The sequence below is a fragment of the Salvia miltiorrhiza genome, chromosome 4 (assembly GCF_028751815.1).
Source record: "Salvia miltiorrhiza cultivar Shanhuang (shh) chromosome 4, IMPLAD_Smil_shh, whole genome shotgun sequence".
Classification (NCBI taxonomy): domain Eukaryota; kingdom Viridiplantae; phylum Streptophyta; class Magnoliopsida; order Lamiales; family Lamiaceae; genus Salvia; species Salvia miltiorrhiza.
This window is the reverse complement of record NC_080390.1, coordinates 34,224,886-34,280,832: the sequence shown is the minus strand read 5'-3', so window position 1 is coordinate 34,280,832 and position 55,947 is coordinate 34,224,886. Positions and strand designations below refer to the sequence as shown.

Sequence of the window (55,947 nt, the reverse complement as noted above, 5' to 3'; positions counted from 1 at the left end):
GAGATCTAGGGCACGATCTGGTGCGTTTATTTTATCAATTCTATGGCTGATATTGTATCTAGAGGGAGATTTTTTTTTCGCAGGGTTCGAATCCTTGAGGGAGCAGAATATTTTAAATTTTGTTAATCATCAGTATATACTGCGTTGTTCATCAATATATACTGCCTTGTTCATTAGTATATATGTCTTATTCATTACCAATTTTTTAAATTTTGTTTTTCATCAGTATATACATCTTGTTCATTAGTATTATACTATGTCTTATTCATTGTCCTCATGTTACACGAAAAATAGGGTTTCTTTTTTCCCCCTCTCTTCTACTTAACTAATTTTCTTTTTCTTTGTTAGAGTTTTTTTATTTTCTTAATTTTACTTTTGATTTTTTTTACTTTATTTTTATTGTTTTCCAGGTTTATTGCCTTTTTTATTTATGCAAAGCCTTTTGTGCTTGACCTTTTTGAAAGTATAATTATGTAATTTTAATTACGAAAGTATTTACATTATTTTTAATAGTACATTTTTAAATAAAAAATAAGTTACATATATTATAAAATTTTAATTATTTAAAATAAAAATATTATAAATAGATATAATATTCTCTTCGTCCTGCAAAGTTTGAGCACTATTCATTTTTGGATTGTCCTGCGAAGTTTGAGCATTTTTCTTATATGACAAGTTTTTTTCTTTCATTAACTTTTTTCACTTTTTCACTTTTTCACCTACCATGCACACTTAATACACAAAATAATAATTTCTTAAAACCCGTGCTAAAAAGAAATTGCTCAAGTTTTACGGGACGGAGGAAGTACATAAAAAATTAGTAAATATATAAATAATTTTTTATAGTACATAAAATAACATGTACTCCCTTCGTCCTCCAAATACCTTTTTAGGATGAAGGGGCATGGCTTTTAAAATGAAGTTGTTGAGTGTATTAGGAGTTGTGAAAATGTATTGTAATTAGTATTAACAATGATGAAAATATAAAAAATAAGGATAAATGATGTATTATTAATAGGGTTAATGGCCTGTAAAACCACGAACTTTGAGCAAATTCTGGTTTTAACCTCTAACAAAAGATTCTGCCTGTAAAACCACAAACTTTGAAATCTTTCTGATTTTGACTACGGGATAAATTTCCAGCCGCTTATGTGACATTTTAATTTATTTTCTTTAGTTAAATGACGTCGTTTTTCTTTTTTAAAAGAACGACGTCATTTTTGTGTCATCGTCGATTAAGACATGCTGGATTTCAAGCTGCCAACTCAACCTGTTTTTGGTCGGAAATTTATCCCGTAGTCAAAATCAGAAAGATTTCAAAGTTTGTGGTTTTACAAGCAGAATCTTTTGTTAGAGGTTAAAACCAGAATTCGTTCAAAGTTCGTGGTTTTACAGGCCATTAACCCTTATTAATAATAGGGTATAGTCCAAAAATTGAAAGGAAAGATTTTTGGAGTATGAGCTAGAAAAAAAAGTTATAAAATTATTCGGGGACCAAGGGAGTATAATAATATAGCTCTTGAATGCATATACAAAACTTTTAAGATACAATCATTTCTTTGAAGGAGGTGTGGAGGCGTGCTTAAAAACATTCATATATAATAACAAAAAAAAATCGAAACATATTATTAGTATTTTTTTAATTACATATTATTAGTATTAACAATAAGCATATTTTTTTTTGAGGCGATAAGCATTTCTTTAAGAAGACTTTAGTATAAATTTTATGATAATAGTATTTTTTTTTTAATTTTAATATATTTGACTAATAAATTCTTTTATAAATATATTAGTATTAGTTTAGTATGAAAAATGTCATTTTGAAATATGATATTAAATAAATGGTGAAATAAATTTGTTTAGGCACATATCAGAGGATCTTTTCTTATTCATATAATAAATTTAAATTATGCTTTTGTTGTAATTAATTTAGAATAAATGATACTCTTCCTCCATCCACGGAACAGAGTCCTATTTACTCTTTTTCTTTGTCCGCAAAAAAGTATTCCATTTAATTTTTGAACCATGAAATGCTATCTTTTCTTTTATATTTAACTATAAATTGTATTTTTATTCTTTTTTTTTAACTAATAATGTACTTTTATTCTATTTTTTTTACTAACACTATTCCTACAAATTATACCTTTATTCTAATTACAATAATTTTAACAACTTTATTAAACTCGTATCTACCCTTAAACGACACTCTATTTTGTGAACAGAGGGAATACTAGTATTTTATTTGTCATGTATTAAATGTCGAATTTGATATGTATAAATATGACTAAATTTAGTAAATTTGATTCAATTTTCCATAATCCATTTTGATCAGAGATTGCACAATTAATCTCTATCTCATGTTATTCTTTTATGTTATTATCAGTTTTCATAATCAATTGTATATTGCCATATCAAATTAAAGTACGGGGTCGTAAATGACTAAATTTTTTGATTCTTGATGATTATAGAAATGATAGGATTACACTACGTACAAATGTTGTATATAAAAAAATATTTGAAAAAATATATTTCATCCGTCCTATAAAAACATGTATAGTCTCCGCCCTCCAAAATTATACATGGTTGACTCCGACACAGGTTTTAATAAAAAGTTGTTTATAGTAATGATAGTGGAGAAAGAGTCTCACATTGAGGGTATTGTTAAGTAGATTATGAGTAAATAGTGTAAGTTAAAAGGGTAAAATTGTAAGAAATTATATGTTGGGTAGTGTCCAAAAATAGTGTATGCATAATTTTGGGGATGTACCAAAAAAGAAAGGTATGCATAATTTTGGGAGACGAAAGGGAGTAATAATTATCCCACTAAACATCACAATCAATGTGAGACCTTTTCCCCACTCACATTATACTTTAGAGGATATCTTAAAACTCGTATCGTCCTATACTATGCATAATTTTATGGAACGAAGGGAGTAATATTATTCACTTGTTTTTTTGAATTTGTTGTTAACTTCAGTTACTTATAGTTATGTTTAGTATTTATATTTTACGAAAGATGTCAATTAGTTTTTATGATTATCGTGCGTCGCACGGGTGAGTGTATTAGTTATAGTTATAGAGAACATATATTTATGGATTTAATTAGAATATTAATTAGACGGGGTTATGCAAAAATTACATTTCATTGCTATATTTATGTAATAACTAATTAATAACCGCAAATACTAATGTATGTGTACATATATAAATATATTTTTGTCATTTCAAAATAAATTATATTTATTCTAATTCTCATAATTTTGTCCATCTCTCTGTTGTTTTCCTACGTACAATTCTTACAGACAAATATATGCATACTGTAAGTATTCATTGGATAAGAAACAAAATCGATTTTTAGTATGAAAATTTTGTTAAGATTCACTAATAAAATGAGAGTCTTGTTTGAAATCGCATGTCGAGATTTCCTATTATATCACTGAACACAACATAATTGATTTACAAATATATATATATATATATATATATATATATGATATGGAGTACTACCTATTTATAAATTTTAACCCCTAAAGGTCTCTTACGAATTTTTATGATTGTTTACTCTCCTCCAATACTTGGATTGAGAAAGTTCCTTACTAGCCGGCCCAAAGTTTTCTTAAAAATTAAAAATATTTCACCTAGCTGTGAAATTAAAATAATGAGGTAGCTAACTAAATCCCTAGCTAGACACCTCATTTTGTATTAAGACTTAATAATTTTTTTAAACCTGAATGTGAGCAGCCTTGAGTCATGTCAGTCTAAGTCATAATTCATGTGTATAAATAGAGTATGCATCTTCCCATGCCTATTTGCCTCCATATATACTCTTTCCAAACTCATAAATCACACACACTAAAAAAACATGGCTGTTGGTACAACTAGACAATGCATTGGCCGTTTCATGGACATTGAGCCCATGAAATTTTCTTTCTCATCCCCAACTGCAATTGCAAGACAATCAGTCCATCTCCCCAATCATGTAAGAACGTGACTTTTTTTTTTTCTCCTAATTTGTCTTCTTTTCAACTTTACAAATAGAAAGGTACAAGCCATTAAAGCGGCCATCTAGTGCTGACCACATAATATGGCTACACATCTCATTTTTTTTCTGATAGAAATATCAAGAACTCAGCTCCTTGTCCATGAATGGCTGCGGCGGCGATCCTCGAGCCCCTCTCGGCGTCGTCGAGACCCGGACGCTCGCCGCCGTGCCCACTCTGGCCGTGGCCGCCGACCGCCTCAACTCCGTCGTTTACGACCTCAAGACCTGCTCTCCGACGTCGGATTCCGGGATTATTCGGATTGAGGTAAGTCAAATATATAATCCTAAAATTCATTTTTTTTTTTTTAATTCTTTTTCAAATTGTGGGATTGGATTTTGGTGTTACCATGACTAGGGGGCATGCAAAAATGAGTGAAGAATTATAAAAATTTGTGGGTATTTGCCACGTGGTTGGTTGTGAGAGGATAGTTGATTCTATCAATCTTGATCCTTATCCTACATTTGCGATCACATTTGGGATTGAGATTTTAGAATTTGCATGTTCAACAAAGATGTGAAGAAAAGGGTCAATCAAATTTTGAAATAAAGATAAAAGAAAAACTGCAGTATGATATTAATTTGGTCAAATGTATTTTTTTCTTAATTGTTGAGTGGCAATTTAAGTGGAAGACGATCATAAACTCAACAGAGAAGAATGTAAACTTTGAGCCATGCAAAGGTACATGTATACGTATATACGTCAAATTAATGACTTTATTTTGAGTTTTTTTTTTATTGTTTTGGAGGAAATAATTTTAAGTACAAATTAAGGTATTTATACCGACTGAATAACTACCTTCTAGGTAATTTCTAACTACATTTTTTAGTTACTTTAAAAGAATTAAAGTTCATATAATATGCTAGTTGTCTAGCTAGCTAGCTAGGATGTTTGAAATTTAATTGAAATGAATGTTGTCTCTTTTCAAGAACTTGAATTTATTTGAATGAATATCCGGTTGAAATCTCTTTGTTTGCATCAGTGGCGGAGCCAGGATTTTTTTTGGGGGGGGGGGGCTGAACTGTTACGGGGGTTCGGGGGCGGTAGCCCCCGTTTTTTTTTTTTTTGGGGCATTCAATACATTTTAGACATTTTTTACTAAATTACAAATATAATAATAATAATAACAACATTTTCATAGATAATATAGTTCAAAACATTTACTAAAATTTTTTTTGGGGGCATTCAATACATTTTAGACATTTTTTACTAAATTACAAATATAATAATAATAATAATAACAACATTTTCATAGATAATATAGTTCAAAACATTTACTAAAATTTTTTTTGGGGGCATTCAATACATTTTAGACATTTTTTTACTAAAATACAAATATAATAATAATAATAATAACAACATTTTCATAGATAATATAGTTCAAAACATTTACTAAAATTTTTTTTTGGGGCATTCAATACATTTTAGACATTTTTTTACTAAAATACAAATATAATAATAATAATAACAACATTTTCATAGATAATATAGTTCAAAACATTTACTAAAATTTTTTTTGGGGGCATTCAATACATTTTAGACATTTTTTACTAAAATACAAATATAATAATAATAATAATAATAATAATAATAATAATAATAATAATAACAACAACATTTTCATAGATAATATAGTTCAAAACATTTACTAAAATGTTTTTTGGGGGCATTCAATACATTTAGGCATTTTTTACTAAAATACAAATATAATAATAATAATAATAACATTTTCATAGATAATATAGTTCAACATTTACTAAATTTTTTTTGGGGCATTCAATACATTTTAGACATTTTTTTTACTAAAATACAAATATAATAACAATAATAACAACATTTTTAGACATATAATAAATAAAAAAAAAAAAAAATTCAAAATTTGGGGGGGGGGGCTCTAGCCCCCCTGGCTCCGCCCCTGGTTTGCATGTATTGCTCCTTCAGTATTGTACGTATATGTTTGGTAGGCCTTATAAAATTTAAATAATCTAAAGTTATTTATGCATTTAGTGTCTTAAATTATCAATTAAGAGGATCTAGGATAAAACAAAGATTCTCTCTCTCTCTCTCTCTCTCTCTCTTTTTTTTTTTTTTTTTTACTATTTCTCTTTCAAAAATAATTTCGCATCGTCCTTGAGAAAATCAATTTTAATGATACAATAACAACTCCTATTATTTACCTTACTTTAATTAATTAATTCATTTCCAAACATGAATACCAAACATGTGTTATTGCCATAATATTAGAAGTATATCAAATATGTTTATATATGTATGTGTGTGTATATATATAGAGAGATTATAGAGTGTGGTTCCATCGAGATTTATATTTTTTGTGAGAAATGAAAATAACGAATAAATATTTTATTAATAAATCAATTAACCCACGAATAACCGTATCCAATTAATATGGTGAAAATCTCGTCTCCTTCAGGATTCGACCTCAAACGAAAATAGATATTCGTAAAAATTATTAACTTATTCATATGTTTTCACTCGCATTCTCAATTCTCAATACATTTAGCATTCTCAATGGAACTTCTCTCTCTCTCTCTCTCTCTATATATATATATATATATATATATATATATATATGAAGAGGTTCAAATAAGAACCAGTAAATAAAATAAGAACGGAGAATCATTTTAAGCTATTCGATCATCAAGATCTATGATGGATGCATCATCTTGATGGATGAATGCAGAACCTGGGTTCGAATCCTGAAGAGAGCAAGAATTTAATTATTTTCGAATGCAGTAAATTTAATAACAGATGCATTAATTTGTATAACAGATGCAGTAATTTTAATAGTTCTTATGTTCTCATAAAAATTGTGGTTCTCACTAGAACCGCACTATATATATATATATATATATATAGGGAGGGGCTGGGGTAAAAACAACTCTTAAAATAAAAAATACGAACCAGTTAAAATGTATGAATTCTATGTAGAACATATATGAATTCGTTGTGTAAATGTCTGAATTTTGAAAATTAAGTTTTTTGTTATCTAACCCTTCCATATATATATATATATATATATATATATATATATATATATATATAGAGAGAGAGAGAGAGAGAGAGAGAGAGAGGTTCCATGGAGAATGCTAGATATTTAGGGAATGGAGAATGCGTGAGAAAACAACGAACTAGTCAATAATTTCTATGAATAAATCAAGGTATCGTATGAACAAGCATTTTGGTCTAGGTTCGAATCCTGGAAGAGGGAGATTTTCACCATATTTACTAGATACGTTTGTTCATGAGTTATGTTGGTTTGTTTGTAGAATTTATTGATTTATTGGTTATTTTTCATTTTCTTGAAAAATATAATTCTCCACGAAACCCAACCATACACACACACACACACACACACACATATAGTTTGTGAGAAATGAGAATAACGAATAAGTCATAATATATGGTTGAATAAGCTGCTTTTGTAATGTATGAATAATCGTAATTCAGTTATTGGTGAAAAATTTGCTCCCGCTAAATTTCGAACTCAAATTTGAATAATTATTCGTGCATTACAAGTAATTTATTCATATCAATTCTCATTCTCAAGAAAGATGGCATTTCTCACTAAATACTTTCTCTGTATATATATTATGCAAAAATATAGAGTTCCCATTTTGGTAAGTAACCTTCCACACATATTGGAAGACATACTATATTTGATTGCATTGTGTGTATTGATTTATCAGTAAAATAATTAATGTATAAGGTTAAATGTATTGGATTATTGTATATTACAACGATGAATTAATCAAATCACAATCATGCTACACATTATACAAATAAATGATCAAACAAGTACAAGTAAATAAACCAAATAAAATACAACCCACACGCATTTTTCGTGGAACTTGAACCACAAATCTCTTGAAGGAGAGAGTCTTTTGATGCCTCAATTTTGTCACTTAGACTAAGCATCTTCGACTGATCTTTTACAATATTGATTACTAAAAGATTAATTATTTATACTTTACCAAATACTGTAGCCTTTTTTTAGGTAATCCATCAAACAGTGTAAGAGGTCCTATAAACTCAGCTTATAGATAGATCACTGCCTAAAAAAAAGACAAAATTAACTTATAGTCTATTGCCCCTATAATATATGAGTAAACCTTCTTAGTAGGCTTAGTTTAAATAACAAAATTGATGCACTTTCCCAATAAAGAGGTCATTTGTCAATTCTCATCTACGTTTCTTAAGAAAATATTATTGATTCTATTTTCATCTATATACTATAAAACAAAAAATCCTTTTCGATTCCGTGCACAAGATATCATGATTTGTACTCCCTCCGTCCCACTGTATGTGAGACCTTTTTTTTGGACACAGAAATTAAGAAAAGTGTATTTTGTTTGTAGGTGAAAAAGTGAAAATATGTTTAAAGGGTAAAATCTTTACCAAAAAAGAAAAGAGTCTCAGATACAGTGAGACGGAGGAAATATATAAAGTTGACTATTTTATTTTAAAAGAAATTGAATTATTTATCTTAGGTGGTTCATATAGCCGTATAAACTTTATGTGACCCACCTAGCAACCCAACTAGATGTACGTTTATTGATAGTAGTTATGTTTTGAATTGAATAAATCTTGAAAGCATCATTTTGCTTTGATCAACATGGACTTTTTCTAAATATTGGGCTATAGGTAGATTATAAGTCAAATTCCGGTTTGTTTTACATAATTAGAGGCTTGTCTTCTGTCGACTTGTTTTGGTTTGTTATTTTTTGTCGTTTGTGTTGTTAGTAAATCGAAAATATTTAGGGGCGATGGTTCGGCTGGAGTTCATGAAATATTCTCAACAACTCAGCTTACTAATCGTTCTTTTTTAGACGGATATTCTTTTTCCTCATCAAGGCTTTTCCCTTGCGAGTTTTCCTTGATGAGGTTTTAACGAGGCTCGACCCTTAATCTGCTTTGTTGTGCTTTCAATGGTTTTTCTGGTTTTCTTTTTTAATAAAATTTCTTTTAATAAAAAAATAAGTCAAATTTCGGTTTGTTGAATTTGAGTTCAAAGTGTATTAATTGGGCATGTTCGATTAAAGGGTAAAATTTTATTACAAAAATAATCTAAAAAATTTAACCAAAAATTATACTTAGAAGTATACTCACTTCGTCCACGAAACATCTTTCTACTTTTTTTTTTTATAGTTTCTCCACAAAATATATTCCTAATCTATTTTTAAAACCACTAAATATCACAGTATCATCTTTATGATTCTCACATATTTAGACACATGGACCCACTATTTTTGAAAATAACTTTATAACTATATCATTTTTTTATTTATTTATGAGACTTCTTATCTACTCACCAAATACACAACTTATTTTATTTTTTTTAAAACTAGTGTCCGCTTCTTTAGAAAGATGTTTCGTATACGGAGGAAATAGTATATTAATATTCAAAATTAGCTGCATGATACTTCTCTTAATTTGAAAAGGGATTATGACAAAAAAATACACGAACTTTGGAAAAAGTTGTAATTTTCACCTGAATTTTTAATTAAGATAAAAAATACAAGAATTTATATTTTTGTTGCAATTTTCACTTGAGTTTGACTTTCGACAAAATTAGAGCTTAGTTGACAGTCGAAAGTTCACCTGATATTGGTCTAACTTTTGATGATGAGGACTATTTAGAAGGTCGAAGGCCTAAAAAGACAAAAAATAATATATTTGACTTAATTTCGACTGTCAACTAAGCTTTAACTTCGTGAAAAGTCAAAATTAGGTTAAAATTACAACAAAAATATAAATTCATGTATTTTTTTTGACTTAATTGAAAATTCAGGTGAAAATAATGGAAAATATATATTTTCATCATTTTTTCACATATTTTGTACAATATATAATTTTTCTTGAACATAATAATATTTTTTTTAATGTGAGCTCATTTTTCCTTTTTTTTTTTTACTCTGATTCTTGAAAATATTATTATGAAATATTGTTATGATAACATTTTTTTTTCCTTTATAAAATATAGAATAAAAAAAGTGAAAATATGATAAATTTGTCTACTTTATGTAATTATCTATGGCCAAGCCCTAGTCTAGCGACAAGGATTTTTTGGGTTATTCTTTAGCCTTCATTTCCAATTTTTATTAATTACTTTTGTATGAAAAAGAAAAAAAAATGTTAGATGATCTTTATGTATAATATAATAGAAAATAAAATTGTCATGAATTTGATATACTGGAATTTCATATATATATATATATATATATAACATTATTATATGGTCGAATTTCATTAAAATCTTTTAGGTTATTTTTAGAAATTAGAAGTTATATTCTCAAAATAATCTAAAAGATTTATTATAATAAAATATTTGTGAAAATGAACACGTTTAGTATTATATTTAAAAAAGGATTAATTGCATATAAATTACCGCACATAAACTTTAAAATCTTTATTAAAATTACTCATCTATTTATTTTCTTCTCATTTTACAAATATGTCCATTTTCCAATCAAACTTTGGGCCTGAAATGATGTTGTTTTCATCCAATTATACATTAAAACGCCAGTTCTATTTTTTTTTTTTTTTTCACACGATCATATTTATATCACGCAAACATATTCATGTCAAACGAGTATATTTGTGTCATGTCACCACAATGAAAAATAGGCAAATATGCAAAAATGAGAAAAAAATAATAATTAAATAATTTTAATAAAGATTTTTAAAGTTCGCATACAAAATGAAAATTTGTTAAAAGTTCAATAATTTAAATGTAATTAATCCTTTAAAAAAAAAGCATGAAAGAATTAATGAAAATGATGATTATGGGTATGCAAAGGTGCCGATCCAGCAGCAGATAGAGGCTCTTGAATGGCTGCATTGCCAAACCCACACTCTTCTTCCTCGCTGTTACTTTTCCGGCAGAGATTCCGGCGACATTCCGCTCATTGACCACGGCGACGGAAACGGCAATGATTCTCAGCAGAAGCTGGTCAGTGTCGCCGGCCTGGGGTCTGCGGTCTCCTTCCGCCATCTCCGCCCCTTCTCCTTGGACGATTGGCATTCAATCAAAAGGTATTTGTAGAAATCTCCCAACTGTTTCCTCCGAGTTTGAAAAGTTAATGACGATTTAATGAAATTCCGATTTTGTTATGGAGTGCTTGATGTAGCAGCTGTGTTTTGTCTGAAAATCAATAAATTTTTGGTAATTGCTAACAATTGATGATCTTATTGATCAAATGCTAATCTCGATTAGTGAGTTATTGTGTACTCGAGTCTTATTCATTCGAAGTTACTGGCGAGCTTGACAGTTAATAAGTAAGTAACTGTAGGCTGCATTTGGGGATTTGAAATCTTTAGGTAATTTTGAAGAAGCCGGCTCCAAACAAAATATTTGAGTGGCGATAAAATCTTCCATTAGTCTAGGACTCTAGGAATTGGTAATGTGCATATTTATATAGAAGTGGAAATCATTTTTTGCATTGCATTACGATGATATCATAGGCCTTCCAGATCCTGATCGTGCTTTTATCTCAACCTAGGTTCTTGTCGAAAAAGTGTCCGCTCATTCGTGCTTATGGCGCAATCCGATTTGATGCAAGGTCTAATATAGCTCCTGAGTGGGAGGGTTTCGGTTCTTTCTATTTTATGGTCCCTCAGGTGAAGAACTTTCTTGATCTTTTTTTGAATTGCAAGGAAATTTCTAGTATGCACATTTGCATACCAAAAGCGACCTTTGTTTTTTTGAACAAATAACATACTGTTGGACACTAATTGCAGGTTGAGTTTAATGAGTTTGAAGGAAGTTCAATGATCGCGGCAACTATTGCATGGGACAATCGCCTGTCACGGACCTATGAAGAAGCTATTGCTGCACTTGAGGCTACCATGTGGCAGGTGCAGGTCTGACTTAGATTTCATCCTTTTGTTCATCAGAACCTTGGTCCTTATTGTTAAATTTTTGCTACAGGTCTCATCACTTGTCCAGAGATTAAATGGAACCACTCATCGTCCTGTTGTGCTCCACCAGGCTCATGTTCCCAATAAAGCTTCATGGGATTCAGCTGTTAAGCAAGCTCTGGACATGATAACTAGGAAAAACTCATCGCTTGTTAAGGTTGCACATTAGTGACATGCTAGCCGATTTTCCTGAAGTCCTTAATATTCCATTTATGATTACTAGATCAACTAGATATCAAGTGAAAGGATGGATGCATCATACCTCAATATAATACTAGTATTTGATTTTATGAAGAGTTCTTGTTCCTTTTGTTTGGCGTTTTCTTCAACAGCCATTTCTATGTTCTACTCAACTCTGAATGCATCTACTTGGTCTCTAAAATACAGGTTGTCCTTGCACGTAGTAGCAGAGTACTGACCACAGTAGAGATTGATCCTTTGGAGTGGCTGACAAGCTTACAGGTTTCTTTTTTTTTTTTTTCTTCTCTCTTTAATAGTTGGGGAGATTCACATTTTTTTTTCTTCTAGATATTGATTTGTGAGGAAGATGTATAAAGCCTGATGTGATTTACCATGATGCTTGATTCTTTATAGGTAGAAGGGGTCAATGCCTATCAGTTCTGTCTTCAGCCTCCTGAATCACCAGCATTCATTGGAAACACTGTGAGTTATTCTAGCCTTATTTATTGATAAATCAATTTCGTTTCGGCTGACCTGTCTGACGATGTTAGTGGTTAGTTTGACTGGAAAATGTAAAATGAAATTCTAGCTTACCATGGTTTCTGTTTATGAAACTTGTTAATAGCCGGAGCGACTATTCTATCGAAACCGGCTTAGTATCTGCAGTGAGGCTTTAGCTGGAACACGAGCTAGAGGTGGAACCGAGTCTCTAGATTTACAGATAGGACAAGATTTACTTTCCAGGTCATTCTCCATTCTAGCCTCAGATTAATCAGAACTTCTCATGTTAAGTTGAAGATTTGAGCTTCTTAACCTTGCACTGGCACCAGAATTGATGGTTTATCCCATTCTGAATTTATTTTCAGTGCCAAAGACCACCATGAGTTCTCTGTAGTAAGAGAAAGTATAAGAAGAAAGCTAGAGGCAAGTAAAGCTATATATTTTTCTGATATTTATTAGCATTATACATTACAGTGCAGCAGTAAAGCAATTTCATTAAGCATTTTCGGATCATTCTTTTCAGAGTGAAACCATTGTTTGCCTTTCTCAATTTTGTATTTCAGGATGTTTGTTCCAGCACAGTTGTTAAGCCTAGCAAGGTTCTACGTAAACTTCCACGCGTACAACATCTTTATGCTAAACTGACTGGCACACTGCAGAAAGAAGATGATGAGGTGTAATATACTAAATCTCTCTGCCTCGTGTTTCAATTCTTACATCCTTGACAAGAAATTCAAAAGATAATGAATCTTACTCCATGAATACATAAGGTCACAAGTGCATGAAAAAATATTTAACAAAATCTAACAGATTTTGTTTAAAAATATTTCATAGCATGCTTCTTAAGTTCATGGGATTAATTTCAATCATTGATGAGATAGTTTACCTGCTTTTCAGTTTAAGATTTTGTCTTCCCTGCATCCAACTCCTGCTGTCTGTGGGCTTCCTATGGAGGAGGCGCGGATGTTTATATCAAAAACTGGTAAGCATATTCCATTTAATTCCGTAGTTTAGCAATTTTTTACTTCCTTTCCTTTGCTGTCTTCCTTTTCGTTTCCTTCAGAGTGTTCGACGTTCATTTGCCATTGTGTCCTTGTAAGAATTTAAGTTGATATTAATTGCTATGTTGTGCAGAAATGTTTGATCGAGGAATGTATGCTGGCCCGGTTGGGTGGTTTAGTGGTGCAGAGAGTGAGTTTGCTGTGGGAATAAGGTCGGCGTTGGTCGGAAAGGTTAGCCAACTGACATCTCTTTTTGACTATGAGGTGCTTTCAATAATCTGAAATGGCCATCAAATAGGACTAAATCATAGTCAAGATTAGTTTCTTTTCGGGGTTTTCACCAAAGTGGTGCACAACTATCTTGTTAGTTCAAAGTATTCTAGGTAACTAAATGACGAGTTTGTTAATTTTAATAAGGGTTCTGGTGCGCATACTCTATGCTGGAACCGGGATAGTAGAAGGAAGCAATTCTTCCCTAGAATGGCAAGAACTGGAGCTGAAGACTTCACAGGTTTGTACCTCAGACTGCATGTGATGTATCCTCCTTAGCCACATTTGCAATTATTTGAAGGAGTGTTTATTTACCTTGTTGTTTACTATACTGTAGTTCACCAAATTGATGAAACTCGAGGCACCTCTTGTGTCGATGAGGGAGAAAGTTGAACTCTAACTTAAAAAGGTCAGTCGTTCTGAACAACTCATCCACACTCCTATAGCTTAGAGCGGTTATCGTTCAGTCTCCTGAGTCGTATATCTTTTCGGGTCATCAGTTTCATCTGTTCGCCTTGGTTCTGAATGAATGGCTTTTCGTTCTCCACGACATTTTTGGTGACAGAAAGCAAAAGAAAAAAGATATGAGGGAGGACCATATTGGTCCCTTTAATGGTAAATAGGTTGTCAAATATATGTCTTCCATTTTTTTCTGTATATAGCTGGTTGACCATCAGCCATTATTTGATCAAACTGTATATAGCGTATAGAGAGAGAGAGAGAGAAAGAGAGAGAGAGAGAGACAGACAGACATGATTTCTTGAGATTGAATGTATTGTACATAAATATCATCCAATTCCTCTAAATGATGTAGCAGTAACAGAATACCATTGTAAATTACAGTAAGCAATGCTTTTCCTGTTTCTGTGTTTTACTTGAAACTGGTTGAGAAATAATCTCAAAAAATCGTAATAGTGTATATATTTTTTTGCTGACATACCTTTTTTGTTTCTCTGATTGCAATGAAAAGGGTCAATCTCGATTTTGGTGTGATAATAAATATGAGGGGACTTCTGCAAATCTGTGGTTAGGATCTTGAGATTGTTTGATAAATGCCAAAACTACTTGGCATCTTCACCTCTTCTTCTATCTGCCATCTTCGTGCTTGGGTCAGTTCGTCGTCGACGCCTTCTCCGCTGCATACACCAACCTAAAATACCGGGGAAAATAATAAGCATATACCATGTACCTTTTCACTTTCTCTCTTTTTATATATAAGAATAAGATCATGTAAATCGAGCATAAAAGAGAAGTTCCCCAATATCAATATACATAAATTTATGTTTGCGTTTATACAAAAATACACCTTCACTGTCTGCCTATTTTTTTTTTGATAAATTACACAAATAATAATAATAATAATAAAAAAAATTAAGACCGCACGACAGTGGACTTGAACTCAGGACCTCAGGCCTTGGGCAATCACCTACCGCTAGATTAGCACATGCACACAGTGCTTGCCTACTTTTACTACTGTGCTAGTTCGTTTATCTTCTACTGAAATCAAATTTCAGATTTAAATGCAATTTTCGGAATTCAAATAAAAATGCACAAAATGGTGGTTTCGTTATTCAGCTCCTTTTCCATTTTAATAATTCCTGACCTATTGAATTAGAAAGCCAAGCAAAGAATAAGCTTTGTGTCTTGGCCAAAACCAAACAGGGGAAGTTAGGAACAGATACATTTTGTATGGCTTAAGTAAGACTAATAATTTATTCCGCTTTATAAACTTGTGCTGCTCATCAAACATCATTTTCAATTCACATTGCAAAATTTTAGCCAAAAAAAATATCATAAATGGAGCGGGAGAGGAAAAACCCTAGAAATATGAAATTTGAGTATGTTTTGCCTTCCTCTTGGTGGACAGAGACCGCTGATTCCCATTGTCTGCTCATTGATGTTCCAGGTATCCTTATATACATATATTTTTAATTTTATAATGTCTCATCATAAATTGAAAAAAAAAGATAAATATTACAAGTAAATTTCCTCTTCACTGAAATTACATCATATTCTCATTACTTGTATGGTTTTAGAAGATGTTACCCAAATGAGTTTGTTATAAATCAAAATAACTTCCATCACAATATTTTTTTTTCTCAGATATTTGTGTTAAACATGAAGAAAATAACAATAATTGGCTATAGAAATAAGTATCTTTGCCTGGACTTGACAATGAACTAAGCAGGCTTCCAGATTAGACAGTTCTTTTTTTCTTTTTCTTTTTCCAACCACACAACGAATATGTGCTTCGAAGCATTGAAAAGAAAGGGCACAAGTTTTAGCCATCTTTCTGGATTCCTTTGGATTACCACAATAGAAATAGTGCAAGGCAACTGAGTTGATGACGTGAGTGAATTCCCATCAATATTTTTGAAGATTGAAGACTAGTTTATTTCAGTTCATATCTCACCATAACATCAAAAACTAGAAAAATAAAATTGAAGATTGTTAATTGAGTTTCAAATGTTGTGCTCCTACATCTTTGAACTAAAACACAACCCTTGATCTGAAAATTTGATGGCTCCTGATGTGCAAGGATTCAAGAAGGAGGAAGTGAGGATTCGAGCCGATGCCCACGACCACGTCATAGTGAGCGGAGAAAGGCAGGCCAACGACAACACAATCCTACATTTCGAGCAGGCATACAAGGTACCAGAAGGTTGCAACATAGAGGAAACCAATGCCATCTTAGAGGATGAGACCTACTATGTAATCATACCCAAGAAACACGTTGACAACTCGATCTTGACCTCAGTTCAACAAGACAGCACCACGTCTGATGGCGTAGTAGATACCGCCAACAACGATGATTCTAACCAGAACCACGAAGAAACGCCCAAGGGAGAGAGGCCCGACAGCAGTTTCCTGCAGAGACTGTCGAGGATGATCAAGACCAAGAGATGCCTTGTTTTGACAACTTTACTAGCATTTTCATTAGGAGTTTTTGTATCTCAGCGTTACCAGTCGACTCCACAGGTTGAATATGAAACATCTCAATAAAGATTTCATTATTTTGTTATGTTGTTGAACATTTTGTTTTGATCAGTTAAGCAAAACAAGGTTAAAGGCTTGTGTGTGAGTGAGTGTTGGTTTTCTGATAAGGGCCTAATTTCTGAACAGAAGGAGAGAAAGAAAAGAGCAGCAGACGACGAATAGAAAGGGAGAGTCTTGAATTGCAGAGCTAAGAATATCCCACGAAAGCAGCATCGGATTGAGGAACTTTTTATCTTGCAAGGATCAGATTCCAAAACAAGTCCACTTCTTGTAAGTGTAGGATATATGAAATGAAGCTGGACATGCCACAAAAAATTTGCAGTGTGTGTAAGCTTGAAGCCACAAAAGAATCAAAGAATATTAGCCATATCTCACTATGAAATTCCAAAGCGAATGCATTATTATTTAGCAATATAGTGTTGAGGCTACATTATTTTTTAATCTTCTCTGCTAATCAACACTCAATCAGGAGAAAAATGCACCAATCATCATTATCTTGGCTAATTCTTTAAATCCTTCATCACTGCACAAGTGCAGTTTATTTGGAATCTAATGACAAAAGTGGAAAACGTCAACTTAAACATCAAGAACACAAAAAGACGCACACTAATGAGTAATGACTGATAAAATTCAAACTAAATCCCATTAATCTGAAACTGCACTAAATCAACACAACAATCACAGTTTAGCACACAACCCGATCCAAAATAATTTCACTGACACAAAACTAGCTCGAAAGCTGCAATTTTGACAAGGGGTTTCGAACCTGAAGAAAAAAGAAGATGCTTTCCCACCACTTTTTCTTCAAAATGTTGCTGGAAACTTTTGACAAAAAGGAGGTGCGAGATCATGTGGCAACCATGATTTAGTCAATTACCCTACACACAAAAATGCACAGTAGCTAAAAAAATCAGTTATTCTAGAAGAATATATGCCCTGCCTTTGAGTCGAAAGTGCAAAAACAGAGCATTTTGATACATGTCACGAAATCGAAACAGAGCAAAGCTAGTTTGCAGTTATGTTAATCAAAGAATAATCTTTTTTGCTGTTGTAGCATTATAATATCCTTAAAAAAAGTGATATCAAATGAAATAGAGTGGGATTTGTTTTAGTCTAAAAATACGGAAGTGTGTGTGGGGGCATAACTTGAGACAAAATCCAAGTCTGTAATGGCAGCCTTTCCCAATTCAACAAAGCAAACGTAGTTATAAACACTTAAACATATACATAATTTTTTAATGAGTAGCATTAAGAAATAATGCAGTAGTGTAAACAGGAAGATTTTTATTGAGGACCCAAAACCATAAAGGAGGTGCGAAACGAAAAGTGGGAGGATAAAATATGAAAAAAGTGAGAAAACTTCATATGAGAGAATGGAATCCAATCTCTCTCACTACGCACGCACGCACAGTGCACAAAACAAAATACTAACTGTCACATTCCACAACACTCCACCGCCAAAACATTCACAGCTAGAAAAGATCTCTCGAAAGAAGAAAAAAATAACAAGATAAACCCCAAAAAAATAAAACAGCACAAAACCAGGCATTAAGCTATTTCTCCAATCCCAAAAAGATAAAAACAAACGAGTATTCAAAGTTAAGGCAGCCTCAAAAGCTATGAGCCCATAGCAATGTCGTCGGACCAACAACCGCCAGCCGCCCTCCGACCAGCCCAATCCGCCTGCCACCGTCCCGGAAACTCATTGTGGAGGTTATCGAGGCGCGAGACCTCCTCCCCAAGGACGGGCAGGGAAGCTCCAGCCCGTATGTCGTCGCCGATTTCGACGGCCAGAAGCGGCGGACTTCCACGGTGCCGAGGAACCTCAATCCGGTGTGGAACGAGGTATTGGATTTCGTGGTTTCGGACCCCAAGACGATGGATTACGAGGAGCTGAACGTGGAGGTTTTCAATGATAAGAAGCTCAGCAATGGCAATGCGAGGAAGAATCATTTTCTGGGGAGAGTGAAATTGTATGGATCGCAGTTCGTCAAGAGAGGGGAAGAAGGATTGGTGTATTTTACGCTGGAGAAGAAGAGTGTGTTCAGTTGGATTAAAGGGGAATTAGGGTTGAAGATTTATTACTACGATGAGATTATGGAGGAGCAGCCTCCGCCGGCGCCTGAGGACCAACCTCCGCCACCGGCAGAGCAGCAGCAGCAACCACCGCCTCAGCTGCAACCGGAGGAGGTGATGAAGAAGCCGGTTTTTGTAGTTTCGGAAGATCAGCCGCCGCCGCCGATGGAGATGCGAGAACATTCACCTCCGATGATTAGGATTCACGAGCCGCGAGTTCATGAGCCGCCGCCGGACAATGCACCTCCGCCGGACAATATTCCGCCGCCTGGATTCTCGCCGGACATGCGAAGGATGCAGATGGGGGGCAACGGCATGCCCGGCCCCATGGCAGGAGAGAGAGTGAAGGTACTACGACGGCCGGGGAACGGAGATTACTCGCCGAGGATTATCGCCGGGAAATTCAAAGGAGACACGTCGGAGAGGATTCAGGCTTTCGATTTAGTCGAGCCGATGCAGTATCTGTTCGTGAGAATAGTGAAAGGCCGCGGGCTCAGCCCTAGCGAAAATCCGCACGTGAGAGTCCGAACCTCGGGACATTTCGTGCGAACGAAGCCGGCCGTTCCTCCGCCGGGCGGCGATTCAGCCAGCCCGGAGTGGAATCAGGTCTTCGCCCTAGGTCACAACAAGGACGCCGCCGCGAGTTCCACTCTGGAGATCTCAGTATGGGACGGCGCGTCGGAGCGGTTCCTCGGCGGCGTCTGCTTCGATCTCTCCGACGTGCCGGTGCGCGACCCGCCGGACAGCCCCCTCGCGCCGCAGTGGTACCACCTGGAGGGCGGCGCTGCTACCGGTGACGACCAGAGCCGAGTCTCCGGCGATTTGCAGCTGTCTGTGTGGATCGGCACGCAGGCGGACGACGCGTTCCCGGAGTCATGGAGCTCCGACGCGCCCCAGCCGTTCGTGTCGTACACGCGGCCGAAGGTGTACCAGTCGCCGAAGCTGTGGTACCTTCGCGTGACGGTTATCGAAGCTCAGGACCTCCACATAATGCCCAATTTACCCCCGCTCACCGCTCCCGAAATCCGGGTCAAGGGCCAGCTCGGGTTCCAATCGGTCCGGACCCGTAGAGGCTCCATGAACCACCACTCCTCCGCCTTCCACTGGAATGAAGATCTGATCTTCGTCGCCGGCGAGCCGCTCGAAGACAGCCTCATTTTACTAGTCGAAGATCGCACCGGAAAAGATCCGGTGCTTCTCGGGCACGTCCTAGTCCCCGTGGGGAGCATAGAGCAGCGCCTCGACGAGCGCCACGTGGTGGCCAAATGGTACAGCATGGAAGGCGGGCCCTACTCCGGCCGTCTCCACCTAAGGATGTGTTTGGAAGGCGGTTACCACGTTTTAGACGAAGCCGCGCATCTTTGCAGCGATTTCCGCCCCACCGCCAAACAGCTCTGGAAGCCGGCGGTGGGGATTCTGGAGCTCGGAATCCTCGGCGCCTAGAGGATTGCTCCCCATGAAATCCAAGGGCAACGGGAAAGGCTCCACCGACGCCTACTGCGTCGCCAAGTACGGGAAGAAATGGGTCCGCACCCGAACCGTCACGGACAGCTTCGACCCGAGATGGAACGAGCAGTACACATGGCAGGTCTACGACCCCTGCACGGTCATGACGATTGGCGTTTTCGACAACTGGCGCATGTTCGCCGAGGCCGGGGAGGACCGGCCCGATTGCCGGATAGGAAAAATCCGGATCCGGATCTCCACATTGGAGAGCAACAAGGTGTACATGAACTCCTATCCGCTGATGGTGCTGTCGCGGAGCGGGCTCAAGAAAATGGGCGAGATCGAGGTGGCCTGTTCGCTTCGCCTGCCCGTCGCTGCTGCCTGACACCTGCGGCGTCTATGGGCAGCCGTTGCTGCCGCGGATGCACTACCTCCGCCCCCTCGGGGTGGCTCAGCAGGAGGCGCTGCGCGGTGCAGCTACCAAAATGGTGGCCGCGTGGCTAACCCGCTCCGAGCCGCCGCTTGGGCCGGAGGTGGTGCGGTACATGTTGGATGCGGATTCGCATAGCTGGAGCATGCGGAAGAGCAAGGCTAATTGGTTTCGGATCGTGGCCGTGTTGGCTTGGGCAGTCGGGTTGGCGAAATGGTTGGACCATATCCGGAGATGGAGAAACCCGGTTACCACGGTTTTAGGTCCACATCCTTTACTTGGTTTTGGTATGGTATCCGGATCTGGTTGTCCCCACCGGGTTTCTCTACGTGTTTCTAATAGGCGTTTGGTACTACCGGTTCAAGCCCAAGATCCCGGCGGGTATGGATATCAAACTGTCGCAAGCAGATACAGTCGACCCAGACGAGCTGGACGAGGAGTTTGACACGCTGCCCAGCTCGAGGCCGCCCGAGCTGGTCCGGGTCAGGTACGACCGGTTGAGGATTTTGGCGGCAAGGGTCCAAACCGTGTTGGGCGATTTAGCGACCCAGGGGGAGCGGGTCCAAGCTCTAGTGAGCTGGAGGGACCCGCGGGCCACGAAAGTTGTTTATAGGAATGTGTCTCGTAATTACAATAGTTTTGTATGTGGTGCCGCCCAAGATGGTGGCGGTGGCCTTGGGGTTCTACTTCCTGCGGCACCCGATGTTCCGGGATCCGATGCCGCCGGCGAGTTTGAGCTTTTTCAGGAGGCTTCCCGGGCTGTCGGATAGGCTGTTGTAGGAATTTTGGAAAAGGGGCATGATGAATAACCTTGGAGGAAGTGAAAAGTGGAGAAATTTGTGGACTTTTTGAGTTGATTGACCCTGGACCTGGAGGAAACAAATTTCAAACTTGACGAGATTCTACTCTAATTTTTGTCCACTAAAGTATAGACAATTCAATTTTTCATTCTATTAGGCACTCGTGGTTTTTCACCTGTCCTGCAATAATAATCAAGCTTGGCTGGCCTACATGTTGCGAATATATCCAACTTTTTATTTTATTTAATTAATATAATAATGTTCATGTTATTAAATTAGCGGTAAGCTATGAAAATGTGCACTCATTGAAGATAAAAGAAGTGGTGGGATTATATCTATATGCCGAAATTTCGGTTGCGAATGCAAAAAAGTAGGAGATTGACATTGCTAATAGGCCGTTGGTTTCTGGTGTGATCTGGTCCACTGTTTCAGTTTGGCCAAGTATAAATAATCTGTGACATTCAGCTTCAATCATTTAATTAAAAATAAAAAAATCATCAAAGCCCCCAAATTAAGAGTATTCAGGTCTGTTCAATCTTTCTTTCCTCATAATGTATGTGTTGTTTGTTGTATCGCAATGAATCATCTTACATTTTCATTTCCATTTCCATTTCGCAGTGCATGCTGCCATACGCATGTGGCTTGCGCTGAAATTCGAATAAATAAATAAACATAAGATAAGAGAAACATGGCGCTGCAGCCAAAGAGCAGAAAATGCCTGAAAAGGAAGAGAAGGATGAGCTCGCGGGAGAGGACGAGGAAGACCAAGACGAAGACGAAGACGAGGAGACGACCACAGATACGCATTCAGACACGACGAAGAAGACTCCTTCTCAAGATTCGAAGGACATCTTGCAAAAATGATAGCCAACGAAAAGATTGAAATCTGAAGCAGATAATCAATCATCCCCTCTCTCTCCTGAACTTTTTGAATAAATTTCACTTTTATTAAAAAAAAAAAATCATCCCCTTTTACAGGCAGCAGCTCAGAATAAGAAGAAAACAATGCAATTGTAAATACCAAATTATGCTAGAAACATTATGTATATTACAGAACAATCTTACTGTACAATATATATCTTTACCAAACTCATGTGCACTGTGCAATTCTTCAAACAGAGGAATAAAAACAGTATATCAAAATGCAGACAAGTAATCGACAAAATGAGAGAACTAGATGATACAATTGAACACCGAGAAAATGTCTTTTGATGCAGCGCTGACGTTAAGGTGGAAGCTGGGAAGCCTGAAGAAGGCCGTCACGAATCTGGGCTGCCACATCACGGACATGGCCTGGTCCGTGTGGGATGAAGACGGAGGATGACTTGGAGTGGGCGCCAATCTCCTTCATCGTGTCAAAGTATTGGGTGACGAGGACCATGTCCATGACATCCTTGGCAGTGGTCCCAGGCACGTTCACGGAGAACCCCAGCACGCTGTCCCTCAGACCATCCACAATCGCCTGGCGCTGACGGGCTATGCCCACACCCGCCAGGTACTTGGCCTCTGCCTCGCCCTCGGCTCTCTTGATCTGCAGAATCTTTTCAGCTTCTGCTTTCTCATTTGCAGCCACCCTCATCCTAGCAGCTGGTAATGCCAGAATAGATTTACAAATTAGAACTACATTTCAAGTTTATCTAAGTTTTTAGACATAGATAGTAACATAAAACCAGTCTCCACACTCTCTACCTGCATTGATCTCATTCATAGCTCTCTTAACATGCTCGTCCGGCTCTATATCAACAATCAGCGTCTGCACGATCTCATAATCCATAGGCCGACATAGCCTGCAATCAACAACTTAACAATTTAGATACTACACACAGTTCATTTCAATCAGCAGCAAAGGCATCACTGCAGAAGTGGCTTTACCTTCTCAAGTTCATCTTCAACGGCCTTAGCAATAGTCGTTTTTCTGCTCAAAAGCATCATCAAGGTTGAGTTTTGGGACACTGGCTCTGATCACTGGACAGTTGGAAACGACATAAACACATTCAGATCAGACAATGAGCCACAACGACACTCACTAGTGATGAATCGACTTAGTAAATCAAATATCTATGCCATGAACCATAATATTCGAGCAAGAGAGCAAAAATCTACCATCAAACACATAGGCCTGAATCTGGCTCCTCGTGTTGGTGAGCTTGTAAAACGCGTCGTTAGCCTTATCAGCAATGGCGCGGTACTGCACCGATGCCACCACATTCACAAACACGTTGTCCTGATAGAATAGACAGCCATCACATAGTTTTGTAAGCATTGATCTCATTGACTAACTGTCCACAATAACCATATCTATTATGCACTAAGCTTCAATCTTGCTATAAGCATCCAAATACATTAAATATTTTTCCATCTTTTTAATAAAGTGAAATGAAAGTCGACCAAAAGATTTGACAAACCTTGGTCTTGGTCTCACACTTGACATCCAACTGCTGCAGTCGAAGAGAGAGATGGCCAGCCATCTGGCTTCCAAGAAACCAAGGCAAACAGTGGCAGCCTGGCTCAAGAACTTCATCAAATTTCCCAAATCGCTCCTTGATCGCAACGGTGGATTGGTCCACTTGAATACAGCACAATAAATTTCCCATTTTCCTACACAAATTTACAGCCAAAACCATCAAATTTTCACTGCTTTGACAACATTTAATTTATCAGAATTAGGTTCGATGAAATCACACAAGATGCAGTTTTTAGAAAAGGGTCAACCACCAATTGCAAGAATTCCACCCAGGCAAATTGATGCAATAGTAAGTGACTGGACACAATCAAGCAAACACATTTACAGTTCGAGATTTTTTTCTTTCTTTCAAGAATTCAACCTTGAGAATCATGGGATTACCCTAGAGTCAATACAAAATCACAAATTCAGCAAAAAACAAGTTAAAGAGAAGAAGACTTACAGCTCGTATCAGGGTCTAGAGAGAGAGAGAGAGAGAGAGGTGGGAATTTGCACTCATATATAATACAAGGGCGTGCTACTTGCCGGCGCGGATGGCTGCCTAATTTGTAACATCTTCAATTCGTGACATATAATCGCAAAGGTTGAACAATTTTTCTTTTAGGCACGAATTTTAAAGATAGTATTTTATTTGTTAAATATAATAGGTAAAAAGTTGAATAAATGAAAAAAAAAATTATATAAATAATACTTAAATTTCACAGGACAATCCAAAAAAAAAAAAAATATTACTCAAATTTCGTACAACGAAGGGAGTACCAATTTAAAACTCTACAATATATTTTTGATTAGTCGGATGCAGTCTTATAAATTTACATTAGTTTACAGAAAAATCAGAAATTTACAGTATACTATATTAAGCTTAAAGATTGGAATTCTTGGTTTGTCCGTAATTTGGGATATAGTTGAATAATCAATCTGTATTTTGCGAGGATAAGATATTTTTTCGTTATTTAGCTGTATTTAATGATGAAGAAATGGATTTTGGGATTCTTTTTTCTACAATTCGGAGTTATAGATTTGTCTGTACTAATGTAGTGTATGCATTATTTAGTCAGTCGCAATCAAGATACTGCCAATTTTATAATTTATTCTTATTTTTTTATTAGGTTTGTTGTTTTAATCCTGCCCCAACTAAGACAAATTGTCGCAATACATAATAAGTTGGTATCTAATACGGTTACAAATATTAGTTTCAGAATTTTGCCCTAAGAATTTGAGGTAAAAAAGCAAATAAAAATAAATAAATATAAAACTAGAGTCACTACTTATTACTTTGATATTAATAAACTTTTTTTTTTTTCCTCATAACTCTATCAGTTTGAATTTTTTCCACGTTACGGGCTCATTGGTACATGGAGATAATATGTCATTTTGCTGGGTCCCGGAGGACCACTGAACTGATGTATGAGAGGAAATACACCAGTAAACTATTTTCGAAATTTCTTTTGCAAAACTGAAGTTAGTATCAAAACTGATACTGAAGTGAGTTGACAGAAGTGATTAGGGCTGTAAACGAGCCGAGCCGAATACTAGCAGGCTCGAGCTCGGCTCGTTTAAATATTCGGGTGTTCGAGCTTCGGCTCGAGCTCGATTCGAGCTTTTATCTTGATGATCGAGCTCGGCTCGTCACCCACTTAACAAGCTAGAGCTCGATTCGAGTTCGGCTCGGGTGATGCTCGATAATGTCGAATTCGAGCTTGAGCTCGAGCTCGGCTCGTTAGATGTTCGTATATATGATGTTCAAGCTCGAATTTGTTATAAATTTAAGAAAATCTTCTTAATTAATATGTTACTCGAGCTCGAGTTCGACTCGTCTAAGGCTCGTGTACTAACTCGTTTGAAGGTTCGACTGAAGGTTCGTGAACAGGCTCGCGAACATGTTCGCGAACAATCGAATTCGAATATGTTCGCGAGCTCAACGAACCGAGCACTAGTCAGGTTCGAGCTTGGCTCGATAAAAATTTTGAGCTCGAAATCAGGCTCGAGCTCGGCTCGTTTATTATCGAATCGAGCTCCGAACGAGTTTTTTTCGAGCCGAATCTCGAATAGCTTGCGAGTAGCTCTGTTCATTTACAGCCCTAGAAGTGATCAGTATAAAACAAGATCAGTTAAGAATGGGCGTAGACTAATATTGATAGTGTTACAGTATTTTAACTCTAGTATGAAGAACGCGTCGACACACTGATAGTTCACTTAGGGTTTCAGTCTTTTCAGTTGGGAATCAGAGAAGTTTTAGAAATCTTACTGACACTTGAAGCGTAAACGATTTTTAAGAAATAGCCTTTAATAAAGTTAATTTGAGATTAAGTAATTTAAAAAGTATCATTAACACTGCCCCTACAAATTTACTTTTATTCCACTTACACTTGTTATAACAACTTTCTTAAACTTCGTGCCGAACCCCAAATGAGATTTTTTTTTTCATGGACTGAGGGAGTAATATTTAAATTAATAGAAATGATTTTTTTATTATCAGTCAATTTAACTCGTAAATGATGATATGATATTTTTATATTTTAAAAAATAATAAATATATCGTGCTCTATACAAGGGTCCTAATTTATTCGAAATTTTAGTTTTGAAAATTATAAACTTGAGTTGAAAGTCAATATATCATGTGAAATTGTGAAGGGTTCAAACTTGAAAGAATTAAATGGGAGGTATTTAGAGTCGACTTGGCAAAGTCAATCAGAAATACAAATGAGAAATTTACAGTAAATTGCGTTAATCTTATCATAATGATATGTGGGCCAATGGGCCTGGCGTGGAGAAAACGAATGTCACTACTGCTCATGAAATTCAAGGAAATTGTTTTGTATTGTTTTAATGTTGAGACGTTGACAATTTCTCTTTATTGGAATTTGGATAAATACTAGCCCACTAGGTACCAAGTTTCGCTCGAAAGAAAAAAAAAAAATACTAGGTAGCTAGTACCAACTAAAATTGTGGATTTAATATTATATTCCTTCCATCGTTCGTAAATAAAATTCCATTTGTCCACAAAAAATAGTTTTAAAAGGAGATGACACCAATTTTAATGAAAATAATTTTATTTATTGTGAGTGAAGAAAAAATTTTATTTAAAAAATAATGTAAATAATAATTGTATTGTGAGTACAAAATAAGACTCATTATGTAATAAATAGTTTTAAAAATAGAAATGGATTAACTTTTGTGGACATCCCAAAAAACAACTATTTTTTGTTGATGGAGGGGGTATTTATAGAAGAGGATGACGCAAATTTTAATAAAAATAATTAAATATATTATAAATAGAGAAATAATTAGTTAATTATATTGTGAGTGTAGAACTACCTTCATATGATAGAATATGTAAATAATTGATATATTCATAATAATATATTGTGAAATAATTAATAAATTATTTTTTTGTGAATTTTTTTTTCATAATAATATGTTGTGTAGCATGCGGAATAAATAAAAAAAATTAGGAATATTCAAAAATAATAAAAATAAACTATTTTTTAGAAATGTACCAAATAATAAAAATAAATTATTTTTTATATATTAAATGGTATTGGAATTTGTATCTCGTTTCTTGTTTGGGATAAGATTACATGTTGTATTAATTGTCTATAAATATGTAAACATCTTATCAATATCTTTTCTTGGTCACAAGATATATTATGATTTTTTATCTTTTGAAATTCGGTCCAAATTAAATTTAGGCCATGCTCAATTTTACATGAAACTCGAAAATTAATTATGTGACAATTTAAAATTCGCAACTCCGTTTAAATCTATATTTTAAAATATTAATTTTCGTCTTCTACACAGGATTGAATGTGATCTAAATTATAATTTGGCTTAAATTTCAAAAAATTAAAAATTCACGTACTTTTAATCCAAAAATAATATTAATTAAAAATTAAAATTTAAATATGATTACGTATTTATAACAATTAGTCCTTATCTATTTGTGAAATAAGTATTTTTAGAGCACTCCCAGCAGAAATCCCAAAATTATGCTCTTATATTCCTCCCTAAAGCTTCCCTATTTAATTTTAGGATCTCGATTTTATAAATGCATACATCAGATCTCCTATTTTCTACATAAAAACAATAATTATGTGTGGGTCCTACTAATTATAAACTTAAAATAAATTTAGGGTGGGTGTAAATTTAAGATTGAATTTAGGTAGATGTAAAAAATTTTGTGGGCCCCATCCAATTTAGGGGATCTGCTGGATGCATTTTTTATCTTATTTTTAATTATTTTAGCCTAAATTTAGAGTTAGTGATGCATTTAGGTGATCTGCTGGGAGTGCTCTTAAGTACCATATTCTGAAGTTTCCAAGGTGAGAATGGGCCAATCCGGTATCTCTGAAACACAAATTATGCATTAGATGATCTCAATTTTAATATCAGCCATATCATATGTAAAATTAGATCGACGGATTTGAAAATAAAAATAAAAATAGATAAAAGACGATCAAGGACCACTTATGAGTGAAGATTTATATAACACAAATTCTTATGTGCACCCGGTGTACAGTGTCATTTCGATAACATGATAATGTCATTTAATGTTAGTGTCATTTTAATATAGTGTTAGTGTCATTTCGCGACAGTGTTATTTATATAATATGATAGTGTGATTTGTAATTCAATAAAATAATATTAGTGTCATTTCAAAATAATGTTAGTGTTAGTGTCATCCATACACCCGGGTGCACCACCTCTTTATATAATTGACATTTTCAAATAACTTCTTTACGATTCACTTTATAAGATTTAATGGTGAAGACATTATTGTAAACAACATCCACTTCATGTTTATGTAATAACAAGGTCTATGCAATTGATTAATTTGTTGAGAATTGATATTGACATATATCCTATTATAATACAAAAGTGAAAAGTTAATATATTTAAGTTCAACATATAAGTATATACCATTTTTTCCCTTTTCCTTTATTTACTATATTTGGATCAAACAAGTTTAAGAGGTTTTGTTTAATAAGTACACTTTAAAAAATTATGTGACAGAGCGTTGAGATTTGAATATGAATTTTTTGTATTCAAATATTAATCACTTTATCACTAGGCCAATACAAACAAGCGTGAGACATTTTATTGATATACAATTTTAGGGTTCTTGTTTCTTTTCCATTTTATTATCTTTTCCTTTATATTCCATAATATTTTGTATTTTTAGGAAACTTAAGACCTCACAAAAAAATAATAGTTCAAGAGTTCACCTAGCTAGCTAATGGAACAATATTATTCTTTTGCCACATATTTTTGGCGTTAAATGTTCTCGTTTTAAATACTTAAAATCTCAACTTGGATTCTTTCATTTCTTTTATTTATAAATTAATAATATTAAATAAAGAAGTTTAAAGACAGTATCACGATGAACTCGAATTCAAAACCTAATACTCCCCATGTCCAATTAAAAGTGACATATATTTTATTTTGGGCCGTTCCATTATAAATGGTCTATTTCCATAAATAAAAAGGTTTAACCCTTAAAATAGTGTAGGCACTATCACTTTTAATCAATTTACATCTTCTTCGTAATTTTCGTACCAAAAAATTTTAATCAACTTATAATGAAACGAAAAAAGTATTTAACTTTAAGCATTAACCAAGTCTATTAATCCTTTCAAATTTTGAAGTATGGCCTGATAGGAACGAAAGGGAATTAGAATATTCTTCTTGTGGAGAAATAAACGAGGATAGGTTTGGTTGTGTGCATTAGTCAACTCAAAAAAGTCTCCGAATGAATTGAGTGTAACTTACAATTTCTTTTACTACTATTTGATATATTCCCTCTATTCTATAATAAGTTTTCTAATTTGTTTCAGGACGAATATTTAAGCAGATATAATTAAAGACTAAAAAAAATAAAAAGTGATGGAGTGCATTTTTATTTTGTGAGAGGAATAGAATTAAAGTCAAGATGATTAAAAAGTAAAAAGATAAAAAATTGTGAAACTCACTTTTTTATTTTAGAAATTAAAGAGGATACTTACTGTGAGACGACTCAAAAATAAAAATAGAACACTTGTTATAGAACGGAGGGAGTACTTGTAAATAGGACACTAGTTCTGCTGAGATAGGGATCCAGCTCTCTCTTCAGGACCTTACGATACTTTGAGTTCTTCGCCGGAAAAATGGATAACACTTTGATTCCTTCATCATAAATAGGTCTGCATGAAGATTCTTAGGCATAGTCGGTGAAAAGAGCAATAATTCCTCTGGAACAAGGCTTCTACAAACAACACATCGAACTTCTTTCTTTGGGATCAGACAACACCTCAGGATCCTCACCAAAAGTTGTAAAAAAAAACTCGGAGAAAAGCCTCCGGGTAGCGACTCTGATTCCAAAGTCAGGCGATAACTCAATGAATAGTCGACAGGCTCATGAACAAGTATTTTGCTGATATTATTCTAAGTGAGACAAGAAAAGTGCATGGAAGACATACCTTGATAGTTAGGAATGAGGGCCTACTTCTAGGTAATGGCTCTAAGGATAGAGGTGGTATTTTACCTCATGGGAGCAAGGGTATTTTGGTCATTTCAGCCTATTTGTGTGATTTCTGTTGCACACACATGCACACTCTTTGTTGGAGACGGTTATGCTAGGAAAAAGGTGATGTTGGCATAAAGTTGGGAAAGATCGTATAACATCCTGCACACGTCTTGTAATTGAGATCCCTTGTCTTCTTGGAGGATTACATGGATGTGCGTACTGAGGGATCTCTATACCGTCTAACGAATCCTTTTTCTCAAAAGACTTTCAAGAGGTCTTTTATTCTTATGAGTCGACCTAAGGTTCCTCTAAGAGGATGATAAAGGATTTATTTGTCAGGATCCCAGATTCTTAGGGATCCCAAGATCCAGGTTCGTTAGAGATCTATAGTTCGACTATCAGCCTCCCTTTTAAGAGATCTTTGATTGTCCATGTGCGCTCACTTGTGTTCTCTTCAGGCTTCCTTAGTGGGATATTTTATGTGTAGATCTTAAGGTTCCACTAGATTGAAGGCCCATGACGGGGGTTTCATATTCGGGTCTTCGGGCCAAAATACAGTTGACTTGTATAATTGCTTAGGGTCTTTGAGCCAAAATACGATTGACCTAACTGCTTAGCACTCGACATCAATGCTCCTCTGAAAAACATTGCTCTTGTATTTCTTGTTAACCTTCTTTAAATTGTCAACCTTAGCGTGATGGTATTCGATTTTCTTGTGGTCCTCATTAATATTATACTTCAGTAGCCTTGCACACTCATAAATCCATATATTTAACTTTACCTTCAATGCTATCCATTCAAAAAAGTCCGACAATGACTGCATTTACGCAATAAAAAGTAAATTGATGTAGATTGCAGCAGAGCAAAAATTTGGAAAAAAAAATGAAGAATTGAAAATGAAAGAATTTGTATAAGCCATCTGAAAAAATTCGCCCAAATGTCCTAAAATTTGCTGAACTCTATAAATCAATATGAGGAAGAAGACGTACGGTAAATCTGAAGAATTCAACTTTGAATGTAAGATTGTTTCAACACATAAATGTTACTCCCTCTGTCCACAAAAATTGTGTGTTTATTACTATTTTCGTCCGTCCACAAAGATTATGTGTTTTTATTTTTTAGAAACCTCTTTTATACTTTAAACTCCATTCACACTCAATATTAATTTACAAAATACCCACCATTTACTTTTACAATTTGGTGGGCCCAATACTACCCTTTAACACTAAAATTACAATTTATCGATGAATTTCGTCCTAATTTCGCTTGAGATGAAATAAATTCAAAAAATTGAATTTATTTCGGCCTAAGATCGCACATGCCCGATTGCTATTTAAGCGCCCAGTTAGATTCAATTTGGGTGAAATTCAAAAATGGAAAAAATTGAATAAAATTCAAAATTGATAATTTTATAGCAAACATTTAAAAATAATGTGCAAAATAAAAGAGAAAGCAATGTTCATATATTTGTATGCATTTTTTCAAAGTCGGAGGGTTTTTTAGGACAATAACTTAGATTGATTTGGAAATTAGGACAATAACTTTCGGACTTGTAAAAATAGGACGATAATAAATAAGCGTTGCACCCGCAGGACATTTATGGGTCAATTATTGAATTTTTGCACGGACCAAGCACATGACAATCCGCACGGAGGGGTTGATTTTGTGGCAAACACGTCATTTTTACGGCTCCAGATAGGATGTCATGTGCTTGGTCCATGTGGAAAAGTCCGAAAATTTGATAATTGGCCGAGAAATGTCCTGCTGGTGCAACATTTATTAATTAGTGTCCTATTTTTACAAGTTCGAAAGTTATTGTCCTAATTTCCAAATTTACCTAAATTACTGTCCTAAAAAACCCTCTGACTCCATTTTTTCATAATATTACTAATTTAATACTTCCTCCGTCCACGATATCGTTTTCATTTTTGCCATTTTGATCCTTTTATAATATCATTTCCACTTCCATTTATAGCAATATAGTTCACATAACACTTTATTTTCCTCCACACATTAATAGTGAGATCCAAACTCCACTAACATTAATACTCATTTTTTGTCCACAATATGGAAACGATATTGTTGGAGGGAGTATTTTTTTGGTTGGTTTACGAGAAAGCACTGGCCCAAAAAAAAGGTAAAACTATTTACATATTTTATGTAGGTTTCTACTATATACGTTTATTATTTACACTAGCTCATTCACACGAAATTAAATTAATGCTAGAGTCATAGTAACTATTCAAAATAACACAGAAATTCAAAATGATATCGTACTATATAGTAATCTTCAACTCACATGGTGTGAGGAATGAGTGCAATAAATATTCGTAAAAGATTTGAAGACAGGACACCAAATTATAAATCGATGCTCTCAACAAATTCAAATATTTGATTGAGTTTATAAGTATCTTAAAATAATTTATTAATTATTTAAAATTTCAAAAATTCTTAAAATTTATTTGGTAAAATAAGCTTATAAATAACTTATAAGTTGTGTAAATAAATTCCAACAACTTATAAGCTCTTCAAAAAATAAGTTCCGTAATCTTATTTTATTTTTTCATGATCTTATAACAAACAATCAATTAAGAAATATAATCCTACTGATGATTTGTTATTTCTAATGTAATATATCTTCCAATTTCATGTTAATTTTCTCGATTTTTAATTTCTCTCCATTTAGAATTTTTCTCTCAAACTCAAAATATTATAGTATAACATTATAAACTTTTGAAATATTTAATAAACTCAGTTAAAAAAGAAAACACTAGATAAATCTGGATAAACTTCGAGAATTCACAACTTTGTTCTACCTTGAGTCAAGAATATAAATTCTACCAAATTATAATAAAATAATTTGAACTTTAATTAGATCCAAGAACTAAACGAAAACGAAATAAAAAAAGTGGAAAAAATTGCCAATCCCAGCTTACAATTAACTTATATCTGCTCCAAACATGAAATTTTGGGAAGCAGATGGCCTTGAGCTCTTCCGTAGACGTTGGCGCAGTCGCAGGTGGCCGCTGTGTCCTTGGCCGTGACAATGTGCAAGTCCGCCACCACGATATCCCTGCACGGCACAGCCTCGCTACACCTCATCACCACCGCTCTTTCCCTCCTCGAACTTCCGACCATCATTCTGTAACTCACGTTGCTGATCTCCACACCAGATTTCTGCACCTAATTAATTAATTAACCACAATTTATTACGAAACAAAGAAACAATTAACTAGTAATTAATTACGCTAGTTGTGCAGTGGCGATGATCGCAGTAGAATTGGTCGATGATGATCGGATTAATCGTGTCGTGGAACGAAAATCTCTCGAAATGTATGTCTCTAGCATACCCTCTACCTCCCTGCGTACATTTAAAAAACAACAATTTTTCATATGTTATTACAACTTCATAGAGAAACTGATATGATTAGCATCATTTTGTTAAAAAACTTACATGTATCACCAGAAGCTAATTTAACATTGAAGAATTGAGCTTTCGATGATACACGAAAGCATTTTAACTCGGACTATTAAATGAGCATTGAAAATAAATACAGGCTATATTCATAATATTTGTAAATTTGGACTAAAAATTCTTATGAGATCAAAGTTGGTAACAAAGTTTAACAGAAACCCTTAATTAAATGACCTGCCATGTCTTGATCCTTACACCGTTGGTGGTACCTAGAAAAACGACGTCGCTCACCCTAACATCTTCGACTTTGTCTTCTGCTCCATTCTTGCCTAAGCTTCCGATGCTGCAAGAAAACAAGAATTCGATCATTATTAAAAATGGCAATGGAAATAAATGCTTAACACAAAAAGGAGGTGACCAACCTTATTCCATGGCCTGGTCCACATACGATGTTGCTAATCCTTACATTCGACGCCCCATTAACTATTGCAATGCAATCATCCCCTGCATTTCGTTGGACATACCAAAATTAAATTAAAATGTGCCAATATTTAGCTAGTGGTATATTAGAGACGAAGAGCGATGGTATATAATGAATACCTGTCCCAATTGTGCAATTATGAATCTGAGCATTTGTAGAGTCTTGAACATGAATTCCATCGGTGTTGGGACTTTTCGCCGGAGCTTCTACGGTGACGTCGGAGACGAAAACCGACTGTATTCCGTTGAGCACGATGTGCATCATAGGGCTGTCCTTAAATCTCAGCCCACCTCCCACGCGGACATTGTCCGCGTTCGAGATCTCCATAACCTAAATATATATATCAAAATCAATACTTTCATTTAATTTATAAAATACTACATACATATGTATCAGAAAGAAAAGAAGGACTCACAGTTGGTCTGTTGAGGTGCTGAAAAAGGAGAGATACAAGGAAAAATTTATTAGAAGACAACAATTCGAACATGGCATTAGATATATTTTAAATTTTATTGACATATTGACATACTTTATTCTGCCACCATTTGTGGCCGCGGCCGTCGATTGTTCCACGGCCGCGCAGCGTTAGGCCGTCGACACGGTGAAAGTAGAGCCATTGGTGACAGAGATTGGCATCGCATTTCCAGGTTGAAGGATGAGCAGGCGCCACCAGATTCCCGTCTATCTGGAGGGTGAGAGAGCGTGATTTGCAAGGGCCGATGAAGCGCAGCGGCTGAACCAAGAATGTGCTGTCTGAAGGAACTTTCATGGTCGGAGACGAAGAAGATGCGCATGTTTCTTCCCATGCTTTTGCAAAAGCCTGCCAATTCATTATCACAACTACTCACTGAGCAAACCTAAATGGAGCTTAATTTATAAATATTGCTAAAAACTTTGCCATGTTGAACAAAATGTTTGAAGATCGATCTTACATTTGTATCATCTGCTAGTCCATTGCCAACTGCTCCATAATCAATAACGTTGAAGACTAGTGTCGAAGCTGTTACGACTGGATAACAAACAAGAAAGAAAGTTAACAAGCTGAATGAGTTTCTCATGTTTACGGTTTACGAGTGGAAGAAAAGCAAGAAAGAATTGGCATACAAATGAATACTATCAGATGTGATATCTTTTCATTTTGATGCAGAATTCTAATTGCTCTACAATTCTTATGTAACTATACCACCTCTAGATAACTGCAAAAGACTTCAAAATAATCTAAACTAGATCGTATCTTAATAAGCATCCTGCTCTCATTTTAATTGGAATTGGTTTTCTATCGGTGTTATTATAAAAATAAAAATAAAACTAAAGATCATAGACACGGTTTGATGATATGTGATTTACATAATCTGAACTGCGTTATTTTTTTTTTTATCATCATTTTTCAAAGAAATTGTATTTCTTGAGGATTAGCAACAACAATTTTTAAAAAAAAGTGTAACGTTTTTTATCATCAATTTTAAAAAATTTAGTATTTCTTGAGGATTAGCAACAACAATTAAAAAAGAAAAGGAAAAAAAAAAAGTGTGACGGCCCAGAAAAGGCCCAACAATAAGCAGGGTAAAAAAATGGAAATATACTAAAAATAGAATGGAGATGCGGGGTATCGATCCCCGTACCTCTCGCATGCTAAGCGAGCGCTCTACCATCTGAGCTACATCCCCATTATAAATAATTTATTAATATTTCTTTATTTATAAGGTTTCCATTTAATGGCGCATATTCCTCTAAAAAAGATTTTTGGGCAGGTGCAAGTCGCGCAACATATCTTTTTCAAATCTTTTGTTATCTCATTTTTTCGTTCCTAAAATTGTTCAATTTTTTGTATACATATCCTAAATTATACACCTTAATTATCCTTAATTCCTAAAAGCTTGTTTATGTTTTTGCATAATTGCATTGCACCTTCACCCTAAGTAGATGTCGAAGGGTGTACTTTTAAGCACAGTACTTACAATATTGTACTTAGAGCCCATTTCGATATATGAGAGAAAGTTGGAAGTATTTTTTTCTTCTTGACAATTCTTATAGCTATTAAATTTATGGATGCATAGCTTAACAATATGTTTTCCTTGGACTCAATATCTAATTTTGGATATGATTGTTGATCATCAATATTTTGGCTATAGTTAATTCTGTATTTAACAGCCATGTATACACCAAGTCTCTCTTGAAAGCGATGAACGAACTAATAAATTGTTTAGAGATAACTTTTTAGGATTAAATATTAGCTCTCCAAACAATTTAATCCTAAAGATAAACCCTCTTCAATTAAGTCTTTGAGATCATGTCTAAGATCTTGACCTCGCGTTTGGCGCCTCTTCTTCTTTTGGTTTTGGCTCCAAATCAGAGTGATTTCGTGAAGCGCAGATTATTGAGTGATAATGTTCTGCTTTCTCAGGAGATGATTCAAGATTTAGATAAGAGTGTCCCCACTCCGAATGTTGTGCTTAAGCTTGACATGGCTAAGGCGTATGATCGTGTTCAGTGGCCGTTTCTTATTTTGATCCTTCAGCGGATGGGGTTTCCTCCTATGTGGTTGAGTCTTGTCGAGCGATGTATCAGTCGATGTTGGTTTTCTGTGCTTGTGAATGGGACACCTTCTGGCTTCTTTCAGTCGACTCGTGGGCTCAGACAGGGCGACCCATTCTCTCCTTCTTTGTTCGTTCTGGCGGCTGACTATTTATCCAGGATCTTAGATCGACTGATTATTGGACAGAGACACATGATGTATAGGACGACTTACAGGGGCTTCCCTATTTCACATCTTTCGTATGCTGATGATATTATTATCTTCACGCAAGTGAAGACTGAATCTTTGCAACGATTGGTAGAGTGCCTTGATCACTACTCTGCTGTTTATGGGGAGAATGTGAACAATGGCAAGAGTTGTTTCTACATTGGGGATCGTCATGAGCAGTGGGAATAGAGTATCCGTGAGATTGGTGGTTTCTAGCGTGGTGCCTTACCCTTCACTTACTTTGGTGTTCCGATTTTTTGTGGTTGTTGGCGTGTCTCTCACTACCTTGGGGTTATCAAGAAGTTGACGGATAGGATCCATGGATGGTCTCATTGGCATCTCTCTCTTTTGGTGGGCGCCTGGCTCTGATTTGGAGTACTCTTACTGCTGTCCTTCTTCACATCCTGCAGGTTATGAAGCCTTTGTAGAGTGTCCTTCGGGATTGGGAGCAGTTGATTGCTAGATTTTTTTGGGGTTCTATGGGTGAGCAGCGAAAGATTCACTGGGTGAGCTGGGAACAGATCTGCATGCCTCTAGAGGAGGGAGGTCTTGGGATTCGCCGTTTCTCTGAAGTTGGACGCGCCTTCAGCGTTAAGTTGTGGTGGCGCTTTCAGGCTAAGGAGTCTCTTTGGGCTCGTTATATGTAGGCCAAGTATTGTGATAAACGTTTTCCTCAGCGCTCGCATTATACTATTCATGCAAGTCCTACTTGGCGTCATAGGATGCGTATTTCTGAGTCTGCTCAATGTCATATTTTGTGGTCTATTGGGAATGGTAGGATTAGTTTTTGGGATGACATATGGTTCGGGGATCGCCCCTTGAGCTCATATAGTCAACCCGAAAATAGGCACACATTTCCCTGTGTTTGTGATTTTTGGCATGAATTTACTTGGGATGAGCTTCGTTTGTATGAGTTATTTATCTTGCATGATATTCCTGTTGATTTGATTGATGCCCTGAGTCGGACGCCGATTGTGATGGGGACGGAGGATGTGATGCGATGGATTTGACCAGCCATGGTGGGTTCTCTACTTCCTCTGCTTGGGATCTTGTCTGGAGACGACTGCCCAGGCAGATTTTGTTTGTTGATATTTGGAGTGATTGTCTTACTCCATCTATTTATATTTTCATGTGGCGTTTGCTTTTTAGTCGCATTCCTATTGATTCTCGTCTCCAGTCGCATGGTATTTCTCTTGCCTCTATGTATCTTTGTTGTGTTTCTCCCCAGTCTGAGTCGTGTCTTCATGTTTTCATGTGGAGTGAGGCTGCTTTGATTGTGTGGACTCATTTTGACTCTTGGTTTCCTACTGTGCGTACACCTTATCACACGAGCACTGATATTGCACATAGACTAGGTCACTGGCGGCGCGATTTCCCTAGGGCGGACAAGCGGCGCATTTCGTTTTTGGTTCCTTATTTGGTGATGTGGTTTCTTTGGACGGAAAGGAATAGTCGTAAGCACCAGGTTACTTCTTTCCATGCTTCTCATGTGATTTGGCAGGTTGTTCGACATCTTTGGTTGCTCGTTGCGGCGGGAAAACTCACCGTGTCTCACTAGCGAGGTTGTGCCCCACTGGTTGATTTCATGCCCCTAGCTCCCCCCGTGAGGCGGACTATTCGGTTCACTTTGGTTTGCTGGATCCCTCCGAAATCTCCTTGGGTGAAGCTGAACACTGATGGTTCATTCGATTCACACACACAACGAGGTGCAGGTGGATAGTGGTTCGTGATCATATTGGAGCTCTCATTATTGCCTTTTGTACCCCTTGTGATGCTTCTTCCAGTTTTGATGCTGAGTTAGCTGCCCTGCTTGAGGGTATTAGGTTGGCTATCACCTTCTCTACTCATATTTGGGTTGAGATGGATGCGGCGGTGATCGTGTTGCTCATGTCTGCTGGGCGTCACGGTCACGCTAGTATTCATCATTCTGTTGCTTGGATCCGACTGCTTACTCAGCTTCGGCGAGTCAGTTTCACTTACATCCCCCATGAGAGAAACCAACCTGCTGATTTTATGGCGAGGATAGGGCATTAGGTACAGACGTTGACCACTTTTGACTGCTCTTCTGCCACTCGACAGTTTGTTGCTCTATTGATTTTGAGACTTTAAATATACCACGTTTATCTACTCGAGATGTAAATTAACTTTCAATAATTATTTTAATTAAATAATAAATATTTAATTACATAATTAATTCCAAATATGGTTCAAAACCATATTTCCAACAAAAAGTAGAATGGATACTTTATATACTACTATTTAGTAGTTCCTTTCTTTTTTAAGAAAAGGAACATTCACCCTTACTGCATCATTTTTATTTATATATATACCACAGTCTGTTATAGTATATGTTTTTTATTACTACTATACCATCACTAGCTAATTAGCTATATAACGTGTGGTAGAGCAACGTCGCAAACATAATTAATTAAATCAACATCTTTTGAAGGTTGAATTCAAATTAAAATTGCAATGTGTCCCTGTAATGCTTTACTTTTTCTCCACGTGTTTGGTGAAGAAAGTGGACGACGAGAAGCTTGTACTTTTCTTCCCATAAATAATTTAGAGTAGTACAGATTCAAAAGTATAGTGGCCATTTTCTTTCATGCTTATTTATTCGTCTTAGGATGCGTTTATTTTAACTATAAAATTTTTATTAAAAAATAATAAATAAAAAATATGAGAAAATATTATCTTTTTTTTTTAATTTTCATCATATATTTATTAAAAATGAGAAAATAAAAAATATTGGAACATATTTTCAAATTATTACTCAAAGAAAATATTATTCAACATTAGAGAGAAAATGAGTTTTCCGATAAAACATTTCATTTTATTTATAAAAAAATTTCTATCATAATAAATATATGAAAATGATAAAAAAAAGTAAAAATATATATATTCTCTTATTTTTCATCAAAATAAACACATCCTTATTAATGGAGGACAAACCAATGATTTGGACTCGGACTATAAAATTACAGTGGTAGTGTGAAGAATGGATGATATATTATACTCCCTCATCCACGAAATATTATCATAAGGGAGAGAAACACGAATTTTAAGAAAAAATGTGTTACTTGAGTGGAGAAAGAGGTCCACATATGAAGAAAAATATAAAAAGTTAATTAAGTTAGTGAGTGGTGAATGAGTTCACGTGTTAGTGAGTAGAGAAAGAGACCCACAAATTATTACTAAAAATAGATTATAACAATTTTTTGTGGACAGACCAAAATGACAAATTATGACAATATTTCGTAGACGAAGGGAGTGTAGTGTTAATCAGTAAAGGGCAATCTTGGTCAAATAAAAAAATAACAAGCTGGATGGAGGACAGAAATGTTAATATTATACTTATATCAATTTATTTTAAAAAAAAAAATACTATGTAAATTCTACACATTACACTGCTATTCCCATATATATATATATATATATATATATATATATATATATAGGGTTGCGCTAAAATAAAACCCAAGCTTAGCCTATAAAATAAGACTAAATATAGACCATTAGATTTTCTTAATTCAATGGTCAGATCTTGATCATAAAAGTAACGCTAGATTTTGTATTGGGATATAAAAGTAATTTCAATATTTTAATAACTAATCTTTCCTTAATTAATGAATTACGTTTCTACTTTATCTCACATTCCATAATTCATACAAAATAATTCATACATAAATCAAAAATAATTCATGCAATCAGATTATGGAAGTTCACATAAAAATTCATACATAAATAAAAAATAATTCATGCAATCGGATTATTCCAAAAAGTAAAAATTCATACATAAACCAAAAATAGTTCATGCAATCAGATTATCCCAAAAACGTAAAAATTCATACATAAATAAAAAATAATTCATGCGATAGATAAAAATTCATCCATAAACTAATAATAATTCATGCAACAAATATAGATTCATGCGTATTTTGGTTTCAGAAGGCTTGATGTATTTTTAATAAAAACATTAAATAATCGTAATCCCCTCTATATCTTCAAATTAATTCCATTCAATTTTTGTTTCAATTCATTTAATAGGCGTGAAAATAGGTGTAAATAATTTCAAATCTTAAATTCCATAATTATTTTGTTTTAGCATTTGAACAATTGCGTAGAGAATCCCACTGTCAATCACATATATCTAATATCTTTATTTCTCTAATTAGGATGCGTGAGAATCGGAAGGTCAATCGACATTCCCAATTTTACCCATTGGCTGAATATGTCACCGAATTTTACTAGTCTTTTTCATGAACAAGAGATTACATTAAAAATTTAATCTCAGCCGTGAATTAACTCATGATCTACGATCATCAAATGGTCTTATTTTATAGACTAATGACAGTTCATTGAATAGCGGCCCCCTATATATATATATATATATATATATATATATATATATATATATATATATATATGGAGAGGTTCAAATAAGAACCACTAAATAAAATTAGAACGGAGAACCATTTTAAGCCATTCGATCATCAAGATCTACGGTGGATGCATCATTTTGGTGGATGAATGCAGATCCTGGGTTCGAATCCTGAAGGGAGCAAAATTTTTATTATTTTCGGATGCATTAAATTTAATAGCGAATGCATTAATTTATCTAGCAGATGCATTGATTTTAATGGTTCTTATGTTCTCACAATAAGTGTGGTTCTCATTATAACCACACCCTATATATATATATATATATATACACACACACACACACGTGTTTTTTTTGTTTTGTTTTGTTTTTTTTTTAAATTTGTTATAACCAAAGAAAGGAAAAAACTCACTCATACTCTAGCTCTTAGGATGACTTGAACCCCCGACCTATTGGTTGAAGGAGAAGCGTCTTACCAAAAGACTGCGTTTCATCGTCCATGTGTATTTATATTTATATACATGCAAATAACGCTCTATTATGATTTATGAACCTAACACGGCTCTTATTTTATTGTCTAAGAAAATTACAATTTCATTTTTAGTTATGATATAACACTATTCAAGTAAACAACATTTTGGAATATTAGAATGTAATGAATTATCAAGAGTCATTGTTCAACAATACATATCTTCCATTATAATCGCGAGAATGATAATCATATATATCGATTGAATTATTACAAATTTATGATGAATTCATCACTTTGTTATAAATTCACGGTATTATATAGATTCAAGTTGTATGGGGACAAAAATTCTAATTTTTTCGATTTATCATTTTTCTAACAAATTAATCACATATTCACAGACTCACAGTTCATAATTTACATTTTAAAATTGATTTATATATTGTACAAGTAAAGAATGCAAAATATAAATGAGTACCTTCTGAAATTCAAATGATAAAGATCCAACATAATTTTGTTATTTTGTATATAATAAAGATGGGAACGCCCTGCTGTCGTTTGTTGCTTGGACAATTAGATGTGCTTGGTTTATGGTCTCTCGTGGATTTCTTAGATATAATTATTGGAACAATTATACGAGATGGACTCCAAAGTATTTATAGATCAAAAGAAAAGAAAAATAAAAGTACTATCTCAAAACAAATTTAAAATTTCTTTATAAAGTACAATTTATTTATCTAAATAATATACTAAGCGAGTATCTTACGTGTTATCATTTGAGATGATTTAATAATCAAGATTGAGTGACTCAATATGCTCACAATGAGTCACATGCTGTTACCGAAGTGTTTATAGTTCTGCTTTCATTTTCCATTGCCAATTAACAAAGCATAAATAAAGCATAAAATGCCATTTGTATTTGGAATTTCCACTATGATTGAGATTGATTCGACTTGGTTTCTTGTTTTCTTCTGCCCTCTCTTTGTCAAACCACAACATGCATCTCCACTACCAATCTATTTGCTCTTTTCAGGACTCTTCCAATTCTCTAATTTCTAACTAGTCCTTATAAATTCCATGTATTGCCACCACTAGCATTACCTTACAATATTGGAATTTGTGAATGACGGTCCGATACAAAATTACTTTATTATTTATGTATTTGAGAGGGGATATATTTCAATTTCTTAGATAATTGATAAAGTTATGAATATTAAAATGGTGAGAAATGTCTCGTTATATTTAATTGAAAGTATCAATGGTGTGAAATATTAATGGGGATAATGCAAATTAATGATTATCTACTCAATATTATTTTAATAAATTATAGTAGTCAATTTCAATTATTTCGAACAAAATTATCCTCGTCATACCTTAATTCTTCCGCCACATAGTAACCTCTCTGAAACCGTCAACATCCTCCCTTTGCTGAATACTTAATCCTTCTGTTGCACCGTCGAGCTGCGCTACCGAGTTGCTCTTCCTTTTTTTTTCTCCAACGAATTTTTCTCTCGATCTCTTCTACAGAATTCAGTGAATTATGAGTTTTAGGAATTACAAGAATTTCAGATATACGAGAATTATGAGATGCAAATGCATATCTAAGAAGCTTTGGGACGAAAATGAATTAGTACAATCGTTTCCAAGATCTGTTTTATTACCAGAGGAATGGATGGTCCAAACAGACCGTTGGCACCATTCATTCCCCATTCATAGATCCGTCGCACATATTCGCGACACAAATGGTACGAAATATGTCATTTTCCATTGTTCGGGGATGTTTATATGTTGGCGGATATTATCCAACCTTCCATATAATACATGTGTAGAACAAGGATTCATCGGCGCAACTGATGGTACCCATTTAAAATTATTGCAGATTTAGTTCATGCATTTAAGGTTATTTTTGTAAGATTGGACTTGTATTTATCGTAAAATGATGAAGATGAATAAATGTTGTTTCAAATTTGGATTATTTAATGTTATTTTCTATTGATTCGTACCAATAATTGTCTCGACATTACTTGGGACAAATGGTAATGGCAGGTTTGCATTATTCGTTCCAATGTCACACGTGCCAAATATTGGGACGAATGATACAAACAAGTCATTTTGTACCTTTCGTCCCAAAGTTTGTCGCTCAAGTGTTGGCACGAATAGGTCACTTTGTACCATTCGTCCCACAAAAAATGCCGTAATTTTTTTCTATAGAAAATATAATCTTGTAGTTTGTACGAGCAATTGGCACGAATGGTACATATATGTCATTTCACACCACTCGTCTCAATATCTATTGCGTCATCACCTGAGACGAATGGCTCGAAATGGTATATTCGTACCATTCGTCTTAATGTTTATCACACCAAGTGTTTGGCACTGATGGTTCGGACTATTCGTGTTAAGGTCAGTCGTGCCAGCACTTGGGATGAATAGTACAAATTAATATGTCATTTCGTACCATTTGTCCCACAAAAATGGCACGATAGAAATTAAAGAAAAAAATTTGAATCAATATTTTATTCATTTTCCAAACAATACAATTATAAATAATATGATCAAATCAACACGAAATCTTACCAAAATATAACTAAATTCCTAAACTAAATCTTCATTTTTCGTTGTTTCCTTCAATTTGTTATACTGGAGGAAAGCTTCGTGCTGGGAAAGGGGAGAAGAGGTGGTGGTGTTGAATTGAGAAGGTTGGAGATTGTTATCATCATTCTCAATACGTCTTTAAACTGTACACTATTCACAATTTGGAACTACTGGTGCGCGCGGCACCATTCAAGCCAATCCTACCAACCCTTACCCCAACATATCTTGATACTAATGGCATGGATGGTGCTAGTGGGTGCATTGCCCTTTGCGTTTCTCTGGTAGACGACAGATTTTGGAACAGATGGTATGAATTTGTACCATTTCGTTCCAGATCTTTTTAGATCCGAATTTACATATCATTATTCTCGTAGATCTGAAGCTCTTTGAACTTCTAGAACTCATATTTCACTGGATTTTGAAGGAGATGATGTTGACAACGACAACAAAGAAAAATAGAGATAGTGGGGCTCGTCGGAGATAGATGAGAGAGAGATACAGAAAAAAAAAAAAGATTTTGAGAGAGACACTTCAGAGCGGTGGAAATGCGGCAAAAAAATTAGAATTTAAAAGAGAGAGCGAATCCAAAAATAAGGAAGTGTTATAAACTAGAGAGAAACGAGAGAATAAAGAAAAGAATATGTGTTAAGCGTATTAAATATGAGGGCCAAAGGCCTCTATTTATACAAGTAGGAAGCTAGGATTTTAGGGAGATTTCTTGGTCAACACACATAAGATATATCTAGAAGATATATTTACAACACTTTCCCTTGATTGACCAATCCCTAAAACAAAAATGTTGCCTCATTAAAACTTTGCTAGGAAAACTCAATGGGACAAAACCTAGTAGAAAGAAAAAGAGTACAATTGCTTCCCCTGAATTTGAAATCATTGAATATCTTTGAGTCGACGCATGCTGATCTCGTGTACCAACTTTTTGAATGTCGATGTTGGTAGTGACTTGGTGAATAAGTCCGCCATATTATCACTTGAGCGAATTTGTTGAAGTTCGATATCACCATCATTTTCGAACGTTGTGTGTGTAGAAGAGCTTGGGAGAAATATGCTTCGTCATATCGCCTTTGATGTATCCTTCCTTGAGTTGTGCGATGCAAGCAGCATTGTCTTCATATAAAATAGTTGGTTTGCCCTTTGATGAAGCTAACCCGCATGACTCTTGAATATGACTCATCACATTTCTCAACCATACACATTCTCGACTTGTTTCGTGGATGGGAGTGATTTCATAATGATTTGATGATGTTGCAGTCAAGGTTTGCTTCACAGACTTCCATGATATAGCAGTTCCACCACATGTGAAAACGTATCTTGTTTGTGACTTAGCTTCATGTAGATCGGATAAAAATCCTGCATCCGAATACCCCACTAGAGTATTATCATAATTTTCTTGATAATATAATCCAAGGTCAATGGTACCTTTTAGATAATGTAGAATGTGTTTAACACCATTCTAATGTCTCAAAGTGGGTGCAACGCTAAATCTTGTTAGAAGATTGACAGAAAAAGCTATATCCGGTCTAGTATTATTAGCCAGATAAGTCAACTCTCCAATTGCACCTAGATATGGTACTTCAGGACCAAGTATCGTTTCACCCTCTTCAATTGGTCGAAATGGATATTTCTTAGTATCAAAAGATCTAACGACCATTGGTGATGCTAATGAATATGCATTATCCATGTAAAAACGTTTTAACACTTTTTTTGTACATGTGGATTGATGGATAAACGTTCATCCATGGATACGTTTCATTTGCAAACTAAGACAAAACTTTATCTTTTCCAAATCTTTCATCTCAAATTCTTTTTTCAAATATTCAGCAGTTTTATTGAGCTCTTTAGGAGTCTCTATTAAATTTAAATTATCAACATAAATTGCTATGATTGCAAATCCACTTTCGATTTTCTTAATGAAAACACAAGGGCAAATATCTTTATTCTTGTATCCTTCTTTCAAAAGATACTCACTCAGTCTATTGTACCACATACGACTAGACTGTTTCAACCCATACAACGATTTTTGCAGTTTAATTGATTTTAATGTAAATAATTTATTGAGATCTCATGATTTTCAGATACTTGTAATTCTTCAGGAATTACATCGCTTTCATTTGGTTGAGTAGTCATTTTCGTCATTGTTTGATTTCCATCTTGCCCATTTCTTTTTCTAGGCATAGAATCTTTGGAACCAACTGGTCGACCACGTTTTTGACGAATTTTAGGCTCATTTGCTACCAAAGCTATTTGTCCTTCAGGGACATCAATTTTAGCTGGAGTATTTGCAGCATGTATGTGAGATTGTGTCACTTTTCTTGTATCTACAAAAGCATTAGGAATTTGATTTGCAACCTTTTGCAAATAAATGATCTTTTCAATTTCTTGTTCACATTGATTTATTCTAGAATCAAAATGTGATAAGTTTTTCTCATTCCAAGAGATTCCCTTGTACTTTTCTGGATGTAGATTTGTTCCTCCTAATGTTGGAAATGTCATTTCATCAAAATGACAATCTGCAAAACGTGCAGTAAATAAATCACCTATTAAAGGTTCTAGATACCTTATAATCGATGGTGAATTAAATCCAACATATATCCCAAGTCTTCTTTGGGGACCCATTTTTGTTCGTTGTGGGGGTGTAATTGGGACTTGAACCGAGCAATCAAAAGTTCGTAAGTGAGAAACATCAGATTTTCAGCCAAAAATAATTTACATTGAAGAGTATTCATGATTGGCTAATGGCCTTAATCGAACTAATGTTGCAACATGTAATATGGCATGACCCCAAGGCCCAAGCAGTAGTTGGGAGTTTTGATTTCATAAGTAATGGTCTAGCAATAATTTGAAGACGTTTAATAAATGATTCTGTTAAACCATTTTGAGTTTGGACACGAGCTACTGGATGTTCAATCTCAATTCCAATAGCCATACAATAGTTTTCAAATGCTTGAGACGTAAACTCACTAGCATTATCAAGACGAATTCTTTTAATTGAATTGTCTCGTAATTGAGCTCTTTATTTTATGATTTGAGCAAGTAGTCTAGCAAATGCTGTATTTCTAGTAGAAAGCAAGCATACATGTGACCATCTAGAAGAAGCATAAATCAATGCCATAAAGTATCGAAAAGGTCCACAAAGTGGATGTATAGGTCCACAAATGTCTCCTTGAATTCTTTCTAAGAAAGATGGAGATTCAGTATTAACCTTCGTATATGAAGGTCTAATGACTAACTTGTCTTGCGCACAAGCATCACATGTGAATTCATTTGTAGAAAGAATCTTTTGATTCTTTATGTTGTGCCCATATGAATTATTGATTATTCGGCGCATCATAGTTGCTCCAGGATGTCCAAACCTATCATGCCAAACCTTAAAGATTTTTGTATAATTGAACTTTACGTTCATGACATGGTTTGTCTCGATTGCTTTTATGAATGTGTAATACATTCCAGAAGGTAGTGTTGCTAATTTTTCTTTTATCAGCTTATAGCCTGAAATAAAAGAATTTATGTAAAGATATTCATTGGTACCTTCTGCAATTGTCTCGATGTGGTATCCATTATTGCGAATATCCTTGAAACTTAGTAAGTTCCTTTTAAACTTACTAGAGTACAGGGTATTTTCAATAATGTCAACTTAAGGAAATACTTCTTCTTGTGAAGAATAATATGTGTAGTGGCACTATCACCAAGACAAATATCACAAGATTCCATATGATGATAATGTATAGATGTTCATGCCTTGTTAAAAACCTCTCCGCCAAAACCATATGGAAAAAATTCGGTAGAGGAAAAGAGTACAAGACATATATATTTACTCATATGTTATACTAGTTGCCTCGTTAAAAACCTTTACTAAGAAAACCTCGTAGGAAAAAAACTTAGTAAGAGAAAAATAGTACAACCATTCGGCCTTTAGGGCCATTTGACCTTCACGATCTAATTTTCGAGAGCATGTAATAAGAATTTCTCTTCAAGAACATGTAATATTCTTCAGGAATATTGCTTGTGCTACTTTAATAGCATCAATCTAAGATATTGAATGTAATATTATTCAATAATACTACTTGTGCTCAAGGTCTAATTTTCGAGAGCATGTAATATGAATTGCTCTTCAAAAGCATGTAATATTCTTCATGATCATGAATATTGATTGTGCTACTTCAGGAGCAACAATATAAATAAAATAGATAAAGAATCAAGGATATGTTATCCAAATGTTTAATTGAATTGCTCTTAAAGCATGTAATATTCTTCAGGAATATTACTTGTGCTAATTTAATAGCATCAATTTAATATCTTGAATGTAATATTCTTCAATAATACTACTTGTGTTATTTAAATAACATCAATTAATTTTCAAGATCATTTTGAAATAATAGAATGTATATATATAATATTTCAGAATATAACATGTCAAACCTCGAAATAAGAGCACAAAAAATATTGAATTTGGCATAGAAATTGATATATACCAATAAACTTGTGCTGATAACGTATTATAAACTAGAGAGAATAAAGAAGAGAATATGTATTAAATGTATAAAATATGAGGCTCAAAGGCCTCTATTTATACAAATAGGAAGCTAGGATTTTAGGGAGATTTTTTGATCAACACAAAGATATATTTACAACAGGAAGAGATAAAAAAGGTTATGTTTTATTACGCAGAAGAAAAAGGGAGGGGGTATAGTTGGGGATAATTTATTACTATTTTATATAATTAGCACAAAAATCGCCTCTAATTGAAAATCGAAGAATATAATTGTTTATCTACTCTCGAATTTGACCTAGTTTTATGCTTAAATGTCCTTATTTTTATTTTATTTTATTAGGTTGTACCATTCTCAAATATTTTATACATTTACTCTGTGAAAGTCGAAAAAAATCCCTCGCGGACTAAGAATACAGGTTTTCAAGATTTATATAAATATATAAAACTCTCTGTCAATCTATCATCATCTAGGCTGACCATTTCAAGTGTAGTATATTTGGGTGACTGGGTGCACCGGAGGAAGAATACTAACCACTAATTCACTAATATAATTAATGGGAATCAGTTAACTAAATACATAGATAGTAACTAGTAATTATTTTATTTTCTCTATATATATAATTATTTCACAAAAACTAAGATGCAATCGAGTATACTGTATAATCGAATTGACCCGCACCCGCATTCTGATTCAAATCGTGTAAATGACACTATTCGATTATACAAATGACACTCCCTATAATTTACAATATTTAGTTATATAAATGACATTGTAACATTTTAAAATATTATAGTGTCATTTTCAATTTTATAATATCATTTAAAATATTATAGTGTCATTTACTATCTTATAGTGTCAATTACAGGAAGTGTTATTTATATTTTTGAATATTGTCAATTATTCACAGTATCATCTACAATGTTATAGTATCATTTATACGCAGTGTCATTTGTATGACCAAATAATATCAATTATAGGCAATGTCATTTGTATAATCGAATAGTGTCATTTACATGATTCGCATTAGGATGTGGATTCCAGTCAAGAAGCGGATTAGGATGCGGATTAGGATGCCCGATTGTACGGTACACTCGATTGTACCCAAAATCACCTCTAATTGTTTGGTAGTAAACGAGTGAGATTTTTTTTCCCAAGCGGCAACTAATACTCCCACGTCCACAAAGATTGTGTGTTCATTACTATTTTCGTCCGTCCACTAAAATTGTGTGTTTTCCTTTTTTAGAAATATTCTTTATACTTTAAACCTCATTCACACTCAATATTTACAAAATACCCATAATTTACTTTTATAATTTTGTGGGCCCAATACTATCATTTAAAACTAAAATCACATCTTTCAATTTTTTTTTTATTAAAATTCACGCCCTCCACCACACACTCTTTGTGGACGGAGGGAGTAATTCCTTAAAAAAAAACTAATAATTATTGTTGGGTCCCGGAGGGTCACTGAACTGGTGTATGGAGGGGAAACACCGGTAGGTTGTTTTTAAAATAAAACTTCTTTCGTTGCAAAAGTCAGTAGTGTGATATGATCAGTGAGAAGCAAGATTAGTTGAAAGAAGGTGTAGACTGATACTGATAATGTTTCAGTGAATAACTTCAGTATGAAGAACAAGTCGACAAACTAATATTTCAGTTAAGGCTTCAGTCTAATCAGTTGAAAAACGAAGTGAGTGTTATAAATCTTACTGACTACCCAACGGTTTGTCAGTTAGACTGATAACACTTGGTGAGCGTAACCGATTTAAAGTAAATAGCCTTTAGTAAATCACATTATCAATTTTAAGGTTTCACTTTTCAAGTTAACAGTTTCAGTATAGAGGCCTTGTGCACAGATAGAATATGAAATACTGAAAGCAGTAAATGACACAAAGATTTTTAACGTGGTTCGAAAAATCCTTGCCTACGTCCATGATCAGTAGATCACACTGACAAATCGATTACCAACACGTTGGGTTGAATTTTTATTCTCTTTTTTCAATCTCGCAGATTTACTAAGACTTCTCTCGTCTTGCTTGCGGGGTCAGACAACCGTCTAGAACTCTAACACTCAAATGCTCTTTTCACTTGGTTGAAAAGTGGTTTGAAAATCTTCCAACTATGATTACTGAGAACAGGCTCTCGAGTAATCAAAGGACTAGGCTAAGAAAGTAAGAATATGGTTGCCTAGACACTTCTAAGAGAGTGTTTATAAATTAGGTGAACTGATTTTTACAACAGTGTTTGCTCTCTTTTTCGATTCAAGTTTGATTGCTAAGTAAGTGGATGACTCGATATTTTGGCAGAGCTTCAGCGTAAGTCTTTGAATAGATAAGGTTGAAGGTTTTTCCTTGAGCTCTATTTATAGGCGAAGGATGTAGAATAGATTCGTTGGAGGAGATCCTTTTTCAAATACCGTCGTTGAGACTTGATTTGATCTCTTCTCAGGGTCTTCGCCCTCTATCTCCCTTTTCGCCGAAATGGGTATGGTCTTTAGGCATGGGGAGATGGTGTTACAGTATAAAGTAACATGGATGGAGTAACTCTGCTCGACGAAGGACGATTTGCCATATCCCAGCATTTAATGCAATGTCCTTTGCATTTAATGCGGCGTGTATCAGAAGATATCCTTTGTCTTTATTCGTTTAAGTGATATGTACTTGAATGCATCTTCAGTCCGTCTTTTTGTAGCTTCAGTCTACTGTATTCTTCTGATCCTTAAACAAGTCTTCAGAGAATGTTCGACTAAAGATTGCTTGTACATTCCAGTACTAGTCCTTCATTTACTGTAGCAATAACTTCAGGTGAACTTCAGTTGGTCAGTCTTCCAAGCTTCAGTCCACATATTTCAGTCGGCTCTTCATCAGTCTTCATTCTTCAGTTTTCAAGCTTTGCCACTTCAGTCTAATTAGAGAAAGAATTCTAACACATGAGTTTGAAAAGAGTCTAGTCTAGAAAAATAAAATCTAAGGGTTTTGAGATCATCAAAACAAGGTTATGGTATTTCTTCTATTTCCCAACAATTACTTTGGTAACGAATCAAATTGTTTAATGTTTTAGAAGGTTACAATCATTAATTTTTGTGTTGAATTTATAAAACTTTAAGATCAAGAAAAGTTAGAACTTTTTTTTAGGGGGAAAGAAAAGTTACAAATTAAAAGTACAAAATTATAGTATAATTTATCGGTAGATGAAAACAAAATTGAATATATAAAAATTTTAGGAAATTAAAAAATATAAAATGCCAAAAAATTTTATGAATTATTATATGACCAAAAATACAAGTAAGATAATATAGTTGCTGTGTGTGTTGACTTAGCGGCGTGTGTGTGTCTAGCGGTAGGAGATTAATGCTCAAGATCTAAGGTCTTAGGTCTTGGGTTCAAGTCCTCTATCGCGCGGTCTTTAAAGGTTTTTAAATTTCTTTATTATGCAGGCGGGACCTCTACACCACGTAAAGGTGGGAAATTACCCGAACGTAGGTGGGATTGAACCCAAGACCTTTCACAAATGAGAGTCTTTAAATGCCTCATGTTTGCCACTTGACCTAAGCTTCATTGGCCAAAAAAAAAAATAGCGTAGTTACTCAATCAGATGTCCACGTTGTGTTTAGGGCAACTTATTACAAATAAAATTAATATATATATATATATATATAGGGTATATATATATAAAATCTAAATTTATAAAAAAAATTAAAAAATATTCTAAATTTTGAAGTTATTGTAAAATGGCATCAATCTAAAAAAATTCAAAAAAATAATCTGAACTTTGAAGTTATTTGTAAAAATTGTTTAGACATAGAAGTAATTTATAAAAATAGTCTGAACTTTAAAATGTACAAATATAGTTTAATTTTTAAAATTATTTGTAAAAATGATCTGAGCTTTAAAAAATTTAAAATAAATCGAATTTTCATAAATACAAAAAATGACTTGAAGTATGGCGACATTGAAGGAATGAAATTGATATGAAAATTACGTGAACATTTTGAGTTCACTTGGTGCATTCTCAAAATGCAAACAAAATATAAGAATTCTGTTTTTCCTAAGAACCATAACCTCTCATAAATAATTTATTTTCTCTCACAAAAAAATTGTGTTGTCATGCTCGTGATAATCTAGTCAACAAGTTATGAAATATTGATTAATTATTTTTGTTGAGGAATGTCTTCAATACAAATTTCCTTCATTGTATATATATGTGTGTGTAATTAGGATTTTTATGAGCCTGGAGTTAATAAAAATTGTGTTGTCAAGAATATTTTGTAAAAGAAGAATTGTTTGAGCGTGATTAGGATGTATTTTGTTAGGAATATTTCAATTGAATTTAAATTTTCATGTCAATTTTGGACTTTTCACATTGTCATAATTTGAGTCTGAAAGTGTAACCTCGTGCCATTTTTATACTAACTTTTAACAAAATTGAGACAATTTTTTGTATTTAATAAAGTTCGTTCAATTTTTATAAATAGCTTTAAAGTTCATGCATTTTTTGTATTTTCTAAAGTTCATGTCATTTTTATAAATGGTTACAAAGTTCAAGTGATCATTTTTACAAATGACTCAAAAGTTTCTGTCATTTTACAAATGACTTCAAGGTTCAGGCTATTTTTTATATACTTTATAGTTCAGGTCATTTTTATAAATGACACTGAAATTCGAGCTATAAATTACAATTAAAGTCAACTTGTGAGATAGCCATATTGAGCAATGAAACTCAATATTTGGCTACTCATCTAAAAACACAAATTTTGTTTATTTTTTTACGTTTTAGGACTATTTTGCCCTTAATTAGGCGGACTGGGATAGGGTTACGCGCGTGGGTTGGGCTTCGGGCCAGGTTTGACTCCTGAGTTATGATGGTACAAATAGCACTATTAGTGTCAATTGTGCCATTAATTAGGTACACTTAGCACAATTAGTGCCAATTGTGCCAAGAGAAAGGGTGCGACCTCGGACTTTCCAGCGACCGCTGGCAGTTGGTACAAATGGCACTATTAGTGTCAATTGTGTCATTCATTAGGTACACTTGACACAATTAGTGCCAATTGTACCAAGAGAAATAGCATCGCCACGGAGAGAGGCGCGACCGCTGACTTTTTCGCGACCGCTGGCAGTTGGTACAAATGGTACTATTAGTACCAATTGTGTTATTTATTAGATACACTTGACACAATTAGTGCCAATTGTACCAGTGGTCGCCCAGCAGGGCAGTGAGCGAGGGAGAGAAGGGGCGCACGAGCAAGGTAATCACTATTAATACTCCATTCATCCACAAAGATTGTGGGTTTATTACTATTTTCGTTCGTTCGTAAAGATTGTGTGACTTCTTTTTTTAGAAACCTCATTTATATTTTAAATCTCATTTACACTCAATATTTATAAAATACACACCATTTACTTTTACAATTTAGTGGACATAATACTACCATTTAACACTAAAATCACATCTTCTAATTTTTTTATATTAAAACTCATGTCATATATCCAATCCACCACACACTCTTTATGAACGGAGGAAGTACTATTTTTAAAGTGTTATATTTTCTTGACTCACAAAATACTCAATTATTTTCATTTAAAATCGTGCCACTCTATCTTAGAATTAATTTTTTTAGGAAAGGAATATTATTCTCCCAAGATTTGATCCAAGGTAATATTGGTTGTATTTTAACTCACAAATGATCTATTCATTAAACAAGACAACTGCACACTTAATTTATCCACTTATGATGATGAAGCGCAGTGATCACTAAATTATTAGCACAAAATACCGCAACTAACACGGTGTAATTGTAGCACAGAAATAGTAACCAGATATCGTATCCACAGGGATTGACACAATGAAACGACTTTATCTATCTCCTAAACAGACTATGATAGTAGACAGGTAAACAAAAGTAGAAGATTCAATTATCTTAAACTAAAACACAAATAAAAAATAAAAGTACGTAGGAGAAAATCAAATATTAAAAGCAACTGATCCTAGGGTAGTAAATTCATTAATTAAATCTATGCAATAAATCTATTAATCCTATGTACCAATTTAATCCAGTTATGATGAGAGATCACTTAATTAATCAATCACTCTCGCTAGAGCAGCAACGATCGTAGATTAGTAAATTATCTATCTCCGTTAGGTCTCAAGAAAATCTACTAACTCCCAATAGCTCCTAAGAATAGCTCCCTATGATCCACCTATCTCCGCTAGGTCTCAAGGTTAAAATCATATCATACATTCCTGAATCCGCTAAACAGTTATCTCCGCTAGGTCTCAAACCGAATAGCTAAACATGCAAACTATTGGCCAAATAATTCAGAAGAAATTAAGCACCAGGAATTATGAATCATAAACTGGAAGGCACAAAGGTATTAACAAATAAATCACATAAATTCAATCAACTATTTACAAACCCTAGAATCAGCTAAAAGAAACTAGCCAGACATAGCAAAATAAAACAAAAGCATAATTAAAAAGAACGCAATTGTAAAAACGAATTATATAAAAACCGAATAAAAACTGAAGCAGTGGTTTGAATCTTCAATCTTGATCCAAGCCTTAAAACTAGAAAGCAATAAAATTCTAAAGCTAAAAACTAAAGTATAAATGCTAGGGTTCTCGGATATGTTTTCAATAGGTCAAAAGAGGACCTATTTATAGTTTTCAGATTCCCTTCGGATCAACATGGAAGTTGCCATGCAAAG

General features: G+C 34.5%; 5 protein-coding genes, 3 long non-coding RNA genes and 1 other non-coding gene across 10 annotated transcripts; 3 read left to right on the top strand and 6 right to left on the bottom strand.

Annotated features, from left to right (window-relative positions):
• Nucleotides 1-3,816: 3,816 nt before the first annotated feature.
• On the top strand, nt 3,817-15,231 carry LOC131021283 (isochorismate synthase, chloroplastic-like). The gene is given in 18 exon segments (XM_057950408.1): nt 3,817-3,979; nt 4,116-4,307; nt 10,858-11,093; nt 11,561-11,678; nt 11,799-11,915; nt 11,989-12,135; nt 12,366-12,440; nt 12,573-12,641; nt 12,784-12,902; nt 13,025-13,082; nt 13,223-13,333; nt 13,557-13,641; nt 13,794-13,891; nt 14,078-14,089; nt 14,091-14,171; nt 14,268-14,339; nt 14,431-14,772; nt 14,901-15,231. Coding segments are annotated over 16 exon segments (1,698 nt in total). The 5' UTR covers nt 3,817-3,862; the 3' UTR covers nt 14,331-14,339; nt 14,431-14,772; nt 14,901-15,231.
• LOC131021287 (uncharacterized) lies at nt 12,915-14,383 on the bottom strand. Its single transcript, XR_009100913.1, has 3 exons — nt 14,246-14,383; nt 13,546-13,751; nt 12,915-13,047 (listed from the first exon to the last, which is right to left on the bottom strand). It is a non-coding gene; the product is annotated as an uncharacterized LOC131021287 (long non-coding RNA).
• LOC131021288 (uncharacterized) lies at nt 14,668-15,487 on the bottom strand. Its single transcript, XR_009100914.1, has 2 exons — nt 15,361-15,487; nt 14,668-15,080 (listed from the first exon to the last, which is right to left on the bottom strand). It is a non-coding gene; the product is annotated as an uncharacterized LOC131021288 (long non-coding RNA).
• Nucleotides 15,488-15,584: 97 nt separating this feature from the next.
• LOC131021285 (inactive protein RESTRICTED TEV MOVEMENT 2-like) lies at nt 15,585-17,168 on the top strand. The gene is made up of 3 exons (XM_057950411.1): nt 15,585-15,836; nt 16,470-16,909; nt 17,054-17,168. Exons 1-3 carry the CDS (start codon nt 15,728-15,730, stop codon nt 17,087-17,089), a joined length of 585 nt encoding a protein of 194 aa, XP_057806394.1. The 5' UTR covers nt 15,585-15,727; the 3' UTR covers nt 17,090-17,168.
• Nucleotides 16,301-18,035, bottom strand: LOC131021286 (uncharacterized). Of its 2 annotated transcripts, none has more exons than XR_009100912.1 (2): nt 17,694-18,035; nt 16,301-17,476 (listed from the first exon to the last, which is right to left on the bottom strand). It is a non-coding gene; the product is annotated as an uncharacterized LOC131021286 (long non-coding RNA). The 2 variants fall into 2 exon arrangements; XR_009100911.1 differs by having other exon boundaries at nt 16,301-17,223.
• A 129-nt stretch (nt 18,036-18,164) lies between these two features.
• LOC131021282 (protein QUIRKY) lies at nt 18,165-22,768 on the top strand. Its single transcript, XM_057950407.1, is given in 6 exon segments — nt 18,165-20,443; nt 20,445-20,801; nt 20,803-21,141; nt 21,143-21,478; nt 21,480-22,204; nt 22,298-22,768. Coding segments are annotated over 5 exon segments (2,850 nt in total). The 5' UTR covers nt 18,165-18,805; the 3' UTR covers nt 21,660-22,204; nt 22,298-22,768.
• Nucleotides 22,672-24,295, bottom strand: LOC131021284 (hypersensitive-induced reaction 1 protein). Its single transcript, XM_057950409.1, is given in 8 exon segments — nt 22,672-22,918; nt 22,920-23,266; nt 23,369-23,447; nt 23,449-23,466; nt 23,552-23,584; nt 23,586-23,644; nt 23,783-23,903; nt 24,085-24,295. Coding segments are annotated over 8 exon segments (912 nt in total). The 5' UTR covers nt 24,274-24,295; the 3' UTR covers nt 22,672-22,852.
• A 9,293-nt stretch (nt 24,296-33,588) lies between these two features.
• Nucleotides 33,589-35,599, bottom strand: LOC131023342 (probable polygalacturonase At3g15720). The gene is made up of 8 exons (XM_057952885.1): nt 35,474-35,599; nt 35,071-35,361; nt 34,957-34,974; nt 34,661-34,871; nt 34,483-34,564; nt 34,295-34,403; nt 33,893-34,006; nt 33,589-33,822 (listed from the first exon to the last, which is right to left on the bottom strand). Exons 1-8 carry the CDS (start codon nt 35,597-35,599, stop codon nt 33,589-33,591), a joined length of 1,185 nt encoding a protein of 394 aa, XP_057808868.1.
• A 536-nt stretch (nt 35,600-36,135) lies between these two features.
• TRNAA-AGC (transfer RNA alanine (anticodon AGC)) lies at nt 36,136-36,208 on the bottom strand. The gene has a single exon. It is a non-coding gene; the product is annotated as a tRNA-Ala (tRNA).
• Nucleotides 36,209-55,947: the final 19,739 nt, after the last annotated feature.

Coding starts and splice junctions, on each gene's coding strand:
- LOC131021285 (XM_057950411.1), top strand. CDS start 15,728: ATGGAGCGGGAGAGGAAAAACCCTAGAAATATGAAATTTGAGTATGTT. Junction 15,837..16,469: donor TCTGCTCATTGATGTTCCAG/GTATCCTTATAT, acceptor CTGATGTGCAAG/GATTCAAGAAGGAGGAAGTG. Junction 16,910..17,053: donor GTTACCAGTCGACTCCACAG/GTTGAATATGAA, acceptor ATTTCTGAACAG/AAGGAGAGAAAGAAAAGAGC.
- LOC131023342 (XM_057952885.1), bottom strand. CDS start 35,599: ATGAGAAACTCATTCAGCTTGTTAACTTTCTTTCTTGTTTGTTATCCA. Junction 35,362..35,473: donor GACTAGCAGATGATACAAAT/GTAAGATCGATC, acceptor ATGAATTGGCAG/GCTTTTGCAAAAGCATGGGA. Junction 34,007..34,294: donor TAAGGATCAAGACATGGCAG/GTCATTTAATTA, acceptor AAATGTACGCAG/GGAGGTAGAGGGTATGCTAG.